The 64,266-nt window shown below is 50.6% G+C and overlaps 2 protein-coding genes and 1 pseudogene across 2 annotated transcripts; 1 reads left to right on the plus strand and 2 right to left on the minus strand.

Moving 5' to 3' along the window:
- Window positions 1-2,184: 2,184 nt before the first annotated feature.
- On the minus strand, window positions 2,185-25,133 carry LOC134154748 (DNA polymerase epsilon catalytic subunit A-like; annotated as a pseudogene).
- Window positions 25,134-25,585: 452 nt separating this feature from the next.
- LOC134154749 (DNA polymerase epsilon catalytic subunit A-like) lies at window positions 25,586-30,284 on the minus strand. Its single transcript, XM_062601422.1, has 6 exons — window positions 30,280-30,284; window positions 28,093-28,227; window positions 27,297-27,342; window positions 26,570-26,662; window positions 25,776-25,951; window positions 25,586-25,589 (listed from the first exon to the last, which is right to left on the minus strand). Exons 1-6 carry the CDS (start codon window positions 30,282-30,284, stop codon window positions 25,586-25,588), a joined length of 459 nt encoding a protein of 152 aa, XP_062457406.1.
- A 6,285-nt stretch (window positions 30,285-36,569) lies between these two features.
- LOC134154750 (P2X purinoceptor 2-like) lies at window positions 36,570-40,443 on the plus strand. The gene is made up of 4 exons (XM_062601423.1): window positions 36,570-36,659; window positions 39,354-39,635; window positions 40,032-40,097; window positions 40,169-40,443. Exons 1-4 carry the CDS (start codon window positions 36,570-36,572, stop codon window positions 40,256-40,258), a joined length of 528 nt encoding a protein of 175 aa, XP_062457407.1. The 3' UTR covers window positions 40,259-40,443.
- Window positions 40,444-64,266: the final 23,823 nt, after the last annotated feature.

The following is a 64,266-nucleotide window of genomic DNA, read 5'->3' on the forward strand; positions in this document are numbered from 1 at the left end:
GCTGGCAGCCCCATCCTGGAGCAGCTCCTGGCTGTGGGCACCCAGGGTCCTGGGGGCAGGGGTGGGCACATCTCGAGTAGGCCTGCCCTGCTCATCCCCTGTGCCCCTGCAAAGCTGCCACAGATGGAGCTGCAGCAGTGGTGGTGGCCCTGGAGCCGTACTGAGGACTAGAGCAAGTCCTGCACTAGCCAAGCAGCCAGTACCCAATAAACTGCAACCACCCAGCCTTGCTGCCTGGGGCCTGATTGCTGCAGCATGTGCTGGGGGGAGGGGGAGGGTGACAGTGCAGCGTCATGGCTAGCGGGGTGAGAGATGGACATGTGCATCGCTCCACCCTCCACCCTAAAAGCTGCACCCTGCTGCAGTGCCAGGGCACGGATGCTCTTGCCCCGGAGCCCGGGTGGTAGGGAACATGAGTACAAGCACCTGCTTGCCCTGCACTGCAGCAGTAGGGGAGGAGGACAAGTCCCCCCCCAACCCCTGCCAGCCTGGTGCATGGACCTCTGCCAACACCAACCCTGCCCTGAGGCTGCAGCTCTCTGAGCCTATGCCCAAAAGCAATTCACAGCAGGTACCTGGCAGTAACTCACCCAGGCATAACCTGATTATTTTCTGGCTCTCAGGTTACAGCAGCTCAGCTCAGCACATCCTCCCCCAGCATAGCTCAGCCCAGGCAGAAGTTTGGGGGAAAGGGGTCTTGTCACACCGGGCAAGGGAAGACCCCAAGCCATGTCTTGAAGGCTCTCCCACAGGCTGGAGGGTGGGGATGCAGATGGAGGACATGCCAGGGGTACAGGCAGGGGACTTCTGGTGCACCAAAACCTTCTCTTGCTCCCCTTGCTGGGCTGGGGAGCATCTTCCCCCTTTGACTTGGGGTGCAATTGCTCACAGGAACAAGGTAATACCATTGCAAGAGGAGTCTACCTTGTCCTCATTCCAAGAAGAGGACCTGGCTTCTCTAGGACCAAAGAGCAACTCTGAGCAGGCAAACCTATGGGAAGGGCTTGGGGGAAGGAGCCAGCCTCTCACTGTAGAGCAGCAGGATGAAGGCAAGTGCCTGCCCCCACCTCCAGCAGCTCATTGCCCTGAGGAGAGCAGGAGCAATGATGCAGGGCTGAGAGGAGCTGCCTGGCGCAGGTTGAAGCCACTGGAGGCTCCGCTGGACCAAACCTTAACTCAATTGCACAACGCAGTGATTGCATTAGGGCCAGGTTTCTCTGCCCCTCCAGGCCAGCTCATTTCCTCCAACTCTAATATCAAGAAAACAAACACATAGGTACAGCCCCCTCAACCCCCCTTTCAGCAGTACTAGATGGAGGGAGGGCATAGCGAAGGACAGGACCACTTGCCCCATAACCCAATGCTAATAGAAACAGGTATACTATAGAAGTGAAAAAACAAAGCTCAGAAAAATATTTTCAATACAGGTATGTGTGGAGGGCATTGAATACAAATTTATATATATATATATGTATATATACACACACACACACACACATATAGAAAAGGAAGTGTCAGAAGTAGCTGAACACACAGTGTTTCAAAATGCCCAGAAAATTAACTGGAATCTAGTAATCTTGGCTCCCCTCATGCTTTTTCAGGCTTCTGCAAGCAGGAGTAGATGGAAAGGACCAGGAGGCCAGGCTTCAGCTAAGCACTGGCCTCCTGGGTTTCATCACACCTGTGCTGGGATTTCAGTGAGCAGCCCCCCCACCCTATGACTCACTGCTGTCAACTTGAAGCTTTAGCACCCAAGTGGGACAGCTCCCTTGCTCCCCTTCCAGCCCAACAAGAAGAGTCTGGCTTTCTCCTCCCTCTAGGAATCCTGCCCCATGGCTCAGAGAATGCTCGTTTCCAGGGTGCCTACAGCTCCCTGCTGTGGGCCATAGCACGTGCTCCTCTACCCAAAGAACCAGATGCATTGTCTGTGACACATTTAATTGTATAAAACTCCACATTAAAACCACAGAGATTCATGCACACAGGGTGCTGCCTACAGCACAAACTCCCATCCCAAACTGGGCTTCTGCAGGGCTCTGGCAAATGCAGTCCCCCCTCCCCCATAGAGAGCAGTTCCAGCCCTAGGCACCTTCTTAATTCCCCCAGCACAGCACCAGGCTGTGACCAGGACTGCCCCAACACCGCTTAGCGCCCCCACACAGTGCAAGATGGATATGTGGCTTCTCCGAGACCTATCACAGAGCACAAATGCTCTTCAGCAGAGGTGAGAGCAAGTACCCAGAGCTGACACAGCAACAAAAAAAGACAGCAGGACAAGTTCATCACATCACTGCTGGAGCTGGTGGTTTGTACGGAGCAGCCACTCAATAGTTTCCAGCAGACAGGCCACGCTCTAGTGCCAAGCAATGCTCTGGAAGATGTTGATGTGCTCCATGAAGATCTGAGGGGGAAGATACCAGTGAGGGAGGGCTGCCCAGCACACCTCATGCATGAGCCAGGGAAGATGGAAGCTGGAGGGGACAGGGGGGAGAAGGCCAGGCCAGGAGAAGTTCTGCAAGCTGGTCAGGCAGGACTGCCTGGGTTGAGCACAAAGCAACGAATAAACAGCCAGAAAGCACAGAGAGATGAACTTGTGCCAGATGGGCTGAAAGGGACAAGTTATCACTGGGTTTTTCACTGGCTGTTACAGAGGAGCTGCTGGCAGGAGGCTGGATCTGGTGGCAGGATGCACACATACCTGGGAAGAAATGGTGAGGGCAAAATCTCCAGCACAACCGCAGTACACAGACATAGGTGTCTCCTTCACACCATGACACTTCTTGCACACCTAGAGGCAAAGGGGTTTTAGCTGGGATAGCAGACAAGGCTGAGCAGCTCAGTCCTTTGACAGGGCTCTCTGGGGAGACACCACTGACATCAGGTCAATGGGTCAAGCCTCAGCCAGCCAGCAAAAGGCTGCAGCTATGTGCTGAGAAGAAGTGGAGAGTGCTCGAGCCAAACTCTCCTCATCATATCTCCACTGCATCACATCAGTCAGAGAAGTAAGGTTGGGCTGCTCGGTTTCAAGGAGCAGAGAGCAGCTTCAGCCCTCCTGCTGCAGCCTGCCACATCAAGGGCAGGCTCCCGCAGCATGGCCGCCCAGCACTCATCAAGTCCTGCAGCAGGTAGGCCATTAGCTTCTTCTGCAGCGCTTCCACCAGTGCCATTTCAATGGAATCCGAGTCATACTGGGCCTGGCAGTTGGAGCACACCCAACTGGGCAGCACTGACCCATCCGAGGGGCAGAGAGAAGGGAGATGAACACAAGTGTGACTCTTCCCAAGAGAAAGCATGGTGCAGCCTCAGCCCTTGCAGCCTAACAAGAGCATTCTGAGAGCCCCGAGTGCCAGGAAGCCATAACCAATTTCGGGAGGGGATAAAGCATCAGCCAAAGCACCAGCACACCTCAAACTGTCACAGGCAGCTCGGAAAGGGGATGAGCAGAAAATAACCTTGAAGGGAGGTTTATCGCTGTCATGGAACCAAGCAGACCTTCAAAGCAAAAGGACTGAGAGAAAGACGGACAACATGTGAGTGAATGACAGGCCGAGAGCACAACCATGCTAGTGTCCCCAAGAGGGACTTAATGCATGCAGCCAGGGCAAAGGGGATTTCCTGGGAAAGGAAGGCTGTACCTGCAAGAGGGCAGGGTCCTTGCACAGGTCCAAGTCCCTGCAAAAATTGCACTTCCTGCAGATGACTTCAGGGAGCATGTAGGAGCAGCAAGGGTCCCGAAACTGGGCTTCTTCTGAGAACTCACCCACCTCAATGAGGCGCAGCAGGTCCCGGCGCAGTTTGTTTACTTGGTTAGTTATACTGGCATCCAGGGACAACACCTACAGGAGACAGTGTTAGGTAAGGCCACCAGCAGAGAAGACGGTCCTCACGGGGACTCACTCTGATGCGAGTGCTAGCTGGGCAAAACAAACTGATTGTAGAATTGCAACAGATTCTTAAAAAAAAAAAAAGAAGAAAAAAAAAAAAAAAGAAGAAAGCACAGCCCACCCCACTAACCTTGTAGATGTATTTGATGAACTCTAGAGCTGGGTTGTTGAGTGGCAAGTAGGAGCCAGGTAGCACTGAGAACATGTCTGAGGGCTCAGTGGCATTATGGGAACCAGCCATCTTCTTCTGGATCTTCTGAGTGACGGTGAAGAAGCTCTGCGTGAGCTCATTGGTCACATAATCCTGTGAGAAAGTGATCATGCCTGGAGAGGAGGAGCAGAGAGAGCTCTTGAGCCATATGGAAGCATATGGGGACAGCAAGGTGGGCAGCTCTCTTCCTGCTGCAGGACTGGCCCAGCAGTGCTGCACACAGCTCTCCCATGCCTAACTGTGGCTAACTGTACTCACCAGGCATGGCTCCCGTCTCTCCCAATGCCTCCTGGGACACCTGGCTCGTGGCCCTCCTCTTGATGGGAGCGCTCTGAGGGGCATTGTGCTGCAGCTCCTCGCTCCTCCTTCATGCTGTGGTACACAGCCACAATGTAGGCTGCAGAGACACGTAAGAAAAGCTCCAGATGCAGTCCACGATGGGAGAGTGGCACAAGCGCGACTGTGCTTGTCGACTCTCCTGGGGCACCAATGACTAATCAGGAACTAGTGACCTTCTTCCCCTCTCTGAGAGAGTTCACACTGGCGCTGAAACCACCCAAACAATGATATTTACAGACATGGAGGTGGTTCCTTCTGTATCACATCCAGCACAGTGCAATCTTTGACTGTAAGGGGTTCTTTGGATCAACATCAGAACCTTCTCAGTAGCACAGAGAGCTTCAAGAAGCTGTGGGGAATGCTGTGGATATGGCTTGGGCAGCAGCAGGGTGGGGATAGCTCTAATCACCAGAGGTAACATTCAAAGTAGGACCAGGCGAGCAGCAGACTGCACTCACCCAACACAATCCTGAGGAAGCAGTTCTGACAGGAGGCAGCCTGGGGGAGAAACTGCACGATGTTCCAACTATTCTCTAGCAAGTCCTCCACATTTGCTTCTCCATCCTCCTCCTCTTCTTCCTTGTCCTCCTCTTCCTCACTGTCCTCATCCAATACTTGACTCTTGCTAGTGTCCTGCTGGAATGGAGCACAAGCCATGCCCAGGCTTTGGGTTGGTGATGTCGTAGCAGTTCCCTATATCCAAACCAATAGCTCCCTGCTCAACTCAACCCACTGCACCCCTGTCTCTGCAGGACTGAGCACTTCCCATCTCTTACCTCCCCAGAGTGGACGCTAGAACGCACTCTTCCCTTGATACCTTCGTAATTTGCTGGATCCATCCAGAGCAGGAATTCCCAGCAGCGGCAGAAGGAAATAGTCAGAGAGTGAAAGATCTCCTTTGAGTGGATGCTGGAGGCAAGAGACTGCAGTCACACACAATGTTGGCATCTTCCCTAGCTAATAACCTTCTCCATGGGAGGCAATGAGGAGCAGGCGATGTTAGCAAGAGAGCAGTTCACTTCTCACATCCAACCATGCTTCAGCAAATGGACTCAGTACAGAAGGCTGCAGAGCAGTCATTAGCAGAACTAAGGGCTGCAGAGGAATCATACCCACGCTTCAACTGCCTCTTGTGTCAAGATGCCTGTCTTAGGAGCCTACACATCATAGTATTCTAGAGACGCCTGCTGGATCACATCAAAACTGATACTCACGCTGGAACCTTCTTCCATGTCATTGATGTGATGGGACTGTAACACTGTGTTTACAGCCAAGCTCTGAATATTCGGCTCCAGACACACTGTGAACAAACACAACCTGTCAACGGGCAAGCAGGGCAGAGAACCAGCAAGGACACAATCCCCTCTCCAGGTATGATGAATGCACCCACTTGCCAGGACTTTCCACAAGTTGTAAGAGCTCTTTACAGGTCTTGCTGCATCTACCGAGTGCAACATCAAGATATTCATATCAGGAAATGGTGAAAGCCTATATGGTACTGCAGCAGCATGGGAAACCGTGCTGCTCTCCAGACTGCCACACACCTTGTATTACAGGCTTTAAAGGACACTTTTGGCACATGGCCAGACCTCTCCCCTCTCTGGCTGTGATGCTATGTATGGATGGCCCCATTCACTGCACAGCTAAACAGCATAGCACCTTCCAACAAAACTTGGATCTACTTCCCCTCCAGGGGCCACCAGCTTTTTCTGGAAACTGCAGCAGAGGTGCTCAGAAGAACTATCAGTCAGCTTGTTTTGCATCACAGAAAGATTCATCCTAGCGACCACCAGAAGTGATCTTCTGAATGCTGCTATGAGAGGCCACAAACTAGGAAATAATCTGTATTTAAATGCCTACCTGCATTTTCTTCTATTGCATACAGGACCTTCTATCCCCAGGAGATGCCAATTGCATATATCCTGTCCAGATCATCATTGCTCAACTTCTGAAGCTGTCAGCAACTGCAGAACTGCTCAGGTACTCTTCTGCCACTGCAGCCATCCTTCTCCTGAGCTCATGGAAGAGCACTTAGCTCGGCTCCCACTCAGTGCTATCCTACCTGTGGAGTAGCAGCCAGGGTTGCTTATCTCCACTGAGGCTCTCTTGTCAAACTCCATAACTAAACGGTTATCATCAGCCTCTTTACCCCCCAGCTCTGGGCAGGCCGTGGGTGAGAGCCACAGCAAATGGTTGTGGCGACGGAGGTGGCGGGAGAAAAACAGGTCAGAACCAAAAGGTAGACATGTCATCAGGGAGATTCCCAATGGGGATGTGGTAATATCTGAGGAAAGGAAAGAGGTACAGTCATCGGCGTAAACACATCAACAGAAGAACCGTGCCAGCATCATATTTGCTTGTCCCAACAAGCGCAAAAGCACAGAAGGTGACAGCATCTGGCCTCATCTTGGCCTCAGGCTCCCGCAATCTCCCTTTCCCACCCAAGCACGAACAAAGTAACCTCTCTAGGGGAATGTGGCCACCTCAGGCACCTGCCCTCCTCAAAAGCCTGGGATAGGCACGTGTCCAAGTTGAGGCAGTGGCGGATCACGCGGCACGCTGCACGGCGCTGCCAGTCCAGGACTGAATAGCTGACGGCATCTGTTACTCGGACAGGGACCAAAGGAAACTCCTCGATGATGGGAATCCCACTTGCCAGTCGTTTCAGGTCCCAGTTAGACTGCACAGCAAGAAGTGTGGGGCCCCGGCGCTCATCCTACACAAAGGAGGAGAGAACATGCCCTGGTACATCCCTTCAGCCGGCACCTCTGCTCAGCAGGAAACCAGCTGTGTGAATGAGTGCTCACATGCCCCATTCCTGTAGTGGTCCCTGGTCCTCCACACAGTAGAGACAGTGTACTCAGAGTCTCTTGAAGCACCTCCCACTGAATAACCAGCTCCACAATTGAGAGCTGGGGTTTGGGGGTATGATCTAGCCTCACTGCTTGCATTGCGCTATGTAAGCTCACCCCAGGCAAGCCAGAGCCCGCAGGCAACATCCATTTTTACCCTTCAACTTTGGAGCACTAGCTGTGTGCAGAGAGCTATGCTTAGAGGCTGCTTGAACTGCTGGACCAATGCCTTCCATGCAATGTTTTCCTCCTCCCAGGTACCTGCGCTGACAAGGTCTCAGTGGGGACCTCCCTCATGCCCTCAGCTCATACCTTGCAGCCCTGCAGGAGCCGCTGAATGGCTCTGTAGACTGTCTTGAGGTCGGTCTCAGCACGCACTTCAAAGGTGTGCTTGTCTGGAAGCAGTAGTTCTTCGCCCACTTTTTCCAGCACAGCACTGCACAGCACAGTACATGTTGGTGAGGTTTGGCATCTGGTTGCTGCGTACCTGTACCAAATGCAAACGTGATCAGAGGGAACAGGGTTCAAAAGAGACAGGCTCCAGGCTGCAAATTTCAAGGAAGCTCTTTCCTCTACACATCACAATGCTTCACGTGACAGTTGAGGAACAGACCTGCTTGGTACACTTCAAAATACGAGAATCCCTGCTGCACAGCAGTAGACATCTGTGTCTGTGCAAAGAAACCGCTCAGCTCCAAACCGCTGCCTGATCCCCTTGCGTTCCCTCCCAAGCCTTTAAGCCCTACTCTTACCGTGTCCAGCACAAACACTGCAGCTTTGCGCTGAGAGGGGATGAAAAGGCCAAAGAGCGCTTTGTTGCCCTGGGAGCTCTGGTAGAGGTAGATGTGGCGAATACTTCCTAGAGACACAGAGCAAACATGCAGCATCAATAGTATCTTCAAGCTATTTGGTCCTGGGTACACTGACAAGCCTTCTCCTAGGGTGCCTTACCTGGCTCCAGCTAAGTAAACTGAGCCAGAGAGCGCATTTCCAGGTGTTCAGTGTCAAAAGTGTCAGCCTCTCGCCCTGTGAGGTGTCTGACAAGCTGCCTGCTGACCATGCACACGCAACCCAGCTGGATCAGGGCTCAGAATAGTAACGGCACCTGTCGTGACAGGGACACTCAGATAATCCTCAAGCCACCAAGTTTTGAACTGCTTAACGAATCAATATCTTCATTAAAAGCAGGCATCCCAGCTGCCCATCTTCATTTCAGACTTACAGCATTAGAAGCACTAGTACATTTAATCTTGGTCTCACTGCTTTCGTATGTCTACTACTGAATACAGTTTAGGTTCTTCTTTGCTCTTTCTGAACTTTAAAAAGTGGTATCCTATCCTTCTTTCTGGAATACAGAGGTTTTATCACTGCACCCTGGCCTATGTACATGCCACATGCTGGGGTTTTCCTCATCTTTACTCGAAAGAACTCCCATACCTTTGCAGTTCAACTGCTAGCAAGACGGTTCTGGTTTGGTTTAGAGGAAACTCACTCTTTCCGTTCAAGTGCCATCTTTTCCCAGAGTCTCCTAATTTCAAATAAATCTAAACCTCTTTCCCCTAAGGGGTTGGAAACCAAACAAGTATCTTTGCTCATATAAAACTGGGCACATTTCTGAGAAAGCTACTCGAGAGGGTCTTTCGTTTTAGCGTCTTACTAACTTGTTTCATTTTGAGCTCCCATGCCTCTACCTGTGCCATTGGTACACAGACCAGTCAGCTACCACTCAGCACTCCTTAAAGGATGAGGAAGGAAAACGAGCACCTGGAAGCGTTACCTGAGTCTCATACACTCCCTCAGCGTCTGGAGCAGACAGGTCTGCATTGATTTCATTGATGTGCTCTTGGTACATGTCTTCAGGGACTGAGTAGTCGTAGAGATTGTAAACCAAGTTTGAGCGGGGCAAGATCCAGTTCACCTGCCAGGAAAACAGACACACTCAGCAGGGCACCTTGCTTCAGGCTGTGCTCCTCCCAACAGCAGGGGAACCTTAAAGGGCAGCAAGGAGTTGTAGTTTGAGCCAGCCTTATGTTTCCAGAAACATGCTGACTCAGGAAGCAATCTAGCTGCCGGTGCTGGTCATTCCTAAGACAGTTAGCGGGATTTATGCTTTGTCCACATTGCAGTAACTGTCAACCTGCTTTCTGGTCAGGCTGAGATTAGCAGCAGGCAAAAGGGACTGCATTAAGGCGCATTAGCAGGGCTGGACAGGGAGGTCTTGTGAGGCAAACTGCCCATAGTATCTGCCCGCAGTGGCTGGAGCAACTTACATGAATTCAACCAGCTGTTTTCCCTTGTAGAAGCAGCAGGGTCAAAAACATGACCCCCACCTTCCTGTAGACAGCTCCCTCCTCTGGTTTTGCAACGCGCTGATTGACATAGAACACTCTTGGGATGCTCAGTCTGATACAGTGCAGGTCGCTTCCGATCACTGCCCACAGCCTCAACAAGCCAGCCTGGCTGCTCTCAGCAATCTGCAGGACAGGGTGATTTAAGTTAGCTTTGCTGGAGAGATGCAACCCATTCTTAGCTCTTACATACACGCCATGGAGCACTTCTGGGATCTTCAAAGGCTCTACTACCTCTGACTTTGTTCTCCAAATAAGGAGCAATTGGTGACCACAAAGACAGCAGTGGACCCAAAGATTCATTGCTCTCAGCTCTGGCATCTCCACGTCCTGCTATTGTCCTACAGGTACAGTGAAAAAAACTGTTCTGCCAGAGGAAACGTCAGAGCATGAATGAAGACAGCTCTGACTGATCTGCAGGCAGCACATTGCATTGTGCTTCTGAAGGGAAGAGGACACCTGGTAAAGGCTCAAACACATCTCTTAGCTTTGGGCTAGCATTAGCTAACAAATTCATGCCATTGTCTGACTTTAGCCAAAGCATTTGGACATGCTGCATTAGGTGTCCCATCTCCAGCTCATGGTTACACACAGAGTCAAAGGCTGCATGTGACCTTAAACCAAACAAGACTTTTCTGGAAGATGAGAAGTGTCACAACAAGAGGCTGGGTCTCAGATAGCAGAGGCAACCAAGCATAACAAGAAATTAAGAAAATGCTTGGATTGTACCATCAACTTCTTCATGCTCGCATTGACTAAATCTAGGATTCAAGGCACACTTGCCCAGCTCCTCAGCTGAGCCCTCCCCACACAGGCTCTACACAGAAGTCCCAGATTTGCAATCAAGCACGATCATTTGAGGACCTCATTTCCTTACAAAGCTTCTCTGAGCCTGAGGCTATGCAGTCCCACATGACCTTCAAGGAGGTAAAACTAAAGTAGGATTGAGGTTAGCTGTCCCTGAAGTTCAAGGTTTGACTACAGGTATTGCAAACATGAGGCACAGGGCACTGAACTGGCCTCTGTGAGGGGTTAAGAGTGGGCCTGCCTTGCTGCCTGGTACCTGCACAATCTGCCAGGGCAAGTCCAGGATGCCGCATGCCGTCCTGTACACGTAGCTGCTCAGTCCTTTGGAGAGGGTATCACGGATTATGCCTCCGCCTGTCATCACTCCACCATCCTCCAGGCGCCGCTTCTTCCGATGCTCCTGGTGCTGCCGAGCCTGCAGCTCCCATTTCTTCTTGTGGTAGCACAGCCAGACCAGTTGTTCTTCCTAATCAGAGAGAGAGTACATGAACAGGAACCACAGAAATTAGCACGCATCTCCTACACATGAGGATCAAGCAATCTAAAGCCGAGCCCTTCCACCTTCAGATCCTGATCATGTTACTGGCATAGCTGTAAAGTTGCCATTGGCCTGACTTTCTCTGCTAGTGGGACTCTCCCGGTAACATTTCCCTTTGTAGTTTTCAGTCATAGAAGCGCAGACGGTTTCAATAAACATACAGCTTGCTACGCCCTGTTCCCTAGCTAGCTAGGCAGATGATCATACTCCTAGGATGTTTCCTGGATTCCTCCTGCCCAGTCTACTTCACTTACCTTAGTAGTGCCCATGGCAGCAGGTGGGTCCAGGATCTCTCGCCAGGACTGCGACAGTTCCAGATACTGGAACATCTGCTGGCTTTCCTCTGCCGTACGGACCCGCTTCCGTTTATTTGCAACTGGAACCAACGGCTGAAGGGGCTTAGCAGCCCCCAAATCCTCTACGTCTCAAATCTGGGAGCTTGGTGTTCCCCCCTGGTGCTGGTTAGGGGAAACGACAGCAGGAAGTTTTGGGTGCTGAGGACACAGTATCAGCAAGAGAGGCCCATCAGCACAGCCAGCTCCTTTCTCTCACTCTTATTACCTGTCTCTTGTCTTCAGAAGTGAAGAGCTCATTCATTTTCTTTTGTCTGTACACTCCCCGGAGTCTTCTAGCTTGTGAGACATGGAACAGTTCTCTGAGATCAGCTCAAACAGCTCTCAATCAGGCATGTTGGCAGCCTGAAAAAAGGAACAAGGAAAAGAAAACACTATCAGGAACCTCATGATCAAACCTCATTGCTATTATATACATGGAACATTTAAACCGATTGATATGGCTGTCTTTATGAGGAGTTTGTGAGCAATCTCTGCTCCAGTTGCCAACATGACCTATGGAACATAGAGATCATGGACATGAGGTCTGCATCAAAACTCCTACTGTGAATGCAATACTTTGAAATGATGTTGTACGGCAAACTCTTAGTGGGCCCAGCTCTGTAGTGCCAGATGCAAAATACAAAGGGGAAGTGCTCCCAATAAACTCCCAAGCAGAGCAGTCGCTCCGGCTTTTCATCTCTCCTGCTCCCCGGTTTGAGGCTCTGTTTTCTGGCATTGTCTCTGCTCTTGCTGGTTATTTTAAAGCTAATCTCTTCTGGCCTCCTCAGAAAAGATTCTGCAGGCAAATGGTTCTGCCATCCTCTGTCTCAGTGAGTGGCTCTAGAGAAAGTCCTTGGTGCAAGAGGGCCACCACGCTACCTCTGTGAAAGAGGTGACTGGAGGACAACGCTTACCCACAGTTAAGCGGTAACAGCTGACAAAAGTGCTGTAACAACAGGTCTGGTGCTAAAAGACCCTAAAGAGCAGCCCTAGAGAATCAAAGAGGCAGAAATTACATACAAACAGCCATCAGAGGCACAATGGACCAACCATTCTCTTCAGACAAAGTCCATCCTCCCTACAGTGTTAGGGTAGCTTTGACCTTCTCTGGCCCCAACCTGGGAAGACAAACATGCAGCGGATGCATATCCTGCAAACCCTACACTCACCTTGCTCTACAGTACATCCAACCAGTAATCAGCCACCTTGGCTACAGAGGCAGAGACCTCCTCCAGTGTGGTGCCTTTCAGAAAGGCCTCAAATACAGAAGACTGGAATATCTTCACCAACTGCAGCTCTCCCCATTGCTTCACCTCAAACCCTTTCAGTTCAGCCAAGGATCCATCTTCATTGAAGACTGCATACCTAGGATATAGACCAGGTTTTGCACAAGCTCTGTGCCAAGGAACACATCTCCCAGGATGCTGCTTACTACCCTCCTGCCAAAGTACTTCTAGTATTGCCAAACCAGGCAGCCACCAGGTAAATTAATCCAAGCTGTGGGGCTCTGGACTAGCAGGATCTAGGCATATTTACACAGCTAGAGACAATAACATCATGAACTACTTCACCTCCAGCTGCAAAAGCACATCAGCCTCTGCCCCCAACTTGCCAATTCTAACTGGCAAAATGTTCTTAAATGCACACAAATAAAGGGCAAGAAGTGAGAGTCAGGGTGAGAGGAGTAGAGAAGTGGAGTGAAATACTAGGAAAAGCCTTATACAGGAGAATGAAGCTTTGTTTGGAAAACAGGAGGGGACGCTGGCAAAATGGACTCAGAGGAAACTGGACATCGCTATCGAAACAACTATGACAACACACTGCCCTCTTTTTTTCTGTCGTGTTTCTTGGATTTCACATGCCTGCCAATTATTTGTATGGCTCAATACAACCATCACAGGAAGCTTCAGTGGAACAGAGGTGAGACTCAAGCGTACATTGCTTTGTCACCCCTCCTCCAGGCAGTCTTTTCTTCCTCAGCTGGCAGCGGTACCTGCCAGCCAGCTCCACACTACTGCTCTTTCCACTTGGAGAGTGAGCAAGAAAGTGCACTTGCTGACATCCCAAGAATCACAGGAAAAAATCAAGGGCCCCTGAGATAAAGACTCCTATGAGCAGAGTTCATTCAGTGCTTGACATCCTCTTGACTTCTGCGATAGACTCCCTTGGCATGCAAAGGCACTCACAGTGGATGCTGGAGTTCATCCAACAGAGACATTCAAGCAGAAACAAACATACTCTTGTACGAACAGAGAGTGCTGGAGGACAGTGACAGTATTTTCTGAACCCAGACCCAGGTCTGTGGGCAGTCCTCTCGTGATTGCTCGTGCTCGTATTTAAGCAGGCTGCATGAGAAAGTCAGTGAAGTCAAGTGCAATTGCTTTTCTATACCATGATGGCACTGGCAAGATCCACTCCTTCCCCTAGATGGGGATTAAAGTGGAAACCTCTGGGAAAAGTATTACTAGAGGTCTGTAAACTTGAGAGAGGGACAGACAGAGATTAGGGAATTTAAAGAGAAAAGATAGAAAGAAAAATCAAAGTTTGCCTGCGCATCTCAGAACCAAACAGGGAGACCATGACTAATCAGAAAGTTTGAGAAGTGCTGTTTTACTGTTATCTTCAGAAATTTACTGTCAGATGTGTCAATTAAGGCCAGGGCATAGCTGGATTCAAAGACTGATCTCATGCAGGGAACTTGCCGTTTAAAGACAGCATGATCTCGGTGGTACGCAGCAACAAGCAAACCAAACATGCTGCCAGCTCCAGAGGACTGGCAACATGGGGCAAGGACTAACACGCCTCAAATGTAGTCAAGGAAAAGGACCCTCAATCCCTTCCCTTGGGAAGTGGTGATTTTTCAAGCTTTGAACTCTTACCTTTTCTTCAGCTTCTTGCCTTCCTCCTTGGACGCTGAGAGGATCATGGCCAAGTAGGGCCCATCCACTTCAAAGAAGATGCTGTTCTCTGAGTGTGTGGCATAGGTGAGAGAGGCTGGGTCCGCCAGCTCCTGGTACTCATCATTTGTGAAGCCTTCCTGCCGGCACAGCCCCAACAGAATAGCCTCACTCAACAGCTCGGCTGATTATACGAGCAGATAGCCCCCAGATACATCATCCTGTCTGAAGGGATCACTGATGGCCTTTGTTCCTTCCCGATGATGGGAAGGATCAATCCCTGCTCCCCTGAGGGAGCATAACTTACCCTATCTTAGCAGAGAATAAAGTATCCTGATTCCTTGTGACCAAGCAACTCCTTGGAAACCTACAGAACAATTTAGCAGGTAGGACTCAAACATGGGACCTGAAGAAAAGTGCAGGAGACTCTAAAGTCACTTCTTTTGGCTCATAGCCATAAATATCTGAGCAAGCAGAGCATGGGACCTTGTTGATTTGACTCCTACTGCTTCTGGCAGTCTATGTACAGAAGCACACACCAACCCTGGTCTCTTACACTATACCCTCTCTGCTATATCAGAGTCTCTCCTTCCACTCAAACGCCAGTTTGAGCTATGGGCTGTGCAGGGCAGAGAGTAGCTGTGTAGCAAGCAAAGCTGTCAGCCCCAACGTCCTGCTCATTACACAGGGGACCAGAGACAAAAGACAGGCTGTCCTCTGGGCTGAAGCCAACTCCGAGAACAAAGATGCATACTCCACTGCCAGTAGAGCTACTCCCTTCACAAGAACTGCCTGATTGGCTTGCAGGCCTACAGAAGGCTAAAACATTTTCTTCCCTTTCACTGTTTTTACCAGACTGTACAGCTGGCTGGTACAGATGCCAGACTCACCTTCACAGGGATGTTCAGCATGGCACCTGGGTAGCAGATTGTTACCTTCGGCTTCTTTGCGTTGGTTGACTCGATGACAAAGTTTTCCGGGAAGCTGTTGGGAAGCACACACCAAATCCCATCTCTATCCAGTTCTAGAGGTCTCCTAAGAACGGAAGAAAAAAAATCACCATCAGGAAGAGATTGGAAAATATGCCAAAGAACTGTTCTCTGTCCACAAGTCAGGCAGAGGCAGTGTCCTTTCTGCAAAGGAAGTCCTAGTCATACAACACCAGTTGCATTAATAAGCCATGGCAATGTCAGAAACCTGAATCTCCAGAACACCAGAGCTTCCACTGATTAATCCCACATCTATCCCACTGCTCCTTTTCTCTGCCAGTCAAATTCTGCCCTTACCCATCTGCTCACACTACATACAGGAGAACCTTTCTTCCTCAGCTCAGCACATACTCACCCAATCTGCTCAATCAGCTCCCTAGCCTGTGTGATCATATTTGCTCCAGTGAAGCACACAATCCCAGCCATTTCCACGGAGTACCAGCAAGCTCTGTGAATGGAGGAGGGACAGTCAAAAGGCTGCAGTGCTACCTCTTAAGCACAGCTGCGGGGAAGCGCATCAGGTCGTACAGAAAATAAAGTCTCAGGGCAAAAAAGACAATCACAGCAGCCCTCAGGAGATCATTTTCCTTTTCCTTCCCTGTGATACTTCACACACCCTGAAGAATCACCTATAGACAAACCCTGCCATTCATCGTCAATGCTACAGGGCCTTGTTTAGCAAAAGTCCCTGCTAAGGGGACTAATAAATAAGAAGTCATTAGTAGGAACAAAAAAAAGTGTTACAGGGATCACCTATCATTCCCCTTATGCTTTGGAAGCACGTTAACAAGGTGAGAGCCTCACTAGAACAGCTCTGGTTTACAATGCTCCTTGCTGGAGGACTCCAGCAATGACCACAGGTGAGACTCACCCTTTATGCATGACATAGCCATAGAAAGAATTGAGGACACACTTGTGTGCCAGCTGCAGGGAGTCATAGAGGATTTCCATATTCTTGCAGTGCTTCACTTCAGAGGCATCGCCTGTCTCCACAGCCGCAGACAGCTTTTTCTTCCACACCTGATGGCAAGAGGCAGTGTCAGGACAACCCTACATTCCACTACAGGCAGTACCAACATCCAGATATTCCCCCCACCACAATCCTAATATGACACTGTGATCCTAGAACAGTATCAGTTATTAAGATAATTCCTCTTTCTTTCTGCTCTTTCTTTTGCATTTGAGGGGGAAGCGTTGGGCACAGGCATTATGCTATATTATGGAAGAGTCTTGCAGCATCAACTGTAACTCACACCCATAGTTAGAATTACCTAATCCCAGCAGAACTGCCATCCTACATCAATTCTGTCACACCACGTATTGTGCTGGCAAGAACTAAATGCTTGCAGCAAGAGATTAGATCGAGACTAACAGCAGAACCATTTCAGCAGAAAAGGCCTCCCAGCCACCTCCGTGATTCATGACAGAACTAGCAATAACTGCAAAGCAAATAGCTCTTTATTAAACTCTTCCAGAGACAGAGTCCCAGCGTCTTGTCATTTCTTTCAACATATTAGCAACTACATTTCAGGCTCCTCCCTCTGCCACAAGACTCCAAACATTTGAGAACTAGAACATGCTGCTTCTTTCTCCTAGAATCAATCACTTCTTAGCCTAAGATCAATTGTTTCTCTGCTTGTCTCATCTTTCTCTTTGAAAAGTACCCTACACTGAACACAAACCAGATCACAAAATAGTTGAGCTGAGGATTTTCTAGATCCAGTAAAAGCCAAAAAAAACCCAGCTGTTTTCTTTCCTAGCACTGAAAGTGATTGCATCAGAGAGCTAGGAACCACTGTGGCAGCAGCTGTTTAGGATTCAGCAGGGGAAAAACCTGCACTTGCACCAGAGCTGTCAGGAAAGCTAATATTTCTTACTGACCATACAGATTGAGCAAAATGATCCTTTAGGGTTCAAGTTTTCAGTGAGAGGTGAGGACCTTCTAGCTTTGGCAGCCCAAATAAAACAGAAATTCAAGCCCAGCACCTCATGCAGCCCCTTGAACTCACAGCGACAGTCTCTGAAAGCTCGTACACTGTCTACATAGAAAGAGTTCTCTCACTGGCAGATGGTGGTGACACGCTCCTCCACCTTGGTGACGTGGATCTGCTCATAAGCCTTGCGGCAATAATCTAGTAAAGGGAATAAACAGAGAAAGCTTTCTCAGAGATCAGTGCCCCACTATGGATGGGAAGGATGAACACAATGGCATCGGGCAAACCACACAGATCCACAGATCTGAAGCTTTCAAGGCACCAGTCTGAGAAAAATTCCATCAATGCAAATAAACATCATAGCTAGGAAAGCAAGGAAGCAGACCTGCTACAAAGGCAAGGGGAGGAAGATACTAATATGGGGAGAAACAGCACCTCTCTATAGAGATGCAAAGGTGTGTGTGGGAAATAAATTGCCCATGAGGGCTCATCCACAAATTCAGACTCTGCTCAGAGCCCCCACTAGCTAGATGCTTCTGCTGAGCAGTACCACTTTAGGAGCAAAAAGTGAAAGGATATCGACACATGTGTTTCACTGACATGCTTAATGAGTGCTCATTAAAGAACAACAACAAAAAACCCCAAACAAAATATCACCTTCCATGTGTCTCAGCTCAAATACATGACTCTCAGTGAGAAAAGAGAAACACTGAGACAAAAAACAGCACTTGCCTCCTCCTCAAAAAACGTACAGGAATTGGTTGGGATCCTAGGGGAAAACTGTTGCAGCATGAAACTGAGATCAAATTCATTCTGAGCCAGCAAGAACTAAGTAGCCCCAGACCTGAGAGACAAGTAATTAATGATGTGTTTGTAGTCTAGGCAGCAAAAACCTGCTCCACATAACGCCATTTATTTTTACCTGCCAGTCGCTTCTTCTCATACTTGGCCTGCTCTTCACGGCAAAGCTCGTGGAACGCCCGGGGTGCTCCATCTGGATACAGAGGAGGAAACTTCTCAGGCTCCAGTCGTTGCTGGATGCGGTGATACTCGCTGCGGCTTGCAGGCACTGCAAAGGAATAGCAACTAGGAGCTTTCCAGGGGAGGAACAGGAAGTGGTCTCTGTGTCTTCAGCTCATGCTGCAAGCTCTATCCATGCTGCAATGCAACAGGGAACTTGACAAAGCAGACAGCAGAATTACACTTACTGAATTCTCCTCTCCACTGCCAAGTCATCCGGCGCTGACGATTAGCACCTGGCTTGTTGAAGTCACAGGCAGCACATGTGGCCTCATCCACCATTGCTGAGGGCTGGACACAGGTCAGACACACCCATGTTAGAGAAAACAGAACCGTCTCCAGTGACATATGCCAGAAGGAATCGATGTTGGGTACTAGAAGAACACAAATGTGAACATCACAGAGGTGACGTTCAGTAAGTTTCCCTTTCTAGAAGCTTTTCAGAACACAAGTTACAGCAAAAACAATGACTATTCTTTGGAAGAAGCCAGCTAAAGCTATTGCTCTACCTTGGACAGACCTTTCGGCTCTGTACACCTGCCAACTGTAACAGCCTGACTGGATTTCAAACCGAGCCTTATTTTATCCCCCTGTCCAGGGCAGAAAGTTTATTGTTTGCCGCTAAGGGGATCAAATCGGAGGGACCTCCTAGACCATCTGCAAGACAAAACAGAAAACACCTTCCTGACTGGACTGAGGTTACCCACCTGCAACCTGTTGGTCAGAATGATGTTGGGGTACATGGCCCCTACATCTAAATGGTAGATAAGGGGGCATTCAATTCCGTTAGGAACATCCTTCAAGGAATTCAGCTTGACTTTGATTTCATCACAAGCCTGCGGGGAGATGTAAAAAAGTAAAATTCAAACAAGAAGGAATTAATGATGCAGTCACATACGCACTATATTTGGTCCTTTACTTCCGACATGCACAGAAACACCTGCCACTGATTCTGGGGAACAGAGGAAGAGTATGAAAAACTAAAGGAATAGGATTAAGAAGAGTGGCAGCGGCGAGTCTTCTTTAGCCACCAATCTTTAAGGTTTTCTTTTGGACCTCCAAGGTAGGTTTCATCTACACTGCAAATGTCTACAGATAAGTTTCTCCTGTCTCTCTCCATGGAGTATAAAATGAGTCTAAACAGGCATCTTTAACATGTGGTGTCTCACCAGACATATTCAGGATGAGAAAAATCAGCCTTGCCTCCAGCCTATGCCAGTTCTTTATTAATATGGGAAATAAGGCACAGATGGACATGGGGCAGAACTCAAAGCTGAAGAAAGTTGTTATACAGCACCAATATGTGTGCACAGGACCCAGGCTTGCCTAAAGAAATGTGCTGCAACTCCACCCTCACAGTTCTGCTCTCCTTGGAAAGCCCAGTCATGCCTCTGGCCCTGCAGGCTGAGGCAGGACAACAGACCTCCTGGAAGTTGGTGACTTGATCCAACGGCAAACCTTCTTCCTCTTCGACAGCATGCCGGAGCGTCTTCTCCACATGCTGCACCAGGAAGTTAAAGGCAGAAGGATTCTGCAAGGATACAGGAATGATACCGAGACCTCTTCTAGCCCTGACACCATCCTCACACACTGCCCAGGGAAGGGGTGCAGGGGGTGACAGCTTCTGCAAGATTATCCATGCTCCAGCGTAGCTTCGGTGATCTTTGAAAACAGGCTCACTACTTAGCAGAGCATGTCTCAGTATGGGTAGAGAGCAATTCATCTCATCTGAAGGGCAGATGGCTGAAACAGGTCAGCTGAATGGCATCTTGAAATGCCCCTTCGTTCACTGATCAGCTCCAATGTCAGCAGGCAGAAAATGGCTGACCTCCACAGCCAACTTGAGAGCTCTCTAGAACTGAAGGACGGTGGCTTTCTGCTAAGAACCCTACAACTCACAAAAGTCTACACCACTGGCACTAAGGCAAAACACAAAGCAGAGAAGAGATGGTGGCTGCTCCCCGGCCCTTGGAGTTCTCCTGCAAAGGAGGCTATATAGGGCAGCTAACAAGAAGAGAAGATTGCATGCATGTTCCAGAGTGCAACACTTATGGGGCTGACCTAGCAGTCAGCTGCTCACACATCTAAGGCTCTAAGGGGCCAAGGATTTAGATTTAAGGTCCTTCTAAATTCACAGTGCACGTTCCCTTAAGATCATTCACGAGATTAAGGCCACTAAAATAAGCAGCACTGAGGTCTGGTGTATCACACAGCAAAGAGAGAAGTTGCCTCTAAAACTTACAATCTAGACAGTAGCACCAACCAGAAACAGGTAAAAGAGGCCAAAAGAAGCTTGGCTTGAGTGGGAGAAGGACAAAGATATAATCCTGATGAGAAAAAAACAGAGTCATCTCTGCCAACAACCACTCGCTCAAAGAAAACCAAAAAACAAAAAAAAACCCTCAACCAACCAATAAACAAAGTAAACAAACCCACACAAAAGCAATGAACCACTCTCCTTGCTGTAACACTGTCTTTACCCAATAGCCAGCCTGAGGTCATGAAGAGCAACTTCTCCAACCCTTCCCACCTAAACTCTAAGCAGGTTCACACACTCAAGCCATAAATTAGGTATCAAAGTTTTATAACAGGTATTGCTATTGGGTATCCCCCAAAAGAACAGAGGATGGTAATTCCAGTTGGAGGGTTATTCCCTACTGCCATGTTCTCCAGAAAGAAGAGAAAGAGCATGATTGCATTACCATTTTAAAGCCTCTGTCACAACACCTTGATTGTGTCCTTACCTTTTTAAAGCGGCAAGGGATGTCACTGCGAAAAACCCCAGGTTACAGAGCTTCCACCTGGCCTCCTACATACGTCTCCGAGTCCAGCACGTGGCCATCATCTGTAAGTTTGTTGAACTCCTGCTCCTGCTTGTTGCGGAAGATGATGTTGGCGTGATAGGCCTGAACCATCAGCAATGCCTCACACAGTGTCCCAGAACCTTTTCTTAACACCTGTAAAAGACAGACATCAAAAACTGGACTTAGAAAGAAGCGCTGTAAAGGGTGCTGCTGGAATTAGGCTGGCCTTATCACCACATCATTGAACTTAAATGTCTGATTTGGTGCCCAACATGATGTGTTTATTCAGACAGTATTGAAGCCCAAGGCAAGAAGGAGCACAGTAAGGAAACAAAACCAACTCCTTCACTTAGGCTACCCATAACTGGTCTATGGAAAAACAGCTATGACTGCTGTACTGCAGAAAGGAAGCGCATTTGGAGACTACTTTCCCTCCTTTCCTTGGGAAAAACTATCCAAACAGTAGAAATTAGTTCTATTGCCAATGTGTCACTGTTGCGTGAAGCATGCAGCTCTCTGCCCAGAAAAGAAATTGTTTCAGGCATGCACTCACCTCATCAGGCTCCATGGGAAGGATGGTGCACAACGCGAAAATGAAAGGGTGCCCATACTTCATATACATGTAATAGGTAGCAACTGCATCAGACACCGATCAGGTGGCCAGAGTCTGTTGAGGAGAAAGACAAATCAATCCCAGTCACATTTAATACAGCAGTTAACACGTACAACGGGAAACAAGGAAAGGTTGAAATCAGCAGGAAGATGCAAAAGGTGTATTTCTGCATACAAACATCCCAGCATGTAAAGAGTTATCAGTTGGCTTAAGACGACATTCTGCTTTAACCCGAATTACATAAGCCAGCTCCGAATTAGCAGAAATGGGGAAGATGAGCTCACTGCCACATATCTGCACAGATGCCACTCCGGAGTGGTCAGGAGGCCACGCTTGGCCTACAGAGATCTCCAGGGCTTTGGCAGAAACCTCATTAAGGTGTCTCCTGGACACTAGCAAAGTACTGCTCCGTTGCAATGCCCCGAGTACTACCGTTTTGCAGAAGTGTAAATAACACAAATATACAGTGCAACGCCAATGCCAGAAACACATCAAGGAAATTCTATTCTTCCCTAAGCTTAAGTTCTTTCAGGTGTCTGAAATTCAGCAAGATACACTGACAACTTCTCAAAGACACTGCATTAACTTAAAGGATTTCACAAAGCTCTAACTCAAAGGTTCACTAATACTGCAGATGCCCAGAGATACAGCACAGGGTGGGAATACCTGAGGCTCCTCTGTAGCCGTCCGGCACATCTCTTCAGGGTCCAGCTCCACTGCATCATAACCCAGTTTTGCTTTTGCTGCTGCTTTCAGGTTGTGACTTCCCACTGGCAGGTAACTCTCTCTCTTCACCCACCTAGACAGAATAATGAAAATGCCAGTCGACGAAGAGACAGCCCTGCACTTCAGAAAGGGCTGCTACGTACAAAAAGATCTGCATTACTCTAACAGGGAAAGGTGAGAGCAGAACATCCAAGTGCAGTGGAATAAGAAGCTGCACAGCTTTAGACAGTCTGCATATCTACCCATGCTCTTAAATCCTGACTCGTACAAATTCTGCTATTCAAATCATTTCTATTGCTCAGATTTTTCTCAACCCTCATACTTCAGAGACTTCAAAGATAAACGTTTAAACACAGGAGGAGGTATCAGCAGGACTGCAAAGAGAGGCAGTTGTTTTCCAGAGTCTGGACACTGGTCCAATGTGAAAAAACATTCAAGTCACAACTACCAAGACAGACAGCCCTCTCCTGTACACACACACACACACACACACACACGCACCCTTTCTTTTCCTCTCTGTGCTAGGCAGGCTGTTGGGTTAGAATATGGCCCTGTGCCCACTACAACGGTTTGGTCTTATCCTGTCCTTGTACCTGCTATCCAGGACAGTTCTCAAACTCCCAATGACAGCCACCAGCAGACTGTATAAACAGAGTTAGTCGTTCAGGCTAATGTGGATGAGACGTAACTTCTGTACATAATGGCACACAACGGAGTACCGAGTAGAAGCAGCACAACCAAAGATGGGGGTGCTAGTCCTTTCCTAGTAAGATGTAACTCATGATAGCAGTGCACAGAGATGGAAAAGGGACAGTATTCAAATACATCAACTGTAGGCATTTTATACAAATTTAACAGATAAAGATGCAGTTATACGGTACAGACGCAGCATTCGGTACCTCAGACAATCCATGTGGATGCACTGCGGGGCTTTGTACTCTCCCTGGCTGCCCTTCTGAAATCCAATCTCCTGATACATATTAATTCCATGAGCTGCTGCTCTTGCTTCCACAAAAGGCCTGAGGAGAGAGACAATGCAGAAGAGAAGAAACAAAGCAGTCCCTTTCCTCCACCCCATCCCCACCCCAAGGGTTTCAGAATTGCTTTCTTGTAAGCTACTTAATGAGGAATTTTTCTTGTGAAGTCTCCTTTGCTCCAGACCTTACCCGTGAGAGCTGGCCACAGGGAAAACTCCCTGTAGGGCAGAGCTACTGCAAGAAGAAAGCTGCTTGCTTACATCCTATACCAGGAGGCAGAACATTATGATCGAGTTTCCCTCGCTCCCCAAAGGCTTGGCTGCTCTGGTCTCCCTATTGTTCTGCAGTTCTCTTTTGACACTTTGCCTGTTCTCCAGTTACTGAGGTCATCAGTGTACAAACATTGCCAAATCAACAACAATCTAGAAGTAGCTCAGCAATCCCTGGACCAACTGATGAGACTCTATAGAAGTTCGTATTTCAAAGCCAATAAACATAGCTCTGCTCAGGAAAAAAAAAAAAAAAAAAAGTTCTGAATTCCACCTCCCCCTCTTCGACAGTCCTCTGCAGGCTGGCAATCCAAGACTCAGCCCAGCACTCCAAATAAAGAGCACATAATCAGGATGTAAACAGGTTCCCAAACTGGCTGGATAGTCTGCGTAGATAAGAACGCATGTGGCCGCTATGTGACCTCCAGACAAAGGACATACAGGCTGGTACCCAATCTCACCTCATGGCCTAGACAACATTTCCTTTTAGAAACCAGGTTAGTTTTCATTCCTGATCTTACCAGTCAAAGAAGTCTCCATCGTATGTGACAATGATAGTAGGTTTGGTCTCCTGGACATGTTCAAACCACCTCTGGATTAAACGAGCCTAGTATGCAACAGAGGATTAAAAAAAAAAAAACCCAAAACAAAAAACATCTCCCCCACAAACACAAACACTCAGCAAATTCACCTCCTGCAGGCAGGCACTGGATATAATACAATTGATGCAGTCCTTCCCCTCTGCTCTTGACCTAGCTAGAGCCCGATCTGCCTCATCATCACACCACGAAATGAAAGCATCACCAGCACTGTGACTGTCCGCTGAGCTCCCCAAAGATACAATCTATTGCATGATAAGCTCTCTTTGGCCTACAAGAGACCAAGGCAGATAAAAAGCAGCCTGATTTCCCAAGTAGAACCTACTTACCTCATCTGGTTCATTAGACACAGAATGGACCCTCACACTCCGGCTTGGGAGCAAATTCAAAGCCCTCAATATCCTCACAGACAATCTCCTTGTTTATGATCAGATAGCCCTAGAGAGTTGACAAAGGAAGAGTTACTGAGGACTCAGATCCCTGCTACACCAGGGACACGTTCCTGAACAACCTAACTAAAGGATGAAATAGATATTTCATCCCTAAAGGATGAAATAGTCTTCCATCGATGAGATAATCCTTGCACAGCTTGATAGGTAGAGCTTTTGTCAAGTGGGAACGACTCTTTGGAGGTCACCTTCTGAACAATTGCTTACAATCAACTAAGGGTGCCAAAAGGGAGACAACTTAAGGACTATACTCTCCAAATTACTACTGCCCCTCAAAGGGGCACCAGTAGCCTTAGCTGGGTTCTCCAACATACAAAACGAGGAAATCCTTATGCATCATTCAGACTAGACTTCAATTTTATTTCCACAGACATTACATATAGACCAAGCAACTAGCAACAAAGCAAGCCAGGGACCAGACCGCCAAAGGTGACATGCTCGTTTGCTGTCTAGTATTTTGCTCCAAAGCATGAAGAAAAGAACTGTTGTTCCATTACCTGCCCATCAATCCTGTAGGAGATCATCATGATCCGGTCTGCCTCTGCATCAGGAAACTTCAAAGGGAGTTTGGTAGTTTCAATGTCAAAGGCAAGAACAACCGGATCCTGAATATGACCACATACATCAAACTCAAATCAGCTTTAGAATATGATTTAACGAGCAGTTCTCATTAGATTAACAACTAATTTACCTAAGTAGGTTTATGCACATCTCAGACCCAGCAGGCTTGACTGTAGGAGACAAGGTAGCAACAGTGGTACCCACTGATAACCAAACAGCAAAATTCATTAACAGGAGAGAACGGAATAACAAAAGCTTCTCTTTAATGCAACAACCCCCTTCGAGAAAGAGAGTCATCAGGATTGACAGCACGTGAGGAAACATTGCGCAGGCAAAAAACACTTATTACCTCTATGCCTTTATAATAAAGGTTTCTTATGGCATTGGATTTATAAAGCATAACGAGTTTAAGAATAGTTGGGCACCCCAGGAATCACCTGGAACAAAAAATGTACACCTCTCAGTTGGGCAGGAAGTGCTCACTTCACTAGATTCCTCTTCCTTTGAAATGGTTCAACTGAAATCAGACATCAGGTGTAGGAAACCAAAGAGAAGATTGGAATTCTCATTTGTACTTTTTAGTCTGTGTGACTAGGGGAATCCTAAGAAGCCCATGGGCCAACCATCCTAAGGAGACCTCTTTCCTTGACAGCATAGATGTATAGACATCGCTCGCCTGGTCTCGCTCACTGTTTTTCCTCACAGCAGGAGAGATCTCCTTCCGCATCTTCACCAAGTCCTCCACCACGTGGAAGGATAACTTAATGTAGTTCTGCTTAAGATCCACCAAGTGATTTGGCTACAAAGCAACAAGACAGTGCCAGCTAAGGGTGGAAAAGAGTAATGAGGGAAAGGGGAAGACTGCTAACAGTAAGAAAGCGTTGGGAAGGCAAATTATACTGGCACACGTGGAAGAACTGGCCAAAGAAGAGGTAGTAATTGGATGGAAAGACTCGGAGTGAGAAGAGATGCTAGCAAGCACGTAAGACAGCGAAGAACATATGAGCTATGCCAGTTCACACCAAGGGCCATCTTGTCTTGTTGTCTGTTTCCAAGCGCAATCACCAGTATACACCCAAGAAAGAGTAAATGTATAGTATCCCCCTCTGCCACAACACTCTTAATCTCCAACCATTTCTAGCTCAGGAAATTTCTTGAGCATCCTGTGAAAAAGACTATGTGCTGGAGCAGAACATATATTTTATTTACTATTACTATAATAAGCAATTACTATCAATAAGCAATAATTAGCCTATTCATGATATGCAATGCAAACAGTGCTTGAAGATTAAAGGTAAGCATACTGCTTCCCTTTACTGCTTAGCCCCTTTCTACTCCACTTGAGCTCGAAAGAAAGAAAGAAAGAAAGAAAGAAAGATTAGTTATTCAATAGTACAGCAGGCAGAGGAATACTGACCAGATCCAAATCTTCTTTGGGGACAGTTTCCAGCTTTGAAATGTTCCCTTGAAACTTCTTGGAGAGGAATGATGACACTTCTCGTTCACAGCCCTGCAAAGAAACTGGAGAATGAGCAACAAAGCCAGACACTTCTCCAGAGGAGAAGACAAGCTCACAAGAGGTTCTGGCACTAGTGTCCTCAATTGTGAGGGGAGGACACGAGGCTGTCCTGAAATCCTGGCCGTCTGGAAATCTGTTCCTTCACACTGGGGCTCTCTTTGATCGTCAATTCACAGCACCGTCAGAACAAACCCAGTTTTGCAGCACGAGCAGGATCAAGATGAGATGAGAGGGGAAATTTACCCCTGTTTGGGCTTAGAAGAAGTGAAATAGGCTCCAGAGATCAATTTTAGGACAAAAAAAGAACAGGAAAAATATGACAGCTCCTTGAAGGGATAATTCATCACATAACAAACCAACCTCCCTCTAAGAAACCTTAGTGCAGCCACCATACTGATACAGCTGCTTCCCATCTCAAGTCTTCTCTAACAGCTCTGACAAAACCACCAACAGAAGCACTGGAGCTGTATTTTTCTCCTACCAACCCAAGAAGATGGTCGGTTACAAGGCCTCTCAGCTGACTGGGGGACCCTTCAAGTCAAACCTGCCCTTGTCTCTGGGACCTCGGCCACTAGTTTACTCAAGACCCCACTTGCCAGTGCGCAGCTTCCAAGTCCATACTCGCCTTCTGGGTAGCCATGTAGAAATACGGCTTATAGGGCAGGGCCACCCAGGAGAAATCAAAACCGGTGAACATTGCACGACCCCGCAGCCAAGGTGAGAAACCAACCCAACGGTTCCCAACGGAAGCAACGGGCACCGCGCTGCCCTTGCTGCGCGTTGCTGGCATTTGTGCGCCACATACATCCCTGCATCTCTGCAGCACCCACATTGGCCCCCAAGGGTCCCAGGTGGACCCAGAGTAGGGCAGACAGCGCTGCTGCCTTGTGGGTGATGCCTGGGGCCCAGAACAGCCAAACCGGTGGGGGCAGGCAGGACGCCCAGCCCGGGCACCAGCGCTGCGCTGGAGGAACGGGATGCACCTCGAAGCGGCTCCCATCCTCCGGGATGAAGTAGTCCACAGCGCTCACCAGCCGCCGGTCCTCACCCAGCACCTCCGTCTGCACATGCACATGGCCTGTTACGACACACGACCCCCCCTGCCCCCTCCCACCCCAGTCCTACTGGGTGCCTGTCAGTGACACCTCCCCTGCCCCAGTCCTACTGGGTGTCTATTGGTGACACCTCCCCTCACACCCAGGTCCTACCGGGTGCCTGTCGGTGACATATCCCCCCCCTCCCGCCCAGGTCCTACCAGGTGCCTGTCGGTGACATCTCCCCCTCTCGTCGGTGACATTCGCCCCCCGTCCTACAAGGTGCATGTCGGTGACCCCCCCCATCGTTGTCCCCCCTAGTCCTACCAGGTGCCTGTGGGTGACACCCCCCACCGGTGACATCCCCCCCCCTGGCCCAGTCCTACCGGGTGCATGTTGATGAGCCAGCCCGTGCGCTCGCCAGGCTCCGTGGGCCGCTCGAAGCCAAACAGTGTGTCCAGCCGCTCCGTGCGCTGCGAGCGCTCCAGGCGCTTGAGGGAGGACAGCGAGGAGCCATCCTCCCTGCAGGACACCGCGCCGCCAGCCACCGCCCAGTCCCCCACGCGACCCACCCCCCCCCCCCACCTCCCGCTGCCGCCTGGCCCCAGTGCTCACTGCCCCCCCAGCCGCCGCCGCCGCCGCCGCCGCCACCCGGCTCCGCGCGCCGCCCCGCAGCACCATCCCGCCGCGGCCGGAGCAGCCCCGCGCGCTGCCCCCACCTCCCGCGAGCGGGAAGCCTGCCAGCCCCGCCTCCCCAGGGAGAGCACCAATCAGAGAGCGGCACCGCAGCCAATGGTCGCTCTCTTCCTCGACCTCTGCCCCGCAGCAGGGCGGCTGCGCTGGCCACGCCCCTCGCGGCACCTTCCCGGGCAGGCCCCGCCCCCGCCCCGGCTGCCGCTGCCGCGCACGCGCCTGCGCGGCGGCGCCCGGCGCGGCCCGACCCGGCCCGGCCTGTCGTGGGGCGGCGGCGCTGCGCGGGAAGCGGCTGCTGCTCCCGAAGCGGCGCCGTCACGGGGGCAGTTGCGGACCGGCGCCGCCGTCTTGGCCGCCTCTCCAGGTAGCCCTCCGGCTGCGAGGGAGCTGGGAGCCGGCTGCGCCCCCGAGGAGCCCTGGCCGGCCTTGAGGCGCGTGCCGGGCTCCTTGGGCCGTGCGAGTCTTCCTGCCTGGAGGCCGGACGGGCTGCGGGGAGCCGTCGGGGGCCGAGGCGCAGCGTGCGAGCTCCGTCCTTGCTGCGCTTTGGCGGGGCGGGCTGAAGCCCTGGCGGGCTGCGCGGAGCAGGCCTGGCATGGGCTCGGCGAGCCTGGCCCGCCCCGTCTCGCTGAGGTGCCGCCCGGCCGTTCAGGGCGCGGGAGGGAGCTGGCCGCTGAAGCTGGCTGGCTTGCAGTGAAACAACAAGCAGCACTGCGGTCAGTCTGTGGAGTCACTGCCTGAGAGAAGAGAAGAGGGGCAGGTGCTCTGCAGGGACCCTAAAAAAAATCTCTCAGACGTCGGAAAACTGCACTGTGGAGGTAGTGCACAGGAAGCGCTTTCTGCACGGCTGTACGAACCGTGTGTTTGGGGTTTTAAGCATATGCAGTGTGGAAATCGGGAGGCTCCTGGGAAGTTTCTTTCTGGGCCCCAGCCAGCTGCGAGCCGGCACTGCCAGCTTGAGCAGCCCGGATTGCGTTGTCCTTCCGTGGTGCTCGGGCGGTGTTGGGAGCACGTAGGAAGCACCGCTGCCTTTTGCCCAGGCTGTGCTCTGTCAGCGGCCCCTTGGGCACAGCCCCCGCTACTAAAGCAAGCCTCTTCTGTGTTGGCCGCTGCTAAGGCTTTTGTAAATAAACTAGGAGGAGCACACTGTTTTTTTGAATTTCCTTGTTTGTATTCAGTTGAACTTCTTGAACTGGATCCTTTCTAATGACCCAATACTAGTATTATTTTAATAAGAGTGTAAATTACCAAAGTTGTTGTTTTTTTCCAGATATGAATGTCATCATTATAAGATAGATGGGATGTGCAGGGTTTGTGCTTCCTCATTATAGTTAAATAAGCAAATATTAAAGAAAAATGTGGGGAGAAAACAGGTAGTTAACATAAATCTGATTTTAACCAAAACTGTGACCATTGAGTTGCTGAGCACTTCTCAGTGGGGGATGTTTTGGAAGGAAGGGCACTTTCTTTCTCTCTCCCCAAACTGTACTGCCAGCCATCTGTTGATAATTATTGTCCAGTCTCTGCTGAGAACTTGTGATAGTTAATATTTCCTCACCGCTTGAACAAATAAGCGATAATCACTGCAAGGTACTTGACCACAGGAGTAGAAAGATGAATAGCGTGGAAGAGTCAGTGTATACCTTGGTTTGTGAAAACAGCTCAGTTTTCCATAAGTGATTATGACAAATTCAAATTCTTGAGGACTTGGAGAATGAGTACATTGAGTTACATAGTATCTCTGGAAAAAGTAAGTTAAAAGATCAAAATTATCAAAAATCTTAAAAATTCTCCATTCCTGTTTGTTTCGTATTATTTTTAATTTACATTATCCTTTCTCAGAGGAAATATTGAATGTTTATAGCTAAGCTGGGGATAGCTCACTTCATGGCAATGTTTATTCTCTTAACCTGTCAAATCTTTATAGTTTTATTGAGCCCTATGTAACAGGAGAGTAGAAATCATTCACTCTGGTTTAAAAATGGCCTCTGAAACTGTCCAAAATCATTGTTGTGATTTTGTTTTTCTTTTTTTCAGTTATGTTAATAATACATACTAATAGGCTATGCCTTTAGTTCAAAGACCTGTAGGTTTACAAATAACAGCTCTTTCAACTTTGTAATACTCTTGATGTGATAGCTTCTAAGTTTGTCTAAGAGTGGTCTGGGAATCATTTTTTTTTTTTTTTTTTTTTGAGGCTTCACAGTTGGACTTTTTCTATCTCTACAGTCTTCACAGTTGGACTTTTTCTATCTCTACAGTGACAATCTCTGTGTTTTTTCCTAACACGTAAAACTCAAGATTTTAAAAACTTATTTCTGGACCCACAGAAAACTTCAGATCTTAGCTCTTTGAAAACTCACACCCTTTCAAAATGCCACAGAGTACGTTTTGCTGATAGCAAGAAAAATGTGTGTTGCTATTGAAATGGCTTTGGGTAATTTGATCAAAATGTCATCAGGCCTGATCCATTTGAGTGTATACTTTATGCTTATTTTTTGGTTATTAACTTTCCTTTTCTTCATAGGTTTCAGTAGGTACAAGTCCTTGACGGCTTGCAGCACCTTTTCCAGAGGAAATGAACTGGGCAGCGCTGGTGTGCCCCGGTGGGCATGAGAAGCGTCTCAGGGCTCCTGGGACCTCAGAGGCCTGCCCTGAGGTGAGGTGGGCCTTGGGAAGAGGAATGGAGAGGATGGCGGGTTACAGAGATGTGTGGAGCTGCCAGCAGAGACCCCAGGACAGACAGTGCGGAGCTGCACGTGGACGTGATGTTGGTGCCTGTAGCTCTCCTCTGCCGCTACCAGTTTGTGGCAGGGATCCCCCTGCCTGCCTTGGCCTGGGCACTGTTTGGGGGCTGCTGAGTGAGGGATCACAGGAGGGGAGATGTGTGGAGACTGAGCGGAGCTTGCTGGCGGATGCAGAGACGTGGGGAATCCTAGTGAGCACAGCTGCCCCTGGCTCAGTTCCCATGCAAGGAAATGGAGAAGAGGGTTGACTGTCTACTCCGGAGGACACACCAAGGAAAGCCATGCTAGAGTAGGGCCACCGCAGGCACGCTTAACGGCTGCTTACCCCAGGCAGCTTGCAAGGGCTGGCACCCATGCAGAGGTGGGGAAGCACATGGGGTGCCCCGTCCCCTCTGCAGCCACAGCGTAGGACTACCAGCTGCATGTCCTGTTCTCACCATGTCCCCCATGACCCTGCAGGGGCTAACAGTTTGCAGTGCTGTATGCAGCTGCGACCATGACTGCACCCCTGGCGACATGGACATGTTGGGCCACAGAGAGCTGGGCATGTGCAGGGACAAGTGATCTGTGCAGCACTGCACACTGGGCAGGACCCCATTTGCCAGGAAGTTCAGCATTGTGTGTTCATCCTCACAGGGCAGAAGACAGGGCGCTGCGTGCCCAGTGCTGGCGGCACCGAGAAGAGCTCTAAAATGCTGGCTTGGTGTGCAGCAGAGGAAGCGAGTGTCGGGTACGGGCCCCAAAGATGGGTCGTGGCACTGGGGAGGAGAGTCCTCTGCTAGGATGGAACAGGCACCAAAAGGCTGGCCCATCTTCGAGGTCCTGTCGGACACCAGGGGATGCTCTGGGTAGGACACCTCTGAGGGTGCTCTTGAGAGGTTTGGCCCCTTCAGCAACAGGCCATGGCCTAGGGAGGCGGTGCCATGGCCCTTGATGCCACTTCCCAATGGCAGCATGGGAGCGGACTCTTGCCCTTTCTGCAGTGACCTGGGACAAGCCTGGGGCAGCGTGGGGCGCGTTGACACAGAGCAAGGGGCCCGCAGGCATCCTGGGCCATGGCCCGCGCATGGCCCCGCAGCAGGAGGCGCAGCTGCCCTGGGGTGCTGGGCACAGGGGCTGCAGCAGGGCCGGCAGCCCCGGGGCCTTGTGCCACGCCGACGCCGGGCCGGCAGACGGCTGGCAGGGAGGCTGCAGCGCGGCCCCAGGGCCCCCATGTCGCAGCACTGTGACCCGGCAGCGCAGTCACAGTGCTCGCGGCACGAGCAGGGCTAGAAGGCGCCCACGCCCCTGCCGCTCTGCCAGGCTCCACAGCCGGCTCACAGCTGGCTGCCGCCCAGGGCCGAGGCTCTCTGCAGGCTGTCCTTGGGCGCAGGCGCACCCACCGCCACGAGGGCAGCAGGGCTCTCGACGGCCACCCAGCGCGACGTTGTCACAGGACATGTGGGGGAACGGCTGCCTGCACCTCAGGCCGCCAAACGATGGACGTGCTCAGCAGCTGCACCTCCCTTTGGTATGGAGACCTCTTTGTGGCCTTCCTCTGACCTCACTGCCAGCTCTTGCTTTGCACCTTCTCTGCCCTGCTTTGGTGCTCAGAGCACTCCCTGCCGTGGCCGTGCCCCGTGCCTCGCAGGCTTGGAAAGTGCCTATGTCTGCTGCTTCACTCCCTAACACTGCCTAACGCTGCCTCCTGTGCCGGCTGCCTCTTCCCCAACACAAATAGGCACGACCAACCCCTTCCTCCTGCAGCCCTTGACCCCTTCCAGCACCAGCTCTAAGACTGGCTCTTTGGCTTGCCTCAGCCTCAGAAAGACTGTGGATCCTCTTCCTCTTCCGCCTGGCACTCCTCCAAAGACGCACAGAGCAATACCAAGTGACAGCAAGGTTTTCACAGTGTTTTCACCCTCAGGAGAGCAGAGGGAGGTCAGCATCTGCCAGCTCCAGGTCTCTTCTAAGCTGCCTCAGCTGAGCTGACGCAAAGGGGCCAAGGCAAGCAGGCTTTCTGCTTTTATTGCTGTACTCGTGTGGCGCTGCTGGGCACAGCTGGCCTGTGCATGCCTCCTGTGGGAAATGGAAGTGACCCCTGCCACCACTGTCAGCAGCCATTCTTGTGCGAGCGCAGACTGTGCCCAGGCATTTGCTCAGGGGCAGGCAGCGCGCTGAAGCTCACAGCTGATTCAGCCCTTGTGCACCATCCGATCGTGGAAGGTTTTCTGTTGGAAGAGCTCGCTGGAGGCCCTGCGATCCAATCTGTGCTCCGAGCAGGCTCGGATTCAAAGCCGGATGTAACTTTGGTCTTTCAGAGACCGGAGCAAGCCCTTGGGAGCGGGAGAAGACCCCTCACACGCACCTCAAGCTCCGCAAGGGCTCCAGGCCTTTTCAGCTGGAGATCAGTGGAGAAAGTTAACTCGATGGTCCGCAAAGAGCAAGGGCATCCATTCTCGGAGCCAGAGACCCTTCCAAAGATCCCCATGCCTGTCTGCTTTGGCGCCACATGCAGCACCCAGGAAATGCAGGCCATGCGATGCGAAGATGCTCCAAGTGCTCATCATCAGTGTCATAGGTCTCAGGCAACACTCTGGAGCACCCGGCCAGCTGGTCTCCTGCAGGGCCCAGGAAAGAGTTTTTTTCCCCCAGGCTCTATCAGGTCTGGTTTTTGCTTTTTTTTCTTCCTTTCTTTTTTGCTTTCTTTTTTTTCTTTTCTTTTTTTTTTCCCTTAAATTTTGCCATGCTCTGGAGCCCCTAAAGTGGCTTCAGTTTGAGAGAGAGAGGAAAGGAGCTGGGCAGCGCTGGTGTGCCCCGGTGGGCGTGAGAAGCGTCCCAGGGCTGGCCGGGAGGCAGGCCTTGCTCACATGCGCAGGGAACAGCCAATCACCAGCTTTGGGGTCAGGAAGGAATTTTCCCCCAGCACAGATTGGCAGCAGTGCCTGGGGGTTTTTCGCCTTCCTCTGCAGCACTGAGCACAGCCCACTCCCAGGGCTCCTCGGAGCCCTTTCAGGCCACTGATTGCCTGCTCTTGCAGCACCAAGACACCAGCTGTGCCCTGCAGCTCTCTCGCTCTCTGCCCTGGGGCAAGCTCAGGCACTTCCATGCATTCCATATGCTTGGGCTGTTCTGCCTTGTGCAAAACAATGTGCGTTTGCAAAGGCTCCGGGCTTGATGCTGCATCAGGAAGCAGCTGCCGCTTGTCAGCTCTCTCTGCATGTAATAAAAGTGCAATGCTTGTAACCTCTGCTGGCTCTGCTGTGTGTGTCGTGTGAGTCGTGGCTGTGGCCTGAGAGCTTTGTCGTGCAGCTGTGCTGTCAGGAAGCGCAGGTACCCTGCTGCCTGCAGGGTCTGTTGTGGGGCTTGCAGGGTTGCTCTGCACCGCAGGGAGTTTAGCCCAACTCCGCCCCGGTTGCATAACGGGCTATGACACTGCGCGCGTGTGCAGATTTATTTTGGGGGGCACATTGACTTTGGGGTTCGCTATTTCATTACTCTTCAACTTCAGACCTTCTGGTTGACTGTTTCTCACAGTTATTCTGTGGCTGGAAGCCACCAAATCTCTATGTAACCAACCGCTGTTCTTTCTCACAGATTTCCAGTTACTTATTCGTATTCTGCTTAACACAGCGGTAGTGTTCTAGACACCCAAAAGTTACAGCAGGGACCGTTCCCGCCAAGTATCATGTAGTATGGATACAAAAGTTGCAACACAGACCGTTCCCACCAAGTATCCCGTAGTACAGATGCAGCACTCTGGGTCCCAGAGGCAAGGAGATCACTGATAGCGCCTTTTCCTGTCATCCTTCAGAAGGGCTACCAGGAATGGGAGACAAGCCTGCAGAGCTCTGTCCTCACCAAAGTCAAGGGCGTGACACAGTCACCAAGCAAGGTGTGCGATGTCGGGGTGTACATAGCCCACAACCACCCTCCCCCCGCCTCCGCTCTACACCCCCCCAACCCGCACAGCCGAGATGAGGCTCTGACCCGCCTTTCTTCCTTCTCTTCTCTTGTCTTGCTTGCTTTGGGTGGCCTCTTGGAGCAGTAGATGAGCAGCAGACTTTCTGCAAGGGCTTCCCAACTGCTCCTTCATCCAGATGGACCCAGCAAAGGAAGCTGTCGTGTGTGGTGGTCCCCGCTGCCTGCATGGGGACTCCTGTGTTCCCTCCTCCAGGCCCAGCACTGTCCTTGGCTCCCGATGAGGCAACCATGGCTGCGTCCCAGACACATTGGGACTGCATGTTAGGTCACCTTTGCAGTGCTGTGCGGCAGGCTCAGCGGAGCTTGGCACGTAGCACAGGGCAGGGCCCTGTGGCCTTAGCCAGGCAGGTGCGCCATGCTCTGCCTGCCCTGACAAGCAGCGTCAGGCCTCTGTGGTTTTGGATGTTCAGGGCGGGAGAGGGCACTCTCAGATCAGGTCAGGGGAGGCTCTGACATTCACGTGATGTTGGTGCCTGTAGCTCTCCTCTGCTGCTACCAGTTTGTGGCAGGGATCCCCCTGCCTGCCTTGGCTTGGGCACTGTTTGGGGGCTGCTGGGTGAGGGATCACGGGAGGGGAGATGTGTGGAGACTGAGCGGAGCTTGCTGGCGGATGCAGAGATGTGGGGAATCCTAGTGAGCACAGCTGCCCCTGGCTCAGTTCCCATGCAAGGAAATGGAGAAGAGGGTTGACTGTCTACTCCGGAGGACACACCAAGGAAAGCCATGCTAGAGTAGGGCCACCGCAGGCACGCTTAACGGCTGCTTACCTCAGGCAGCTTGCAAGGGCTGGCACCTATGCAGAGATGGGGAAGCACATGGGGTGCCCCGTCCCCTCTGCAGCCACAGCGTAGGACTACCAGCTGCATGTCCTGTTCTCACCGTGTCCCCCATGACTCTGCAGGGGCTAACAGTTTGCAGTGCTGTATGCAGCTGCGACCATGACTGCACCCCTGGCGACATGGACATGTTGGGCCACAGAGAGCTGGGCATGTGCAGGGACAAGTGATCTGTGCAGCACTGCGCACTGGGCAGGATCCCATTTGCCAGGAAGTTCAGCATTGTGTGTTCGTCCTCACAGGGCAGAAGACAGGGCGCTGCGTGCCCAATGCTGGCGGCACCGAGAAGAGCTCTGAAATGCTGGCTTGGTGTCCAGCAGAGGAAGCGAGTGTCGGGTACGGGCCCCAAAGATGGGTCGTGGCACTGGGGAGGAGAGTCCTCTGCTAGGATGGAACAGGCACCAAAAGGCTGGCCCATCTTCGAGGTCCCGTTGGACACCAGGGGATGCTCTGGGCGGGACACCTCTGAGGGTGCTCTTGAGAGGTTTGGCCCCTTCAGCAACAGGCCATGGCCTAGGGAGGCGGTGCCATGGCACAGGGATGGCCTTGCACAGGCCATGCCAACAGGGACCATTTTGCTCCCAAAGCCATAGTACTTAGGTCTCTCCACAGTGAGTCCCTGGCGAAGATGGCACCACAGTTCCCCATCCTTATCAAGAGGAACATCCACTTCCCCTGCTTCGGCTTCTCCAAGGATGTCCATGTGGAAGAGATCAATGTGGGGCCTAGGGATAGAGCAAGTAGACCAGTGGGTACCCAGGCTGCCATGTGTGTACAGGGTATAGAACAAAGTGGAGAGCAATATAAATGGAGAGCTGCAAATGCTAAGCAGCTGAGTGCAGGTCAGGCCCTGCTGCTGGGACCAGGACAGCCTTGCTGCAGCAGCAGTGCTTTGTAGTCAGGTCTTTGGCATAGTGGGGAGAAGGGGGCCACCCTGGCCCTGCACTTGCATGTGTGTTGTCTGAGTGTGTGTGTGGAGTGCAGCCAGATGCCTTCCTGAAAGTGCAATGGTGGATAGCACAGCCATTTCCCGTAACAATTAGGTACCAGAGGAATGAGTGTTCACTGACAGCAGGGAGATGTGGTTGAAATACGTGGACAAGCCTGAAGGATGGAGAGGCAGGAGTGGAGCTGTGCAGGAGCAGTGCCATTTGGCAGCTGGAGGAGATGCCGGCTTTTCACAGGGGATCCCTGTTCCTAAGTTGCTCCCAGAATGACGGAGGTTGGAAGCACCTCTGGAGATTGCCTAGTTCAACAGCTGCTTAAAGCGGGGTCACCTACAACAGGTTGCTCTAGGCCAAGCCAACTCGGGTTTTTGGTATCTCCGAGGATAGAGACTCTCTAACCTCTCTGGGCAACCTGGTGCAGTGTTTGATCACCCTCACTGTAAAAAAAAATGTTTGTTCTTAAGTTCAGACACAATTACTGTATTTCAGTTTATGCCCATTGCCTCTCATATGATCACGGGGCACCACTGAGAAGAGCCTGGTTCCATCTTCTTTACTCTTACCCATCAGGTATTTGTACACATTGATAAGATGCCCCTGAGCCTTCTCTTCTCCAGACTTAACAGTCCCATTTCTCTCAGCCTCTCCTTACATGAGAGATGCTTCTAGTTCCTTCATCATTATTGCTGGACTTGCTCCAGTAGGTCCATGTCTTTCTTGTACTGGTGAGACCACACCCACACACAGCACTCCAGCTGTGGCCTCACCAGTGCTGAGGAGAGGGCAGTAATCACCTCCCTCAACCTGCTGGGACAGGACGTTTTTTTGGTGCTCAGCTGCTGTCTCTGTGATACGGAGTTCCCAACCCTTACTCCATCCATCTATCCTTCACTCTTGCTTGCCCCTGCCTCCACTGAGGAAGGTGGTGATGATGAGGATGGTAATTATTGAGAAAGAAGGAGCAGGAATGCTCACACTGGTGGGTAGATATGGGGCATGTGGCCTTGCAAAGGGAGCGGTTGAAGTCTTTGGGAACAAGAATCCCTTTGATAATGCCAGCATCTCGCCAGGTAACTACCCCAGGGTTCCTCCTCTTCCTGCTCTCCACCCTCCTGCTGTGCAGGCCATCCCCTAGTCAGTCATGTGCATTTCTGAGTGCCTGCATACATCCACGTCTGGTATGTAGTTCTCCTAGGAAATCCCTTCACCGTTCATCAGCTGGGACCATCAGTGATGACTTGGATACCAATGAGCAGAGCTGGGGTTTAATGTTTCGTTTGGGTGCTTCACGATATTAGGAAGAAAATTGAGGCGTATTGGTGTGCTGCTCTATGCCATGGCTCTGGCTTTGTCTCCCCAGGGGCAACATTCAAGCTGCTGAGAGCAGTTACTTGAAAAGCTGCACCTTCAACACCACCTCTGCCCTTTGCTGCCCCATCTTCATGGAGCAGGCGGGAGAGAACTTAAGGGAGCTGGCAGAGAAGGTGTCATGTCCTGGGAGGATGGTCCTCCCAGAGGGCCCAAGGTCTTGCTGGCTGGGCACAGGGCGTTCCTTCAGCACCTGCTCTAGTGCTTGGCTCCACGGGATCATCACTCACACACTGACACTGTTGAGACTCAGAGGCAGCTGGAGGCAGGTCCCTGGCCCTGCTGCCCTGCCAGTATGCTGCAGGGGCTAGCTGGGATGGGCTGAGGGCAGAGGCAGCTTAGCCAGCCTCAACAGCTCGGAGCACAGCACATCCACTGCAGCCCCTGAGCAGTCCTTTCTGCCCACCTTGCGCATGCAGAGCCCTGCAAGGCTCCCAGGCCCAGGGTCTCTCTTACGAGGCCCCTGTGCAGAGGCTGGAGAGCAGGAGGCCAGCTGGCAGCAAAGCATAGACTGCAGGTGTGCCTGTATCACTGCCAGGACTGGCAGGTTTGCTCGCCCAGCGGTGGGGACTCATTCACACACTTTGGGAAATACCATGACATTGCCAGGGGAGGGCAGTGCACCCAGCATTTGGTCTCCAGCCCCATCTGGCCCTGCTGCCTCTGCTGCCCTTTTGGGAGTAGACAATTCCCATCCAGGGAAGGAACTCAGCACTGTTCCATCCTCCCTCCAGGTTCTGCATCCCCTGCTCAGCCCCAGCACCCTCCAGACCCTAGAGGCCCCCCACTCTGCATCTGGGAATGCTCCCTGATGCCTAGCCATGCTCCCAACTCAGGCCTGACTGCAGCAGCCTTGCAAGCAGTGCTGCTGGCTTCCCTGGCAGGGCCGTGTGCCCCAGTATGGTGGCATTCCTGGCTCTTCCCAGCTGGTGATGAGGATGACAGCTGTGCTAACGCCTGAGTGGGGGGAAATGCCCTGCTTGCTTGCTGGCTTATCATGCCCATGGCCAAGCTGTGTGCACAGTAGTGCTGTGCCCTGGGGTCACTGTGTCCATGGTGTGCTGGTGCTGTGCTAGGCCTGCTGGTTTCTGCTGCAGGGTGGGGTGGTCATCAACTGGAACTGTAACCTGGGCCTGCCTGAAACCGACTGCAACCCCCACTACTCCTTCCACTGCCCCGATCCCAAGACCACTGTCCCAGGCAGTGGCACTTGCAGTCCTGCATCCTCCTCCTGGTCCTGCTGTGGCTGGTCCCCATCACTGGGCCCTTCTACCTGTCTCCCCAGGAGGTCTGCGAAGTATTACAAATGGAACGGGACCCACACACGAGTGTTGATCAAGGCCTGTGGGATCCATATTGATGTCATCGTGCAGGGCCAGGTAGGATTTTGCATGGTCCATGTGCTACTGGGGTGCATATGTGCATAATATGCTGCCGTGGTGCTAGGACCGTCCTGGAAAAGCAGCTCTTCTCCACTGCTGCCTCAGAGCTGGGATGAACACAGCCAGGCCTCTTCTGCTCAGCCTTGCAGAGGAATGGGGGAATCCCAGGTGCCTCAAATTAGAACCTTTGGCAAAGTGTGCAAAGTGTGCTGGAAGGAAATGCAAGACCTCATAGTGTGCGCTGCTGCTTGGGTAGGTTGTCCACACTGTGGCTTGGGCAGAGGGAGGTCTCTGCTCAGTCTCATTCCTTGTGCCCAACCCAGAGTGAATGCAGGCCCAGGCAGGAGGCAACCTGGGCTGGGCAGCGATTGCTGATCCCATCCTTTCTGCCAGGCAGGGAAGTTTAGCCTGATCCCCACTGTCATCAACCTGGCCGTGGCTCTGACCTCGCTGGGAATGGTGAGTATTGGTGCCGGGGGCTCGGCCCAGCTGCGCACTCCCAGCACTGACCTCCCTCTCTCACCTTCCAGGGCTCCTTCCTCTGGGACTGGATCCTGCTGAGCTGCATGAACAAGGACCAGGTGTACAGCAGCAGGAAATTTGAGCAGGCACCACCCTAGATCCTGGCCCTGGAGGTTTGGTCCTCTGGGACAGAGCAGTGGCCACGCTGCCAGCAAGGCAGGGCAGGGTGCCTGGGCACGGCTGCAGGGTGGGCAGCAGCATGTGGCTGGGGCTGCCAGGGCATCTGGCCCCTCCAGCCATCTCTCACCCCCGCGGCAGGCTGAAGGTGCCTCAGAGGCTGCTCCACGACATACAGCACCTCAGGGCTCTCCAGCCTCCAGAGAGTCTGTCCCGCAGGGACCGACCGCTTGTCCCTCCCCCACCACGTACAACCACAGCCGGAAGGAGCCACTGTGCCAGGCAGCAATAACACTTCCTCCGTCCGGGCCCTGCTCGACTCTGAGCTACCTGCTTTTCCCACGCGATGATCCCTGTGCCTGGCCAGGATGCACCGGGCACCTTGCCGGCTGCTGCTGCTGGCCACCAAGAGCCACGGCCCCCTCCCTTCCCTCAGCCATGCTTCAAGCAGCTCCAGGCAGGTCCTGCCCCATGGCTGCCAGCTGCTGTGAGAGGCTGGGGGTCAAGAAAAGCCCCAGTGGCAGGGCAGACCCGTGGTGCCCTGGCTGGCTCCTGTGGGGGCTTTCAGGAGCTTTTGCTCTGGAGCAGAAGGCAGTGCCTGACTACTGGCTCTGCTTCAGCACACCGGGAATGGGCATTACCATTTTCTGGCTGGCTTGGAGCGCTGGCAGCCCCATCCTGGAGCAGCTCCTGGCTGCGGGCACCCAGGGTCCTGGGGGCAGGGGTGGGCACATCTCGAGTAGGCCTGCCCTGCTCATCCCCTGTGCCCCTGCAAAGCTGCCACAGATGGAGCTGCAGCAGTGGTGGTGGCCCTGGAGCCGTACTGAGGACTAGAGCAAGTCCTGCACTAGCCAAGCAGCCAGTACCCAATAAACTGCAACCACCCAGCCTTGCTGCCTGGGGCCTGATTGCTGCAGCATGTGCTGGGGGGAGGGGGAGGGTGACAGTGCAGCGTCATGGCTAGCGGGGTGAGAGATGGACATGTGCATCGCTCCACCCTCCACCCTAAAAGCTGCACCCTGCTGCAGTGCCAGGGCACGGATGCTCTTGCCCCGGAGCCCGGGTGGTAGGGAACATGAGTACAAGCACCTGCTTGCCCTGCACTGCAGCAGTAGGGGAGGAGGACAAGTCCCCCCCCAACCCCTGCCAGCCTGGTGCATGGACCTCTGCCAACACCAACCCTGCCCTGAGGCTGCAGCTCTCTGAGCCTATGCCCAAAAGCAATTCACAGCAGGTACCTGGCAGTAACTCACCCAGGCATAACCTGATTATTTTCTGGCTCTCAGGTTACAGCAGCTCAGCTCAGCACATCCTCCCCCAGCATAGCTCAGCCCGGGCAGAAGTTTGGGGGAAAGGGGTCTTGTCACACCGGGCAAGGGAAGACCCCAAGCCATGTCTTGAAGGCTCTCCCACAGGCTGGAGGGTGGGGATGCAGATGGAGGACATGCCAGGGGTACAGGCAGGGGACTTCTGGTGCACCAAAACCTCCTCTTGCTCCCCTTCTGGGCTGGGGAGCATCTTCCCCCTTTGACTTGGGGTGCAATTGCTCACAGGAACAAGGTAATACCATTGCAAGAAGAGTCTACCTTGTCCTCATTCCAAGAAGAGGACCTGGCTTCTCTAGGACCAAAGAGCAACTCTGAGCAGGCAAACCTATGGGAAGGGCTTGGGGGAAGGAGCCAGCCTCTCACTGTAGAGCAGCAGGATGAAGGCAAGTGCCTGCCCCCACCTCCAGCAGCTCATTGCCCTGAGGAGAGCAGGAGCAATGATGCAGGGCTGAGAGGAGCTGCCTGGCGCAGGATGAAGCCACTGGAGGCTCCGCTGGACCAAACCTTAACTCAATTGCACAACGCAATGATTGCATTAGGGCCAGGTTTCTCTGCCCGTCCAGGCCAGCTCATTTCCTCCAACTTTAATATCAAGAAAACAAACACATAGGTACAGCCCCCTCAACCCCCCTTTCAGCAGTACTAGATGGAGGGAGGGCATAGCGAAGGACAGGACCACTTGCCCCATAACCCAATGCTAATAGAAACAGGTATACTATAGAAGTGAAAAAACAAAGCTCAGAAAAATATTTTCAATACAGGTATGTGTGGAGGGCATTGAATACAAATTTATATGTGTATATATATATATATATATATATATACACACACACACACACACACATATATATAGAAAAGGAAGTGTCAGAAGTAGCTGAACACACAGTGTTTCAAAATGCCCAGAAAATTAACTGGAATCTAGTAATCTTGGCTCCCCTCATGCTTTTTCAGGCTTCTGCAAGCAGGAGTAGATGGAAAGGACCAGGAGGCCAGGCTTCAGCTAAGCACTGGCCTCCTGGGTTTCATCACACCTGTGCTGGGATTTCAGTGAGCAGCCCCCCCACCCTATGACTCACTGCTGTCAACTTGAAGCTTTAGCACCCAAGTGGGACAGCTCCCTTGCTCCCCTTCCAGCCCAACAAGAAGAGTCTGGCTTTCTCCTCCCTCTAGGAATCCTGCCCCATGGCTCAGAGAATGCTCCTTTCCAGGGTGCCTACAGCTCCCTGCTGTGGGCCATAGCACGTGCTCCTCTACCCAAAGAACCAGATGCATTGTCTGTGACACATTTAATTGTATAAAACTCCACATTAAAACCACAGAGATTCATGCACACAGGGTGCTGCCTACAGCACAAACTCCCATCCCAAACTGGGCTTCTGCAGGGCTCTGGCAAATGCAGTCCCCCCTCCCCCATAGAGAGCAGTTCCAGCCCTAGGCACCTTCTTAATTCCCCCAGCACAGCACCAGGCTGTGACCAGGACTGCCCCAACACCGCTTAGCGCCCCCACACAGTGCAAGATGGATATGTGGCTTCTCCGAGATCTATCACAGAGCACAAATGCTCTTCAGCAGAGGTGAGAGCAAGTACCCAGAGCTGACACAGCAACAAAAAAAGACAGCAGGACAAGTTCATCACATCACTGCTGGAGCTGGTGGTTTGTACGGAGCAGCCACTCAATAGTTTCCAGCAGACAGGCCACGCTCTAGTGCCAAGCAATGCTCTGGAAGATGTTGATGTGCTCCATGAAGATCTGAGGGGGAAGGTACCAGTGAGGGAGGGCTGCCCAGCACACCTCATGCATGAGCCAGGGAAGATGGAAGCTGGAGGGGACAGGGGGGAGAAGGCCAGGCCAGGAGAAGTTCTGCAAGCTGGTCAGGCAGGACTGCCTGGGTTGAGCACAAAGCAACGAATAAACAGCCAGAAAGCACAGAGAGATGAACTTGTGCCAGATGGGCTGAAAGGGACAAGTTATCACTGGGTTTTTCACTGGCTGTTACAGAGGAGCTGCTGGCAGGAGGCTGGATCTGGTGGCAGGATGCACACATACCTGGGAAGAAATGGTGAGGGCAAAATCTCCAGCACAACCGCAGTACACAGGCATAGGTGTCTCCTTCACACCATGACACTTCTTGCACACCTAGAGGCAAAGGAGTTTTAGCTGGGATAGCAGACAAGGCTGAGCAGCTCAGTCCTTTGACAGGGCTCTCTGGGGAGACACCACTGACATCAGGTCAATGGGTCAAGCCTCAGCCAGCCAGCAAAAGGCTGCAGCTATGTGCTGAGAAGAAGTGGAGAGCGCTCGAGCCAAACTCTCCTCATCATATCTCCACTGCATCACATCAGTCAGAGAAGTAAGGTTGGGCTGCTCGGTTTCAAGGAGCAGAGAGCAGCTTCAGCCCTCCTGCTGCAGCCTGCCACATCAAGGGCAGGCTCCCGCAGCACGGCCGCCCAGCACTCATCAAGTCCTGCAGCAGGTAGGCCATTAGCTTCTTCTGCAGCGCTTCCACCAGTGCCATTTCAATGGAATCCGAGTCATACTGGGCCTGGCAGTTGGAGCATACCCAACTGGGCAGCACTGACCCATCCAAGGGGCAGAGAGAAGGGAGATGAACACAAGTGTGACTCTTCCCAAGAGAAAGCATGGTGCAGCCTCAGTCCTTGCAGCCTAACAAGAGCATTCTGAGAGCCCCGAGTGCCAGGAAGCCATAACCAATTTTGGGAGGGGATAAAGCATCAGCCAAAGCACCAGCACACCTCAAACTGTCACAGGCAGCTCGGAAAGGGGATGAGCAGAAAATAACCTTGAAGGGAGGTTTATCGCTGTCATGGAACCAAGCAGACCTTCAAAGCAAAAGGACTGAGAGAAAGACGGACAACATGTGAGTGAATGACAGGCCGAGAGCACAACCATGCTAGGGCCTCTGGTGTCCCCAAGAGGGACTTAATGCATGCAGCCAGGGCAAAGGGGATTTCCTGGGAAAGGAAGGCTGTACCTGCAAGAGGGCAGGGTCCTTGCACAGGTCCAAGTCCCTGCAAAAATTGCACTTCCTGCAGATGACTTCAGGGAGCATGTAGGAGCAGCAAGGGTCCCGAAACTGGGCTTCTTCTGAGAACTCACCCACCTCAATGAGGCGCAGCAGGTCCCGGCGCAGTTTGTTTACTTGGTTAGTTATACTGGCATCCAGGGACAACACCTACAGGAGACAGTGTTAGGTAAGGCCACCAGCAGAGAAGACGGTCCTCACGGGGACTCACTCTGATGCGAGTGCTAGCTGGGCAAAACAAACTGATTGTAGAATTGCAACAGATTCTTAAAAAAAAAAAAAAAAAGAAGAAAAAAAAAAGAAGAAAGCACAGCCCACCCCACTAACCTTGTAGATGTATTTGATGAACTCTAGAGCTGGGTTGTTGAGTGGCAAGTAGGAGCCAGGTAGCACTGAGAACATGTCTGAGGGCTCAGTGGCATTATGGGAACCAGCCATCTTCTTTTGGATCTTCTGAGTGACAGTGAAGAAGCTCTGCGTGAGCTCGTTGGTCACATAATCCTGTGAGAAAGTGATCATGCCTGGAGAGGAGGAGCAGAGAGAGCTCTTGAGCCATATGGAAGCATATGGGGACAGCAAGGTGGGCAGCTATCTTCCTGCTGCAGGACTGGCCCAGCAGTGCTGCACACAGCTCTCCCATGGCTAACTGTGGCTAACCGTACTCACCAGGCATGGCTCCCGTCTCTCCCAATGCCTCCTGGGACACCTGGCTCATGGCCCTCCTCTTGATGGGAGCGCTCTGAGGGGCATTGTGCTGCAGCTCCTCGCTCCTCCTTCATGCTGTGGTACACAGCCACAATGTAGGCTGCAGAGACACGTAAGAAAAGCTCCAGATGCAGTCCACGATGGGAGAGTGGCACAAGCGCGACTGTGCTTGTCGACTCTCCTGGGGCACCAGTGACTAATCAGGAACTAGTGACCTTCTTCCCCTCTCTGAGAGAGTTCACACTGGCGCTGAAACCACCCAAACAATGATATTTACAGACATGGAGGTGGTTCCTTCTGTATCACATCCAGCACAGTGCAGTCTTTGACTGTAAGGGGTTCTTTGGATCAACATCAGAACCTTCTCAGTAGCACAGAGAGCTTCAAGAAGCTGTGGGGAATGCTGTGGATATGGCTTGGGCAGCAGTAGGGTGCGGATAGCTCTAATCACCAGAGGTAACATTCAAAGTAGGACCAGGCGAGCAGCAGACTGCACTCACCCAACACAATCCTGAGGAAGCAGTTCTGACAGGAGGCAGCCTGGGGGAGAAACTGCACGATGTTCCAACTATTCTCCAGCAAGTCCTCCACATTTGCTTCTCCATCCTCCTCCTCTTCTTCCTTGTCCTCCTCTTCCTCACTGTCCTCATCCAATACTTGACTCTTGCTAGAGTCCTGCTGGAATGGAGCACAAGCCATGCCCAGGCTTTCGGTTGGTGATGTCGTAGCAGTTCCCTATATCCAAACCAATAGCTCCCTGCTCAACTCAACCCACTGCACCCCTGTCTCTGCAGGACTGAGCACTTCCCATCTCTTACCTCCCCAGAGTGGACGCTAGAACGCACTCTTCCCTTGATACCTTCGTAATTTGCTGGATCCATCCAGAGCAGGAATTCCCAGCAGCGGCAGAAGGAAATAGTCAGAGAGTGAAAGATCTCCTTTGAGTGGATGCTGGAGGCAAGAGACTGCAGTCACACACAATGTTGGCATCTTCCCTAGCTAATAATCTTCTCCATGGGAGGCAATGAGGAGCAGGCGATGTTAGCAAGAGAGCAGTTCACTTCTCACATCCAACCATGCTTCAGCAAATGGACTCAGTACAGAAGGCTGCAGAGCAGTCATTAGCAGAACTAAGGGCTGCAGAGGAATCATACCCACGCTTCAACTGCCTCTTGTGTCAAGATGCCTGTCTTAGGAGCCTACACATCATAGTATTCTAGAGACGCCTGCTGGATCACATCAAAACTGATACTCACGCTGGAACCTTCTTCCATGTCATTGATGTGATGGGACTGTAACACTGTGTTTACAGCCAAGCTCTGAATATCCGGCTCCAGGCACACTGTGAACAAACACAACCTGTCAACGGGCAAGCAGGGCAGAGAACCAGCAAGGACACAATCCCCTCTCCAGGTATGATGAATGCACCCACTTGCCAGGACTTTCCACAAGTTGTAAGAGCTCTTTACAGGTCTTGCTGCATCTACCGAGTGCAACATCAAGATATTCATATCAGGAAATGGTGAAAGCCTATATGGTACTGCAGCAGCATGGGAAACCGTGCTGCTCTCCAGACTGCCACACACCTTGTATTACAGGCTTTAAAGGACACTTTTGGCACATGGCCAGACCTCTCCCCTCTCTGGCTGTGATGCTATGTATGGATGGCCCCATTCACTGCACAGCTAAACAGCATAGCACCTTCCAACAAAACTTGGATCTACTTCCCCTCCAGGGGCCACCAGCTTTTTCTGGAAACTGCAGCAGAGGTGCTCAGAAGAACTATCAGTCAGCTTGTTTTGCATCACAGAAAGATTCATCCTAGCGACCACCAGAAGTGATCTTCTGAATGCTGCTATGAGAGGCCACAAACTAGGAAATAATCTGTATTTAAATGCCTACCTGCATTTTCTTCTAGGACTGAATAGCTGACGGCATCTGTTACTCGGACAGGGACCAAAGGAAACTCCTCGATGATGGGAATCCCACTTGCCATTCGTTTCAGGTCCCAGTTAGACTGCACAGCAAGAAGTGTGGGGCCCCGGCGCTCATCCTACACAAAGGAGGAGAGGACATGCCCTGGTACATCCCTTCAGCCGGCACTTCTGCTCAGCAGGAAACCAGCTGTGTGAATGAGTGCTCACATGCCCCATTCCTGTAGTGGTCCCTGGTCCTCCACACAGTAGAGACAGTGTACTCAGAGTCTCTTGAAGCACCTCCCACTGAATAACCAGCTCCACAATTGAGAGCTGGGGTTTGGGGGTATGATCTAGCCTCACTGCTTGCATTGCGCTATGTAAGCTCACCCCAGGCAAGCCAGAGCCCGCAGGCAACATCCATTTTTACCCTTCAACTTTGGAGCACTAGCTGTGTGCAGAGAGCTACACTTAGAGGCTGTTTGAACTGCTGGACCAATGCCTTCCATGCAATGTTTTCCTCCTCCCAGGTACCTGTGCTGACAAGGTCTCAGTGGGGACCTTCCTCATGCCCTCAGCTCATACCTTGCAACCCTGCAGGAGCCGCTGAATGGCTCTGTAGACTGTCTTGAGGTCGGTCTCAGCACGCACTTCAAAGGTGTGCTTGTCTGGAAGCAGTAGTTCTTCGCCCACTTTTTCCAGCACAGACTGCGCTCCGATGAGTACATGTTGGTGAGGTTTGGCATCTGGTTGCTGCGTACCTGTACCAAATGCAAACGTGATCAGAGGGAACAGGGTTCAAAAGAGACAGGCTCCAGGCTCCAAATTTCAAGGAAGCTCTTTCCTCTACACATCATAATGCTTCACGTGACAGTTGAGGAACAGACCTGCTTGGTACACTTCAAAATACGAGAATCCCTGCTGCACAGCAGTAGACATCTGTGTCTGTGCAAAGAAACCGCTCAGCTCCAAACCGCTGCCTGATCCCCTTGCGTTCCCTCCCAAGCCTTTAAGCCCTACTCTTACCGTGTCCAGCACAAACACTGCAGCTTTGCGCTGAGAGGGGATGAAAAGGCCAAAGAGCGCTTTGTTGCCCTGGGAGCTCTGGTAGAGGTAGATGTGGCGAATACTTCCTAGAGACACAGAGCAAACATGCAGCATCAATAGTATCTTCAAGCTATTTGGTCCTGGGTACACAGACAAGCCTTCTCCTAGGGTGCCTTACCTGGCTCCAGCTAAGTAAACTGAGCCAGAGAGCGCATTTCCAGGTGTTCAGTGTCAAAAGTGTCAGCCTCTCGCCCTGTGAGGTGTCTGACAAGCTGCCTGCTGACCATGCACACGCAACCCAGCTGGATCAGGGCTCAGAATAGTAACGGCACCTGTCGTGACAGGGACACTCAGATAATCCTCAAGCCACCAAGTTTTGAGCTGCTTAACGAATCAACCCAGTTTTGCTTTCGCTGCTGCTTTCAGGTTGTGACTTCCCACTGGCAGGTAACTCTCTCTCTTCACCCACCTAGACAGAATAATGAAAATGCCAGTCGACGAAGAGACAGCCCTGCACTTCAGAAAGGGCTGCTACGTACAAAAAGATCTGCATTACTCTAACAGGGAAAGGTGAGAGCAGAACATCCAAGTGCAGTGGAATAAGAAGCTGCACAGCTTTAGACAGTCTGCATATCTACCCATGCTCTTAAATCCTGACTCGTACAAATAGTGCTATTCAAATCATTTCTATTGCTCAGATTTTTCTCAACCCTCATACTTCAGAGACTTCAAAGATAAACGTTTTAACACAGGAGGAGGTATCAGCAGGACTGCAAAGAGAGGCAGTTGTTTTCCAGAGTCTGGACACTGGTCCAACGTGAAAAAACATTCAAGTCACAACTGCCAAGACAGACAGCCCTCTCCTGTACACACACACACACACACACACGCACGCACCCTTTCTTTTCCTCTCTGTGCTAGGCAGGCTGTTGGGTTAGAATATGGCCCTGTGCCCACTACAATGGTTTGGTCTTATCCTGTCCTTTTACCTGCTATCCAGGACAGTTCTCAAACTCCCAATGACAGCCACCAGCAGACTGTATAAACAGAGTTAGTCGTTCAGGCTAGTGTGGGCAAGACGTAACTTCTGTACATAATGGCACACAACGGAGTACCGAGTAGAAGCAGCACAACCAAAGATGGGGGTGCTAGTCCTTTCCTAGTAAGATGTAACTCATGATAGCAGTGCACAGAGATGGAAAAGGGACAGTATTCAAATACATCAACTGTAGGCATTTTATACAAATTTAACAGATAAAGATGCAGTTATACGGTACAGACGCAGCATTCGGTACCTCAGACAATCCATGTGGATGCACTGCGGGGCTTTGTACTCTCCCTGGCTGCCCTTCTGAAATCCAATCTCCTGATACATATTAATTCCATGAGCTGCTGCTCTTGCTTCCACAAAAGGCCTGAGGAGAGAGACAATGCAGAAGAGAAGAAACAAAGCAGTCCCTTTCCTCCACCCCATCCCCACCCCAAGGGTTTCAGAATTGCTTTCTTGTAAGCTACTTAATGAGGAATTTTTCTTGTGAATTCTCCTTTGCTCCAGACCTTACCCGTGAGAGCTGGCCACAGGGAAAACTCCCTGTAGGGCAGAGCTACTGCAAGAAGGAAGCTGCTTGCTTACATCCTATACCAGGAGGCAGAACATTATGATTGAGTTTCCCTCGCTCCCCAAAGGCTTGGCTGCTCTGGTCTCCCTATTGTTCTGCAGTTCTCTTTTGACACTTTGCCTGTTCTCCAGTTACTGAGGTCATCAGTGTACAAACATTGCCAAATCAACAACAATCTAGAAGTAGCTCAGCAATCCCTGGACCAACTGATGGGACTCTATAGAAGTTCGTATTTCAAAGCCAATAAACATAGCTCTGCTCAGGGAAAAAAAAAAAGAAAAAAAAGTTCTGAATTCCACCTCCCCCTCTTCGACAGTCCTCTGCAGGCTGGCGATCCAAGACTCAGCCCAGCACTCCAGATAAAGAGCACATAATCAGGATGTAAACAGGTTCCCAAACTGGCTGGATAGTCTGCGTAGATAAGAACGCATGTGGCTGCTATGTGACCTCCAGACAAAGGACATACAGGCTGGTACCCAATCTCACCTCATGGCCTAGACAACATTTCCTTTTAGAAACCAGGTTAGTTTTCATTCCTGATCTTACCAGTCAAAGAAGTCTCCATCGTATGTGACAATGATAGTAGGTTTGGTCTCCTGGACATGTTCAAACCGCCTCTGCATTAAATGAGCCTAGTATGCAACAGAGGATTAAAAAAAAAAAAAAAACTCAAAACAAAAAACATCTCCCCCACAAACACAAACACTCAGCAAATTCACCTCCTGCAGGCAGGCACTGGATATAATACTATTGATGCAGTCCTTCCCCTCTGCTCTTGACCTAGCTAGAACCCGATCTGCCTCATCATCACACCATGAAATGAAAGCATCACCAGCACCGTGACTGTCCGCTGTGCTCCCCAAAGATACACTCTATTGGGTGATAAGCTCTCTTTGGCCTACAAGAGACCAAGGCAGATAAAAAGCAGCCTGATTTCCCAAGTAGAACCTACTTACCTCATCTGGTTCATTAGACACAGGATGGACCCTCACACTCCGGCTTCGGAGTAAATTCAAAGTCCTCAATATCCTCACAATCTCCTTGTTTGTGATCAGATAGCCCTAGAGAGTTGACAAAGGAAGAGTTACTGAGGACTCAGATCCCTGCTACACCAGGGACAGGTTCCTGAACAACCGGAACACACTGCCTAAAGGATGAAATAGTCTTCCATCGATGCGATAATCCTTGCACAGCTTGATAGGTAGAGCTTTTGTCAAGTGGGAACGGCTCTTTGGAGGTCACCTTCTGAACAATTGCTTACAATCAACTAAGGATGCCAAAAGGGAGACAACTTAAGGACTATACTCTCCAAATTACTACTGCCCCTCAAAGGGGCACCAGTAGCCTTACCTGGGTTCTCCAACATACAAAACGAGGAAATCCTTATGCATCATTCAGACTAGACTTCAATTTTATTTCCACAGACATTACATATAAACCAAGCAACTAGCAACAAAGCAAGCCAGGGACCAGACCGCCAAAGGTGACATGCTCGTTTGCTGTCTAGCATTTTGCTCCAAAGCATGAAGAAAAGAACTGTTGTTCCATTACCTGCCCATCAACCACATAGAAGATCATCATGATCCGGTCTGCCTCTGCATCAGGAAACTTCAAAGGGAGTTTGGTAGTTTCAATGTCAAAGGCGAGAACAACCGGATCCTGAATATGACCAAATACATTAAACTCAAATCAGCTTTAGAGTATAATTTAACGAGCAGTTCTCATTAGATTAACAACTAATTTACCTAAGTAGGTTTATGCACATCTCAGACCCAGCAGGCTTGACTGTAGGAGACAAGGTAGCAACAGTGGTACCCACTGATAACCAAACAGCAAAATTCATTAACAGGAGAGAACGGAATAACAAAAGCTTCTCTTTAATGCAACAACCCCCTTCGAGAAAGAGAGTCATCAGGATTGACAGCACGTGAGGAAACATTGCGCAGGCAAAAAACACTTATTACCTCTATGCCTTTATAATAAAGGTTTCTTATGGCATTGGATTTATAAAGCATAACAACGAGTTTAAGAATAGTTGGGCACCCCAGGAATCACCTGGAACAAATGATGTACACCTCTCAGTTGGGCAGGAAGTGCTCACTTCACTAGATTCCTCTTCCTTTGAAATGGTTCAACTGAAATCAGACATCAGGTGTAGGAAACCAAAGAGAAGATTGGAATTCTCATTTGTACTTTTTAGTCTGTGTGACTAGGGGAATCCTAAGAAGCCCATGGGCCAACCATCCTAAGGAGACCTCTTTCCTTGACAGCATAGACGTATAGACATCGCTCGCCTGGTCTCGCTCACTGTTTTTCCTCACAGCAGGAGAGATCTCCTTCCGCACCTTCACCAAGTCCTCCACCACGTGGAAGGATAACTTAATGTAGTTCTGCTTAAAATCCACCAAGTGATTTGGCTACAAAGCAACAAGACAGTGCCAGCTAAGGGTGGAAAAGAGTAATGAGGGAAAGGGGAAGACTGCTAACAGTAAGAAACCGTTGGGAAGGCAAATTATACTGGCACACGTGGAAGAACTGGCCAAAGAAGAGGTAGTAATTGGATGGAAAGACTCGGAGTGAGAAGAGATGCTAGCAAGCACGTAAGACACACTGTGAAGAACATGTGAGCTATGCCAGTTCACACCAAGGGCCATCTTGTCTTGTTGTCTGTTTCCAAGCGCAATCACCAGTACACACCCAAGAAAGAGTAAATGTATAGTATCCCCCTCTGCCACAACACTCTTAATCTCCAACCATTTCTAGCTCAGGAAATTTCTTGAGCATCCTGTGAAAAAGACTATGTGCTGGAGCAGAACATATATTTTATTTACTATTACTATAATAAGCAATTACTATCAATAAGCAATAATTAGCCTATTCATGATATGCAATGCAAACAGTGCTTGAAGATTAAAGGTAAGCATACTGCTTCCCTTTACTGCTTAGCCCCTTTCTACTCCACTTGAGCTCGAAAGAAAGAAAGAAAGAAAGAAAGAAAGATTAGTTATTCAATAGTACAGCAGGCAGAGGAATACTGACCAGATCCAAATCTTCTTTGGGGACAGTTTCCAGCTTTGAAATGTTCCCTTGAAACTTCTTGGAGAGGAAGGATGACACTTCTTGTTCACAGCCCTGCAAAGAAACTGGAGAATGAGCAACAAAGCCAGACACTTCTCCAGAGGAGAAGACAAGCTCACAAGAGGTTCTGGCACTAGTGTCCTCAATTGTGAGGGGAGGACACGAGGCTGTCCTGAAATCCTGGCCGTCTGGAAATCTGTTCCTTCACACTGGGGCTCTCTTTGATCGTCAATTCACAGCACCGTCAGAACAAACCCAGTTTTGCAGCACGAGCAGGATCAAGATGAGATGAGAGGGGAAATTTACCCCTGTTTGGGCTTAGAAGAAGTGAAATAGGCTCCAGAGATCAATTTTAGGACAAAAAAAGAACAGGAAAAATATGACAGCTCCTTGAAGGGATAATTCATCACATAACAAACCAACCTCCCTCTAAGAAACCTTAGTGCAGCCACCATACTGATACAGCTGCTTCCCATCTCAAGTCTTCTCTAACAGCTCTGACAAAACCACCAACAGAAGCACTGGAGCTGTATTTTTCTCCTACCAACCCAAGAAGATGGTCGGTTACAAGGCCTCTCAGCTGACTGGGGGACCCTTCAAGTCAAACCTGCCCTTGTCTCTGGGACCTCGGCCACTAGTTTACTCAAGACCCCACTTGCCAGTGCGCAGCTTCCAAGTCCATACTCGCCTTCTGGGTAGCCATGTAGAAATACGGCTTATAGGGCAGGGCCACCCAGGAGAAATCAAAACCGGTGAACATTGCGCGACCCCGCAGCCAAGGTGAGAAACCAACCCAACGGTTCCCAACGGAAGCAACGGGCACCGCGCTGCCCTTGCTGCGCGTTGCTGGCATTTGTGCGCCACACACACATCCCTGCATCTCTGCAGCACCCACCTTGGCCCCCAAGGGTCCCAGGTGGACCCAGCGTAGGGCAGACAGCGCTGCTGCCTTGTGGGTGATGCCTGGGGCCCAGAACAGCCAAACCGGTGGGGGCAGGCAGGACGCCCAGCCCGGGCACCAGCACTGCGCTGGAGGAACGGGATGCACCTCGAAGCAGCTCCCATCCTCCGGGATGAAGTAGTCCACAGCGCTCACCAGCCGCCGGTCCTCGCCCAGCACCTCCGTCTGCACATGCACATGGCCTGTTACGACACACGACCCCCCCCGCCCCCTCCCACCCCAGTCCTACCGGGTGCCTGTCGGTGACATCTCCCCCTCTCGTCAGTGACATTCGCCCCCCGTCCTACAAGGTGCATGTCGGTGACCCCCCCATTGTTGTCCCCCCTAGTCCTACCAGGTGCCTGTGGGTGACACCCCCCGCCGGTGACATCCCCCCCTTGGCCCAGTCCTACCGGGTGCATGTTGATGAGCCAGCCCGTGCGCTCGCCAGGCTCCGTGGGCCGCTCGAAGCCGAACAGTGTGTCCAGCCGCTCCGTGCGCTGCGAGCGCTCCAGGCGCTTGAGGGAGGACAGCGAGGAGCCATCCTCCCTGCAGGACGCCGCGCCGCCAGCCGCCGCCCAGTCCCCCACGCGACCCACCACCGCCCACTCACACACACCTCCCGCTGCCGCCTGGCCCCAGTGCTCACTGCCCCCCCAGCCGCCGCCGCCGCCGCCCGGCTCCGCGCCGCCCCGCAGCACCATCCCGCCGCGGCCGGAGCTGCCTCGCGCGCTGCCCCCACCTCCCGCGAGCGGGAAGCCTGCCAGCCCCGCCTCCCCAGGGAGAGCACCAATCAGAGAGCGGCACCGCAGCCAATGGTCGCTCTCTTCCTCGACCTCTGCCCCGCAGCAGGGCGGCTGCGCTGGCCACGCCCCTCGCGGCACCTTCCCGGGCAGGCCCCGCCCCCGCCCCGGCTGCCGCTGCCGCGCACGCGCCTGCGCGGCGGCGCCCGGCGCGGCCCGACCCGGCCCGGCCCGGCCCGGCGCGGCCCGGCGCGGCCTGTCGTGGGGCGGCGGCGCTGCGCGGGAAGCGGCTGCTGCTCCCGAAGCGGCGCCGTCGCAGGGGCAGTTGCGTGTCATAAGTTACTCTCTTGAAGGTTAATTCATACAGAGAGTTTGTTAAATCATGTGAACAATTTATTTAATTAAGTAAGCAGCCACAAGCAAAATAGCGCTGGGCGGCTGGGGAGTCTCAGCTCCGCCAACGGCGCGCGCCTCCCTCACACACAGTCCCCCCTTATAGTCTGCGTTGTAATCTCCCGGTGCGTCCCGCGCATGTGTGAGTTGCTGGGGGGGTCGTCTGAAGCTCTCTGGTGGTCGTGGAGAGGAAGGCCGTGGTCTTCTTCCGTCTCTTTATTTTGGTTTGTCTCCTTGTGAGTGATCACAGGGGTTTGCTTATCTGTTGTGTTGACTCCCTTTTGGGATGCTGTTCTGTGAGAAAATTACAGGTGCCTGCTTATCTTTTCTTTATCCTTTTACCTTCAAAACCTCTGAGCAGCTTGTTGCTTACTTCAGCTCTTCATAGTCCTGCAAGATAGCTAGGGCCCCGACACTGGTTCCACAAGGGGTCATATAAGCTTTTGTGCTTACCATAATTTATTTGTCTGACACCATGTCTCAACCCTGATTGTTGTAAAACCTCCTCCTCCCCCTCCATCGGCTTATTCCTCCTTCTAAACAATGAACAAATAGTTACAATTTATTACAATCCCTCCTTTTTCTTTTTGGTTACTTATTTTGTCCATTGAATTCCTGGAGCGCCCGGCGACTCAACGCTAATGCGTCCGCATCATCGTCTAATTCAAGTGATCCATACTTAGCACGTACCAGCATTAGGTGTACAGCTTCTAGGCGGCTTTTTACAATTGCCATTATTTTATTAAAAATACATGGTCCAAAAGTTAATGTTGTTATTAACAGTAGTAAAGGCCCTGCTATGGGTGAAACACATTGTTCCTGTAGGTAGGTTACACGGTGTTGTGCGGAAACTAGGGGCACCTGCTGTCGTTACTTGCTGTATCTTCATATCTAATTAAACTCCACTGAAAAGGTCGATGGGGGTGGTGTCGTTGTAGGATACCGCAGCTGACCATGATAATAACTCTAATTCCCGTGTTCCGCAAGAGCTAGTCGGGGCCCATTTCTCCTAATGTTATGTTTTACCTGGCCTCTTAACCTCCCCACCGTCTGCACTCCTCTGCCTCGCTTGTCAGTTCGGTTGCAGCGAACTACAAGGTATTGGTTCTTCTCGGCAGCAGTAGTGTTCTTCAGGGGAATCTGTTAGAGAGCCTTTGTCTAGGAGTGGGGCCCCTTCTCTCATTACGGTACATGGACAGGGGAAATAATACTTATCGAGTCCGTTTAAGCGTTAATTTTAAGTCGGCGGAGCCTGGAACCGCCCTCCACTCTTCTCCCAGGATCGGTCCTTTCACACGGCTGGCATGAGTCCACCCTTTTTCTGCAGTCCGAACAGCTGTTTCTGTAGTAAGCAAAACAACGTAGGGGCCTTCCCACCGAGGTGCTAATGAAGTCTCTTTCCATGTTTTGATTAGAACTTTATCTCCGGGCTGTACTCGGTGTATGGCTATATCTAATGGGGGTCGCTGCACCACTAGGCCTCTTTTCTGTAACTCTCTAGGTCGGCTCATTAACTGTGTTAGGTAGGGCTGTAATTGAGTATGTTGCAAATTGGGGTGGTCAAGAGGCATCTCTAAATCATATGGCATACCATAAAGCATTTCGAAAGGCGAAAGCCCCACGCCAGTTCGGGGCTGCGTTCGTATGTTTAATAAAGCAAGCGGTAAGCATTTTACCCAGGACGCCTTAGTTTCTAGCATAAGTTTTGTTAACTGTTTTTTAATTTCACCATTCATTCATTCCACCTTTCCAGAGCTTTGAGGATGCCACGGAGTATGATATTCCCAGCTTACTCCTAAAGCTTTCATAGTTTCTCGGGACACCTTAGATATAAAATGGGGACCTCTATCAGAGTCAATTGTTTCTACAATTCCGTATCTGGGAATTATATTCTCAAGCAATATTTTTACCACAGTCTGAGCTGTAGCCCTTGCCGTAGGGAATGCTTCAACAAAATGTGTGAGATGGTCTACAATCACAAGCATATATTTGTACCGTCCTGTTTTTGGAAGTTCTGTAAAATCTAATTGAATTTTTGCAAAAGGTCGATGAGCCAGTTCTCGACCTCCCAACACTCTTTTTCCTAACATGTTGAGCATTCACCTTTCGACAAGTTATGCAGTCATTCACAACCCTCTTTGCTATATTGTAAATTCCTACACACATATACTTTATAGCAAATTGATCTATCAATGCTTGAGTTCCCCAGTGCGTGTTCTCATGAAACCTCTGTAGCACTCCCAAGGCTACCGACTTTGGGAGTACTTCTCGCCCATCCGGCAGTACCCACTTTCCCTTATCAGCTTCTTTTATACCCATTTGTACCATCTTGTTCTTTTCTAGCGGCGTGAAGCAAAATAGTGAGTAAACTGGTCTGTGCAAATAACAGCGTTCATATTCAGGGGCCTCGTCCCCAGCCGCTTCCTCGAGGAAATTACACTGTATTCCTCTGACACTCCTTTCCTTCCAACAATCATAACATGTTAACTTCTTTAAATCCTTTCCACAATTTGGACGGTCTTCCCTCATCTTTATAACCTGTAAACTCATCAGGGCCGCTCGTTTAGCTTCCTGATCTGCCAAATTATTTCCTCTAATTTGAGGAGTAAAACCTCGCTGATGTCCTTTCACATGGACTATAGCAATCTCTTTTGGTTCTCTAATAGCCTGCAGGACCTGAGTAATCAGTTCCTGGTGTATCAATCCCTTATCTTGCCAGTCCTCTATTTTCTCTAACTTTTTCCTAATGTCCGTCCAGGATTTGGCCACAAACTGAGTTTTAAGTAAGGCCCCTCCCACAGGAGTCCCTGGATCTAAGCCACTATACAACTGCAAGCTTTTTCGCAGCCTTTCTAACCATTCTGTCGGGGTCTCATCCCGCCTTTGCTGTTCATTAAAAGCCTTATTAATATTCTGTCCCCTTGGGACTGATTCCCTTATCCCCTGAATGATAATGGTTCTTAAGTCTTGCATATGACCGCGATGGATTGGGTCCTGGTTATTCCAATTAGGCGACTGCATTGGCCACTTAACATCTGCTGCCGGACCTTGCTGGTGTTGTTGGTCCCAGATTCGCATGCCAGCTCGCCTAATCATCCCTCTTTCCTCAGATGTGAACAGGATTCCCAGGATGGACTGTAGCTCCTCCCAAGTGTAAATATTTGGTCCTAGAAACTGCTCTGCCACTCCCAGTCGGTCTTCTAGTAGGTTTCCCATTTCCTTCTTAAAATCTCTCACGTCCCCGGAATTAATGGGGACGGCTACATATCCTGTCCCCGGTTGGGGTCCTCCCATAGCTGTTTCCCGCAGTGGATATAATCCTCCTTCGAGACTTAACCCCTGTGCTCTAGTCTGACTCCTAGTTACTGGTCTCTGGGGACTAGGGTTAGCCTCGCCATCCGACTCCCCCGAGGACGGAAGTTCAGTCGGCCCGGGAAGAGAAGGGGCCGTAGGTATAGGAGGGAGTATATAAGGGGGTGGCGATAATGGGATCTCTAATTCTCGCTTCTTTTTCCCCCGCCCTCCTTTTTCTTTTAATGGGTATAAAAGGGTTCTCACCTCTGGATTTATCCAGAGGTGTGCATACTCGCTCTCTTCTAAGCTGAAGGGCTCCTTTGAATTTACGTAACTATTTAGGGCCTGGCATATCCAGTCCTCAAATGAACCAAAAGGGGGCCAGAAAACACTTTCTCCTTTTATAGGTTTGTTTCCCCAGACTTCAATACAATAATATATCATCTTAACTTTACTTTTTCCCTGCCTAGAAGGGGAATCATCCCAATATTTAATCATCAATCCTAGTGGGCTATCTGGGGGAATGGGAGGTAAGCCTCCACTACAAACTCCCCCACCCATGGGACCAGAAGGCTTACTTTTCTTCTGTCCCATCTTCCGGAGTACCTTCACACACACACACACACATACCGCTTCCCCCTTTTCGTGGCCCAGTCCCTCGCGGGATGTGGGAACCGCACTACCGAGGGGTCCGCACTCGCTTCGTCCTTACTGGACGTCTCTCACGTGTACTCCGGGATACCCAACCCCAACCGAATGGATCACCGGCCTATACTTACTCAATCCTGAGTCTTCATTCGGTCTTCGTGCACAAAGATTACTTGGGGTTGCCGGCTCTTTTTTTTTTGCTTGTGGCTAATTTAGGGTTCGTCGGTGAAGGGCTTGAGTGAAAATCGCTCTCGGCAGAGGCCGCCGAACTCGGCGGGGCGCCTCCCCTTCCGAAGAGCTTTTCAGTCCATTGCCTTCATCCGAGTCACGGCACCAAATTTGTCATAAGTTACTCTCTTGAAGGTTAATTCATACAGAGAGTTTGTTAAATCATGTGAACAATTTATTTAATTAAGTAAGCAGCCACAAGCAAAACAGCGCTGGGCGGCCGGGGAGTCTCAGCTCCGCCAACGGCACGCGCCTCCTTCACATACAGTCCCCTTTTTATAATCTGCGTTGTAACCTCCTGGGGCGTTTTGCACATGTGTGAGTTGCTGGGGGGGTCGTCTGAAGCTCTCTGGTGGTCGTGGAGAGGAAGGCCGTGGTCTTCTTCCGTCTCTTTATTTTGGTTTGTCTCCTTGTGAGTGATCACAGGGGTTTGCTTATCTGTTGTGTTGACTCCCTTTTGGGATGCTGTTCTGTGAGAAAATTACAGGTGCCTGCTTATCTTTTCTTTATCCTTTTACCTTCAAAACCTCTGAGCAGCTTGTTGCTTACTTCAGCTCTTCATAGTCCTGCAAGATAGCTAGGGCCCCGACACTGGTTCCACAAGGGGTCATATAAGCTTTTGTGCTTACCATAATTTATTTGTCTGACACCATGTCTCAACCCTGATTGTTGTAAAACCTCCTCCTCCCCCTCCATCGGCTTATTCCTCCTTCTAAACAATGAACAAATAGTTACAATTTATTACAATCCCTCCTTTTTCTTTTTGGTTACTTATTTTGTTCATTGAATTCCTGGAGCGCCCGGCGACTCAACTCTAATGCGTCCGCATCATCGTCTAATTCAAGTGATTCATACTTAGCACGTACCAGCATTAGGTGTACAGCTTCTAGGCGGCTTTTTACAATTGCCATTATTTTATTAAAAATACATGGTCCAAAAGTTAATGTTATTATTAACAGTAGTAAAGGCCCTGCTATGGTTGACAACAAGGTGGTGAGCCAAGGTGAATGATTAAACCAGGATTCATTCCAGTTCTGTCGAGCCTCATTTTCTCTTTTTCGTTTTTCTAGACCCTCTCGGAGTTTCATCATGGTATCTCTTACCACTCCAGTGTGATCAGCATATACACAACACTCCTCTCGCAGGGTGGCACAAAGCCCTCCTTGTTGTAAAAAGACCAAATCTAATCCCCTACGATTTTGTAGTACTACCTCTGAGAGGGATCTAACTGATTTTTCTAACGCCGAAATGGATTGCTCGATCCTGGCCAAATCTTCGTCAACTGCGATACGCAGAGAGGTGAACTCTTGGCTTTGTTTTACTAGCGAGGCAACTCCAGTACCAGCTCCTGCAACCCCTAAAACCATTAATGTGGCCAGGGTTACAGTTGTGACTGGTTCCCTCTTTTCGAGATGGTAATCTGCTACAGTGTGGTGACTGTATATATATTCCTCAGAGTGGTATAGAATCCTTGGTATAATTATTACCTGTACACAAAAATCATGAGACGAATTGAAGCGTTTTAATGATAAGCATGGAGTGACTCCTAATGATGAGCATGCCCACCTCGTGTTGTTGGCCGGAATTAACCATTGGTGTGACTGGTCGCGATCCTCTAAGATGTTACAAAGACTGCCCTTTCCTCTGGGGACGGTACCCACGCACCTACCGCTTCCAGATACCTGGGTTAGTGTTACCCCGATTTCTTGTCCCCAGTGGCATTGTGAGGGGTTACTTTCGTTTGAATAGACGGGATCGCCTAAATCTCCGATGGCCTCATAATATGGGGGTCTTATGTTAATACATAACCAGCAGCGTCTGGTTATATTTGGATTTGTTTGATTCAACACTCGATAACTAGCATCTATGACTTTCCATATGCTGTTCCCAGATGTGATTCTATGTTCCCCTGCAATGGTGGGGACTACATCTGTAGGGAATGATTCTATTGCACTATTGGGAGGTGTTGTAGATAGGTCTGGCCCAAGGGTTTTTGTAGGTCGGGCCTCTAGGATTCCCTTTGACAGTACGCTATTTGGTCCGACTGGTTGGGAAATCCTGGCCTCCTCTTTTTTTATCAGTATGAGGCCTCCCCTATCAGGTCCGTGTGAATAGAATCTAACGCCCCACATTTTCCCTAGTAACCAGCTGATATCTTCCGGCTTGGTTACATTTAGATACAGAACCTTGCAAATCTCCTCGTTCCTATAATGTCCTGTGTATCCCAAATTTTGTCCTCGCCATCCTTGGCGGGGATCTGCTCGACGACTACATCCTAGCGGTCCATAGCCCACTTCTAAGAACTTGTCGCGACCTGCCCCAGGATTCCAGTCTGTAGCAATGGTTTCACAGCCCCAATATGCACAATAGTATTTATTTGGATAATTACAATACCCCCTTCCCGGGTTTGAGCTCGGACAGAAGTAAAGTCCTGATCGGTTGAAACACATTGTTCCTGTAGTTAGGTTACACGGTGTAGTGCGGAAACTAGGGGCACCTGCTGTCGTTACTTGCTGTATCTTCATATCTAATTAAACTCCACTGAAAAGGTCGATGGGGGTGGTGTGGTTGTAGGATACCGCAGCTGACCATGATAATAACTCTAATTCCCGTGTTCCGCAAGAGCTAGTCGGGGCCCATTTCTCCTAATGTTATGTTTTACCTGGCCTCTTAACCTCCCCACCGTCTGCACTCCTCTGCCTCGCTTGTCAGTTCGGTTGCAGCGAACTACAAGGTATTGGTTCTTCTCGGCAGCAGTAGTGTTCTTCAGGGGAATCTGTTAGAGAGCCTTTGTATAGGAGTGGGGCCCCTTCTCTCATTACGGTACATGGACAGGGGAAATAATACTTATCGAGTCCGTTTAAGCGTTAATTTTAAGTCGGCGGAGCCTGGAACCGCCCTCCACTCTTCTCCCAGGATCGGTCCTTTCACACGGCTGGCATGAGTCCACCCTTTTTCTGCAGTCCGAACAGCTGTTTCTGTAGTAAGCAAAACAACGTAGGGGCCTTCCCACCGAGGTGCTAATGAAGTCTCTTTCCATGTTTTGATTAGAACTTTATCTCCGGGCTGTACTCGGTGTATGACTATATCTAATGGGGGTCGCTGCACCACTAGGCCTCTTTTCTGTAACTCTCTAGGTCGGCTCATTAACTGTGTTAGGTAGGGCTGTAATTGAGTATGTTGCAAATTGGGGTGGTCAAGAGGCATCTCTAAATCATATGGCATACCATAAAGCATTTCGAAAGGCGAAAGCCCCACGCCAGTTCGGGGCTGCGTTCGTATGTTTAATAAAGCAAGCGGTAAGCATTTTACCCAGGACGCCTTAGTTTCTAGCATAAGTTTTGTTAACTGTTTTTTAATTTCACCATTCATTCGTTCCACCTTTCCAGAGCTTTGAGGATGCCACGGAGTATGATATTCCCAGCTTACTCCTAAAGCTTTCATAGTTTCTCGGGACACCTTAGATATAAAATGGGGACCTCTATCAGAGTCAATTGTTTCTACAATTCCGTATCTGGGAATTATATTCTCAAGCAATATTTTTACCACAGTCTGAGCTGTAGCCCTTGCCGTAGGGAATGCTTCAACAAAATGTGTGAGATGGTCTACAATCACAAGCATATATTTGTACCGTCCTGTTTTTGGAAGTTCTGTAAAATCTAATTGAATTTTTGCAAAAGGTCGATGAGCCAGTTCTCGACCTCCCAACACTCTTTTTCCTAACATGTTGAGCATTCACCTTTCGACAAGTTATGCAGTCATTCACAACCCTCTTTGCTATATTGTAAATTCCTACACACATATACTTTATAGCAAATTGATCTATCAATGCTTGAGTTCCCCAGTGCGTGTTCTCATGAAACCTCTGTAGCACTCCCAAGGCTACCGACTTTGGGAGTACTTCTCGCCCATCCGGCAGTACCCACTTTCCCTTATCAGCTTCTTTTATACCCATTTGTACCATCTTGTTCTTTTCTAGCGGCGTGAAGCAAAATAGTGAGTAAACTGGTCTGTGCAAATAACAGCGTTCATATTCAGGGGCCTCGTCCCCAGCCGCTTCCTCGAGGAAATTACACTGTATTCCTCTGACACTCCTTTCCTTCCAACAATCATAACATGTTAACTTCTTTAAATCCTTTCCACAATTTGGACGGTCTTCCCTCATCTTTATAACCTGTAAACTCATCAGGGCCGCTCGTTTAGCTTCCTGATCTGCCAAATTATTTCCTCTAATTTGAGGAGTAAAACCTCGCTGATGTCCTTTCACATGGACTATAGCAATCTCTTTTGGTTCTCTAATAGCCTGCAGGACCTGAGTAATCAGTTCCTGGTGTATCAATCCCTTATCTTGCCAGTCCTCTATTTTCTCTAACTTTTTCCTAATGTCCGTCCAGGATTTGGCCACAAACTGAGTTTTAAGTAAGGCCCCTCCCACAGGAGTCCCTGGATCTAAGCCACTATACAACTGCAAGCTTTTTCGCAGCCTTTCTAACCATTCTGTCGGGGTCTCATCCCGCCTTTGCTGTTCATTAAAAGCCTTATTAATATTCTGTCCCCTTGGGACTGATTCCCTTATCCCCTGAATGATAATGGTTCTTAAGTCTTGCATATGACCGCGATGGATTGGGTCCTGGTTATTCCAATTAGGCGACTGCATTGGCCACTTAACATCTGCTGCCGGACCTTGCTGGTGTTGTTGGTCCCAGATTCGCATGCCAGCTCGCCTAATCATCCCTCTTTCCTCAGATGTGAACAGGATTCCCAGGATGGACTGTAGCTCCTCCCAAGTGTAAATATTTGGTCCTAGAAACTGCTCTGCCACTCCCAGTCGGTCTTCTAGTAGGTTTCCCATTTCCTTCTTAAAATCTCTCACGTCCCCGGAATTAATGGGGACGGCTACATATCCTGTCCCCGGTTGGGGTCCTCCCATAGCTGTTTCCCGCAGTGGATATAATCCTCCTTCGAGACTTAACCCCTGTGCTCTAGTCTGACTCCTAGTTACTGG

This window comes from Rhea pennata, unplaced genomic scaffold (assembly GCF_028389875.1).
Source record: "Rhea pennata isolate bPtePen1 unplaced genomic scaffold, bPtePen1.pri scaffold_40, whole genome shotgun sequence".
NCBI lineage: Eukaryota > Metazoa > Chordata > Aves > Rheiformes > Rheidae > Rhea > Rhea pennata.

Excerpts from the sequence above, each read along its gene's own strand:
- LOC134154749 (XM_062601422.1), bottom strand. Across the intron at positions 27,343-28,092 it reads TGGCTCATCAACATGCACCC|GGTGGCCCTGCCCTATAAGC; the intron begins GGTAGGACTGGG and ends TGATTTCTCCTG. Across the intron at positions 26,663-27,296 it reads TCTACATGGCTACCCAGAAG|GGCTGTGAACGAGAAGTGTC; the intron begins GCGAGTATGGAC and ends GTTTCTTTGCAG.
- LOC134154750 (XM_062601423.1), top strand. The coding sequence starts at position 36,570 with ATGGCACCACAGTTCCCCATCCTTATCAAGAGGAACATCCACTTCCCC. Across the intron at positions 36,660-39,353 it reads TCCATGTGGAAGAGATCAAT|GGTGGGGTGGTCATCAACTG; the intron begins GTGGGGCCTAGG and ends TTTCTGCTGCAG. Across the intron at positions 39,636-40,031 it reads ATGTCATCGTGCAGGGCCAG|GCAGGGAAGTTTAGCCTGAT; the intron begins GTAGGATTTTGC and ends CCTTTCTGCCAG.